The sequence below is a fragment of the Mastacembelus armatus genome, chromosome 6 (genome assembly GCF_900324485.2).
Source record: "Mastacembelus armatus chromosome 6, fMasArm1.2, whole genome shotgun sequence".
NCBI lineage: Eukaryota > Metazoa > Chordata > Actinopteri > Synbranchiformes > Mastacembelidae > Mastacembelus > Mastacembelus armatus.
In genome coordinates this window covers 17,058,074-17,125,393 of record NC_046638.1, presented here as the reverse complement: position 1 = coordinate 17,125,393, position 67,320 = coordinate 17,058,074, and the positions used below count along the sequence as shown (strand labels likewise).

Here is a 67,320-nt window from a genome sequence, read left to right as displayed (position 1 = left end):
GCTTTGGTTAATAAGCAGATGATTAGATGGGTGGTGTGGAATATAAATCTGAGGGGTGTGGTGATGATCATTTACTTTTCTTAAACAGAGTCACTGGTCTCACAGCAAAATGACTGAGCCACGAAATAATGGAATAGACCTGCTTTAGAGTGAAAATGCACAAAAATTAGGTCAAGTCTTCAGCTATATTTTCTGTTGAGAAAAGTGCATCTAACTGTTACTGTGTAGTTACTGTTGCAATGCTAACCCTGCATAATTTACAAATTAGAGTCTGCACACAAATCAGGTCTTTACCTTACAAGATGCTCAAACATTACAAGCAAACAAAATTGTGTGTTGTTTATCACATATTAGACTTGGAAGCAACAAAAAGCTAGAAGAAAAACACTTTGTCCAGTTGTTATTTTTTTCTTGCAGGTAATTTGGGGATTCCCTCCTCCATCACAAAGAAGAAGAAAAGTAAGAAAGCACCTAAAAATGAAACTCAGCAAAAGATGGAGAGAGGCTCTGTGAACACATTCTTTTTCAGGGACGCAAGGAGGCTGGATGTATCCCAGTAGAAAGTGGGTGGATGGCAGGAAGAAAATGAGCCAGACAGGTCACAAGACCATCACAGTGCTAGCACACAATAAACACAGCACACATTGACATCTGCAGGCAACTCCCGTCCAACTCACTCATGTGCCTGCAAAATTTGAAAGTAAGCTCATGCAAACATAATGTAGTCAGGCAAAAGTCAGTGAAAAATCTGACTGAAATCAGTACCTCTGATAGTAACCACTGAGCTGCTGCGACTAACACTTTAAAAAACACTGAGCGGGATGGGGGTGATGGCAGAAACAGGGAGGCTGAGAGAGAATGAACATGGGACCAGCTGGTTTTCCAGCTGGGGAGGGAACCTAAGAGCTCGGAAGGCAGAGGCCAGTGAAAAGCAGAGCTATTTAAAACACACTGAAGAGAGGAAAGGACCAATTCAACTAGCACTTACCTACAGGTCACATGCTGTTAATGGAAACGATGGAGTGATGGATGGAGGGAAAGTAAGATTAAGCCTGGAGAAGGAAATGGGTCAGGGGTTGAGAGAATTTGAAGATGGCTCCCAAAAATTAGAGCTGGGGAAAGAGAAGAAAATAAGTGATGTAGAGAGAGAAAGACTGACAAACACACATGAAGAGGGTATTTAGACATAAATACTAATAATTTGATTTCATCTGAACAGAGGTAGCAATTCAATTATAGTACTTCCATCAATTTTACACATAAAGATCAGTTTACTAGTTGCAGGGAAGACTATACAATCAAACAGCTGCATAATTTCCTCCATGATGCTCTAGTGGTGCTTTCTCTAGTCTAATTTAATCAAGCCATTTTGCCAGCTATGGATGGCAATGTCAGTCACTCCACCGCTTTCGCTCTATATATCTCACCAGCTATTGGATGGACTGCCATGAAATTTTACACAGACATTCATTGTTCCCAGTGGGTGAATCATAAGAGCTGAGGATTCATTCCTCTCCAGCTTTATGGAACCATGATATTAAACTGCTGGAGATTTTGAGACTTTGAACAGAGATGGGTTACTCATCATCAGTCTTTCAAATTTCACAGAAATGTTTGGATTCTGGCTGCCTCATTTTGACAAAAAGAGTTAGTTTGTAAGTAAAGAAACTCTCAGCAAATGTATTAACAAAAAAATACATTTTAAAAAGATTTTTAAAGCAACACTATGTAGTTTTTTAAAAATTTTTTTAAAATAATGTCTCTAAAATTATTTCAGTGGTAGAACAACTCTTAACCGGACAAATTCTAGCGCCACTGCAGCCTGAGCGGGCTCCCATTGGCTGCGACAGGACTATGATACTTTCGTGTTCAGGTAGGATCACTCAGCCCCGCCCATCTGCTGCTAGCGGAAGAGTGCAACCTGCTTTACGGTAAAGGTCACATGTTGTACTTGTAGCCTGGGTGGAGTTAGTCAACAGCTAACTATAAGACGAAACAATCTAACATGGAGCCAAAGCCAACGCCATGACAGAGCCAGCGGAGAAACCAAAGAGGAAGCAAAGAAAAGAAAGAGAGAGAGTGATTGGACATGAGCCCAAACAAGACTCAGTATCGGATAAGTTTACACTCTGGATTCTCCAGTTCCATCAGTTTGCGCTGCCCATGGGGAAGCTTATACAGCAACAGTATTTACGACACTGGTAATAGACAACTGTGCTTCTCAACCAGAGGGGGAAACATAAAAAGTTACATAGAAGTTACATAGTGTTGCTTTAAATGCTCAGTAACATCCAGGTATGACTGGAATGCCATGGCTTAAAAGTGTGATAGACAGGACAAAGGGGAAAACGCTGGTACTGCATATATACTGGAAATCTAATGAGTATCGGGAGAAGAGGAATACGGGTGGGCCGGATAGAGTCAGGTGTTTGGGAACAGAGAGAAAACCTGGGGACATTTGGTGACTGGAGTGGGAAGGACAGTTCATAAAAATGTTCAATATCAAATATAAAATATCAAAAGGCTGTAATAACACAAGTACACGTAAGCTATAGAAATGCCAAATTTATGAGAAGGTATGAGTCACAAAGTGTATAGTTTCCAACTCAAATAAAAAAAAGGGGCTAGATGGACAAAACACAGAGACAAAGAGTTGCACATTCACACTGGTGACCTGTGCCTCATCTTGGAAATGTTACATTCTGCATATACACTGGGGTTATACTGGGTCTTAAAATATCCTTTTTAGTCTCTGTGTCTGTGAATGCTTCCTTTTGTTTGACTGGATTAAATAGCAGCAGCAGACTCCACATGTGAGTCTCCAAACTAAAAGAGCAGCTAGACACAACTTATCCACGCACAACAGCCGTAACTCCATAATCATTTAAAGCTTTGGATGCGGTGTTGTGAAAATTAATGCGTTTCTGCACACAAACAAGTAAACTGTTGCACACAGCTCAGCTCAGCACAGTTTATATGGTGAAACCAATAAGAACAAAATAGCCATGCTCAGGATAAACCCAACACTGCAGCTGAACATAAGTGAAATGTTAAAAAAATACATTCCTCTGGGGTTTTAATGTCACAATAAAAGATGTCTGTGTTTGTCTAGATTGTTTTGTGTACCACAATCTTTCCCTAACCCTGAGCAAACGCTGCATATGACTACACACATGTGACTACACAAAGGTGTATCTGAATTATGTTAATACTCTGGGTTTATGGTGTTAAAAATATGTAATTGACAAATAGATAATGTTTGTAGCCCCTCTGGTTAAATTCCAGACACTACTATATTGGGACTTTTCCACTAGCACTACTTGACTCGACTTGTTTTTTTGGGGTTTTTCCATTAGGGAATAGTACCTGATACCAGGTACTTTTTTAGTACCTTCTCTTCTCGGCTGACTTTTCAAGTGAGCCTAAAACGATTTTAAAATGTGACGTCAACAGACTGCGCGACACTGATTGGCCAAGGAGTGACGGTGACTGGAGGAGCCATGAGCATGACGTCTGTCACGTACAACGGAGAGGTTTTCATCTCGGTAGTGAAAATGCTATACAAGAGCATTAATAGTAATATAATGATCTACCCTTTAATTTTCAAAAGATTCCCTGTTAATAGATCTTCTTGATTGTGGCAGATTGTGGCAGAGCTCCTTTGAATGTAAATACTTCATAGACTGAGTATAAAAGGCTTATCCATATTTCAAAAAGAAAGAAGAACCACACTACTTGCTGATGGTACAGTGTTTCTTAAACACAGGCATGGAGTTGAACCAACCATACAGCTTGTTAAAGACTTCTCTTAAGCCTCTGGTCTACATCCTGATATAGTTAAATGAGAAACTGTATGATGAAAAGAACTTAAGCATATGTAGCATATTAAGAAGACTGTTAAATACCTTAGTATCAACATCACTAAAGATATGACGTCTAGACAGCAAATCAACTTCCTCCCTAGAATTAAAACAAAACAAAACATTTTGAATATGTGGCTTCAGTGTGATCTCTCTCTATCCTTGGCTGGATTCTTCAAACCAAGGCTGGGGGCATATCAAGACATGTGCATGCAGCTCTATCTTTATTTGTTAATGACTCAGCTTCCAATGGTGTTACTAAAATACTTACCAACTTCATATGGAAAAATAAAAAACACCTCTTCAAAATAGATGTACTCTCTGCACCCATAGGACTAGAGGTATTAAATTTCACTGACCTTAATTACACATTTAAGATGAAATGGATTAAACAATGTCTTAAAACCCCAAACTCTATTTGGTTCTTTATCTCTAACAAAATGTTTGGATCACTTGGCAGTCTTCAGTTCTTACTCACATGTAATTATAATGTTAATAAAGTGCTCAAAAAAATTGTCTAAATTTTCTCAACAAACCCTCTTAGCTTCGAAATGATGTCACTCCCACAACTTTCACAAAACTATCATATCGAATAATGAAAACATTACAGTAAAAAAACAAATCTATATTTAAGCAACGCTGGGTTGACCGAGGAATTATCTATGTTAGTGACCTTTTTGATAGACTTTGTACTTCACTATGCTATGAAAGGTTAATTCATATTACTAATAGAGAATTGACTTTGGTCATTAAGGCTATTCCGGATGGGCTATCCATGTTGGTGAGAAGTCACCTTCAGTTTCAAGAATCCCTTAGGATTAAACTCCTTTTATTTGTAAATGATATCGACACAAGAATAAGCACATACGCAGTACATTATATGATAACGAAGAATTTCACTTAAGGGTAAAACCTCCATATCCATAAATATAAATTTTCCAAGATTTGCCCCACCTTTACTGCTGTCCTACATGAGTTTCATATATTATATATTATATATTATATATTCAATCCTTATCACACATTCACACCAAAAAGAGTGGGAAAACTAGATATACCATGATTTTTTTAAAGAGGAATGAAATGTGAGATTGACATTCTAATTACGCATTTTTTTATTTTGTTTTTTTCTAAATTTGACTACTTATGCCTATTTTATTTTCTTTTTAAATAATTTTAAATATTTTTTTAATTTTCTCATTTATGTTCATCCTTTTGTATTATTACAGTACATGTCTGATATTTCTATTTGAATGTATTTTGAAATAAAATATTGGAGAAAAAAAACAAAAAGTTTTATAGCCTTCGACACAATAATCAGACCTGCTGTTTTTAAAAAGTGGCGACCGTTTGTTTTTCCATCTTTATGGTCTTTGGGGAAATGGCTAACGCTACTCACAAAACACCATGGTCCTATGAGGAGGTGCAGATGTTTCTGTGTTTGGTGGCATCACAGCAGTTTTGAACCGCCGTGCTATGACGGCCCCGCCCACATTGAGCTGGTACTCAATTGTAATGGAAAAAAATAAACCAAGTCCAGTAGAGTAGAGCCGAGTAGTGCTAAAACTGTGTAATGGAAAAAGGGCATAAGTCTGGGAAGCATAATGTCTAAACAGTGATCTACATAAAGACATGAATCTGCAGTGTGAATACATTATTTTAGACAATCACCCATGTGTGCCATCCATCACACGTGTGATTGAGTTTTTAGAACAAAGCACAATCTGATAATGACACCAGGCAAATTAATAAATGGGGCTCTTTACTGTGGAGCCCTGCCGCAAATTATCAGGCAACAGGAGAAAGGGGGTGTCCTAAATCTGGATGGGACTGGCTGGAAATTGGCTGACAGTCGTAGGGCATTCATCTGGCAATAGCAATTCTGATTGGCTGGGATTTTCAGCAAACTTAAGGTGCTTTCACATCTACAGGTTTTAGTTCGCTAAACTTGAACTTGTTCTGTCTGTGAACAGTAATTGGATGCAAACAAAAACAACTGCGCTGAGTAAACTCTAGTGCGGTTCTCCTGGTGAGAAAGCATACTGAAGCAAAACAGGACCCAAGGCTATGAATCAATGATTTGAGGGCATTGGGTTATAGGTAGATTTTAATTTCTTTCATTTGTAGATCAAAACATGCATAATTCCTACAGCCACCAAAAGCTGCCTAACAATAAAATAAAACTATGGTAGTAGAAAATGCACAGTAAAGCCTTTTCTCTGCTGGGGCAGTAATAAGACAGGCTTTGACAAGTGTGATTTTCACTGCGTCTCCACAGGAATACCTTACACACTGCTATCACAATTAACAGGGCTCTCTCTCCACCTACATACAACACATGGCTAAATGCAACAAGCTCACAGCCATTCTGTGGTGTTTATTTAACCTCCCTTTGAGAAATGCAGAAAATTAGTGACAGAGACATGGAAATGTCAGGGAATGTTGAAAGGAAGTAGATGAAACCTAATTTATTAGCACATTAATACTAAAAGAGAAACAAATGAACCGTTGAAGTCACTTTAGGCGTTTTCTTTTCTAACAGACAGTTCTTAGTTGTGTTAAACTGCACCGTATACATATAATTTACTATGGATTCACTCTTAAACAGACACTCAGATTAAGCAGTCTGTTGAAAAATGTTATTGGCTGCTAGGAAACACCACCACAGCTTTCATGTCAACTGAGACTGCATGAATAGAGTGAAATGAGATGAAAAATAATCTGCAATATAATGTGATTATCACGATATTACCCCTCTCATTGTCAAAGCTAGCGTACAAAAGGTAAAAAATGTGGATAAAATTGAAAAACAAAACGAGTCCCTCTGCTGCAGCTTGCTCTGACAAACTAATAACATTCAATTAGTAGAACTACAGATGAAAACACAGGAGTTAATCAAAATGTTGTGGCTGAATTGCCATTGCGATTGCTATGTTTTAGTAAAAAGGTTGAGAGGCAGTCCATTAGCAGGGTGAGTCACTGCAGCATCCTGGTCACAGCCTCTCTTCCCGGTGAAAAATCACCGGCGTGATGCGGCAGGAAGGCTGACAGCTGTGTAAAACAGCACACACTTACACCTGTCCAGTCACATTACCAGTCTGATTATTCCCAGGAAAAAAAAAACAGCAGTGCTCACTGTAAAAGTCCTGCACTCTGCATCCAGTCTGTGTTTGTAATATAGCAACAGTCCTTATAGATGTCCTCTACATTGCATTTCCAATTTTCACTCTATGTCTATTTTTAACAGTGTAACACCAGGAGCAGCAGGGTACAGGCCACTACTTTGCTCTGTTCGACAGCTGTAGCACTCTGAAAACAATGAAACAATATTACTTTACACAGTTATTGTGTTTCTCCCTGTGATATAAGTTTGAATTTACTTTACCTTAAGCTCCCCCGTCAAGCAGATATGAACTTTTGAAATGAAACTTCAGTTGTGGTCAATGTCTGAATTGCAGCTCTACAGTGATTTCAATTGAATTTTCATCTCATAATACAAAAGGTCATTTATTGGTGTTTTGGTCTTAAGCAGACAAAAATCAATATCTGTTGTCTGCCTGGCTCAACCCTTCACTTCTGGTCTTGTTTGCACATCTTTCTCCCCCAACATCTCTTCTTCCTCCATCCCTCTCCCCATTTCTTTTTGTTTCCCCTTCTTTGCTCTTCCTCTACTTCTTTGTTAGTTCTATTGTGTTTTACTGTATACAGTGAAGAGGTGAGAGCCTGTCACCCTCTCTCCAACTCTGTGTGTGTGTGTGTGTGTGTGTGTATGTGTGTGTGTGTGTGCGTGCGTGCCTGTGGTGGAAAAGGGTTTTGGGGTGGTGGGGCACAGGTAAAGGTCAAAGCTGACCGCCTTTTAGCAATGCTGCCAACAGCACACAGAGGAAAACACATAGACAGATGGGCAGATGGAGGGAGAAATGTGTGCAGAAACAGACATAAAGAATGAGGGAGAAGGATGGCTGATGGACAGAAGGAGAGGAAGGGGGATGGCTAAATAGCCGGCCAGATGGATGATCAAAGGATGGTAGACAATAATAAAGAGCTGACAGGCAAAGCGATGGATAGATGGATAAATGGACATTTTAATCTCCATCTAACCAGGTTAGTCTCAGGCCACTACTATTATTGAACACATTGAGAACAGTTGGTGCTTACTTTGCAGTCTGGTGCCATTAAATTTTTGCAGAAGAAGAATGCAATGAAAGTACGGTATACTGGTATATTTCATGTATGAGTTTAAGGATCATTAGAGTGTCCTCTTTGTGCCCCACAGATCTGATGTTTTCATATGCCACAGATTTTTGTCTCTTCAGTGAAGCAGCAGCTTCAAAGAACGCTGAAGCCACACGCTTCATGTACGTCAGGATTTATTTGCTAAGTCTCTTTTGATTACACTTCACTGCATCCACTCACAACTTTTTAATGTGGAAATTGAAAACATGCATAAAACAGGTGAGTGGAGACGCACTTAGCATTTTATGATGACATGTTACTGAGGATTTCTTTGTGGGCAGCAAAACAAGTTGTAAACACAACACTGACATATTATCACCTTATAAATTTGGCATGGTGAATGCGTGTTAGTAAGTTGTTAAATGGCTGCTTATTTACACGTCAACATAACGCACAGGGCAACATTAGTATTCAGATAGAGTCGTTTCTGTCCAGCTGACAAATATAAGTCCAGTATTCACCATCCGTCTAACTCTCTGTTACTGTCCCGGAGTACGAACTGCCTCTGATACAGTAACTCAATCTTTAGCAGCAAAATCATCCACTATGTGCAGTCATTAGTCTCTAACTATATCAGTCTCCTGTTTGATTCTGAAGAGGAAATGTACAATACTGTTTGTTAATGGGGCTCATGAGAACAGTGAGACCAAACCAACCACACGCCTTCACATTAAACAGAGGTGTTTATCCTACATAAATTAGAGCAGCTTAAACAATATAATACAATCAGTTTACTCACAATAGCTGTTGATTTTTCCACCTAGTTTTTACCTCTTTCTATTGCCTCCTTTTACCAGACATTTAAATCAACAACGACTTGCTTTAAAAACTGCAAAAGGAGTTACAGTAGATACAAAGAGTGGGAAATCAAGAAGGCCAAACTGTGGCTGGAATTTGAAATTACACTGATAGGTCCAGAGTCCAGAACAGCAGGTTTTGTAAATGTCTAATCTGGCTTTTTGAGTTTAGCCCTCCTGGGACTAGACTTGACCAAGATGCAGCAGCAAATGTGCAGACACCCTAAACAAAATGTGATGCAAAAATGTTAGAACATTAGCCATCAGCTCGATTTATTTTTCCCTGCTTATTCACTTAGAAAACCAAAAAAGATGAATTTCCCTTGATTCTGGACATGAGGGAAAAATGAGGGAAAAAGCATTTGAGTTTTGTAGTTGTACAGACATGGAACAAGCAATGCAGTGGACTACTACTCCTGGGATTACAAACTGGTGTGCTGACTGAGAATAACCAGGTTTGCAGGCTACCCCACTCAGACAACTCCCCTCCTCCAACCCTGTCTCGCTGCCTCCATTTAAGTTCATTTGTTTTGCTATCAGGGATGTGGGAGCAGGGACACAAGCCGAGCCACATCCCACAAATGCATCCCCGGGGAAACGCAGAAGAGCAGAGAAAAGGCGACATGTCTAAAACCACAAAATATATGGATGAGAGGGGCTAAATCAGGATGTATGAACGGAAAGGGTGAGCACCAAGAAAATATGAAGAGAGGAATGATGCAGAAAAAAAGGAAAAGGTTGTATGTACAAGGGTAGGGCATTGAAAGATGAAAGGGAAAAAAAGGAAAAAAAAAGGCCAGTGAGCTTGAGAGAGGCAAACAAGGAGAGAAAGAAGCAAAAGAGAGGAGGAAAAAAGAATTAAAAAAGCCACATCTTAGGGAGGTCTTGCTCACCCAGGTGTGTGAGTGTGTGTGTGTGTGTATGGCTATGCATGTGTGTATGTGAGTTAAGGATGAATGCACTTGCAAGAGGGGCAGACAGATGAGAGGCCCTGACTGAAGTGACAGTGCATCCCTCCTCTCATCATCCGTAAGACTCAGGAGGCAAACACACACACACACACACACACACACACACACACACACACACACACACACACACAAACAGTGTAGAAAGAGAATGAGAAAGCAAAGGAAGAGATGAGAGGAAGAAAAGAAACAAGAGGAGCAATGTGTCTGTCCATGGGGAATAATGAAGACAGAAAAAAGTGACATGAACATCATCAGCCTGAGACACTCAGTTCCACTGCATCAAACAACTGTTTTGTTCCAAAGTGGGAAATTCAGTCATCCTTGCTCTTGTAGTTTTTTATTATTGTTGGAGTCACACAGAAGGATAACAGGAGAAATTTACAAATGTTAATGGGTGGGGATTTACTGAGCAGGACAGTTCTATGGGTCAGCTTTTGAGTTCTTACTGTAAAATGTGTGAAAGAAGATGGATGGTGATATTCATGGAACAACACAAAACCCTCAAGTTTACTTCAGCATCATTAGAAGTTATATATGGGTTAAATAACAGCATCACAATACCTGCATGGGTTAAATTATCTACAGATCCCGTGGGTGCAGTTTTAGGAATGGATACCCGGTGAAAAAGAATTAGAGCAACAGATAACTCAGCATACATGTTAAGACCATAGTGGAGTCCACAGATAAGATTAGGAAGAACCCCTAATACTTATGAACATGTAGTGTTTATGTGGTGTGTGATCTAATCATGTTGGTGCATTCACTTTAAAAGTGACACCTCTTCTTTTATCTCTCCAACTGGGGCTTAACTTCTTCTGACACACCGTTACAACTATGACAAGGATGACTCTTAGATTCAGATTAGATCAGAGCATGTATTTATCAAAAAGCTCACAATCAAGAATCACAAATCATAACTTAACATAAAGGAGGAGAAATGTATGCCTCTGTTTTATGACATTAAGAATCACAAATGACATTAACTGACACACATCACACATTCAAAAGATATTTCTTAATAAATACAGAAAATAACAACACTAGACAGCAGTAGCTGAATGCAGGTAAAATATTTCATTATATTAATTATATTTAATTGTATAGTTTTTTGACTAAAATAAGACTGACATTTAGACATTTAGATCAGCTATTTTTTAAAATTTGGATCAACAATCATCAGTTTATCAATCTTACTGTGATTTACTTTTTATAATAGAAATCTTGATTTCTTGCCCAGCCCTACTATCCCCTCACAAAGAGCGATAGCATTCATCATTTCCATAGGAGCCCCAGGTGACGTTAGAGTGCCAAGGTCTGAGTAGAGAACAGGTCCAACTGAATGAATGGGTTGATTAAACATTGGGTTGTAACATGAGAGACACCTATTCATTCTTTGGCTTTAACCACGTGGTTGTTACTGTAACTATGATAAAAAAGGTAGTGTAACCTTACACCACGCCTTAACTCTAACTATTATTGTGCTTTAACCTAACCATACCCAACCAAACCTTTAACATAGGGTTGCCTTGGAAGGCAAGACGCTATTATGTGTTGTCCTTTGTTCAATTAGATAGCTGTATTGTCATTGTATCAAATATACAAGAAAACTAGGAGCATTGCTAGTGCTGTGCTAGTCAGCATATGTACACTCACACATCATAATACAACAATAAAATTACATATAATAATAAAATTATATACCAAAATACTCATAAAATAACCCACAACAATAAAATTATGTTAAATAGTCTATAGTATGTATATACTATTACTATGTTAAATAGTAATTGTAATATCCATGATATGGTTAGTTAAGATGAGATAATATCTAGTATATATTGTTATTTAAAGTGCTAATGGGTGTAGGAAAACAACCGTCTCTTAGTCTGGTGGTCCAGCTCTTGGCAGATCTGTATTTTCTGCCAGAGGGCAGTAATTCAAAAAGGTGGTGGCCAAGGTGTGAGGAGTCCTTGACAATGTTCTGAGCCCAGTGGAGGTAGTGGGAATGCACAATGTCCTCTAAGGAGGGCAAGGGGCACCCAGTGATCTTCTGTGCTGTTTTAATGATCCTTTGCAGGGCCTTTCTATCTGCAACAGAGTACCCAGCAAACTACGCTTTGATGCCGTATGAAGCCTGCCCTCAGCTTCCTCTCAAAGTTGTTTTTCCTCAGTAGTCCCAAGGAGGATAGTTCAGCCTTTTTAATGATTGTAGTGATGTTTGCCATTCAGGACAGGTCATCAGATATAAGAGTAGCCAGGAATTTGAAAGTGTGCACTCTTTCCATGCATTCCCCATTCATGTGGAGATGGACCAGTTCAGTGTTTTGGTCTTTCTAAAGTCCATATAGCCAATAGATATCATGTCTATATGCTGTCTCGTCCTCCTTTGTGATGAGGCCAACCACTGTTGTCTCATCATCAAATGTTATGATGGAATTGGACGTGTGAGCCAGCGTACAGTCGGAGGTATACAGAGAGTTGAGTACTGGACTTAACATGCAGCCCTGTGGTGCACCAGTAAGGGATGCACCAGCGTGTTATTGTAGAGGAGAGGTGGAGCCAAAGTCTGCCTGAGGACTGTTTGTTAAAAAGTCTTTAATCTAGTAGCAGTTGTATGGAGGAGGCTGAGGTTGAGCAGTTTGCTGATCAGTGTATGTGGGATGATTGTGTTAAATGCAGAACTATGGACAATAAATAACATCCTTACATAGCTCCCCTGCTGTTCAAGGTGGTATAGTGTGCTGTGCATGGCAATGGTGATGGTATCTGGCATTCTGTTGGAATGATATGCAAATTGTGGCTCAAAATGAGTGGGCAAACAGGCTTGTATGTGTTGTAATACCTGTCTCTCCTTTACGTAATGCTTACCATCTGGTGTGCATCAGGGAGGGAGATGAATGGAAGATGGCATTCAATACATTGCTTGGACATTTTAAATATTTTGTTATGCTGTTTGGACTATGTAACGCTCCTGCAGTTTTTCAAAAGTTGATAAATGATGTGCTGAGTGATAAATTTGTTTTTGTGTATTTGGATGACATTTTGTTTTTTTTGTTTTTTTGTTCTCTTGAGGAGCAGATACAACATATGCATATTGTGTTACAGACATTATTGGAAAACAAACATTATGTTAAGCCAGAAAAATGTGATTTCCATGCCACATCTGTTAGATTTTTGGGGTAAGTGCTGAGGAAGGGGCAATTAAAAGCCAATCCTGCCAAGATGCAAGCAGTGGTCCACTCCCACAAGGAAGCAACTTCAATGTGTCCTAGGGTTTTCCAGCTTCTACCGTAGGTTTATACGTAGCTCTAGTAAAGTTGCTACACCACTTGGTTAGTTTCCTCTAAGATGTCTTTTCAACAGACACCTGAAGCAGAGGCAGCTGTTCAATAACTGTTTACCTCGGCACCTGTATTGTGTCATCCTGACCCCTCTATCCAGTTCCAGTTAGAGGTGGATGCTTTGGACTTGGGGATAGGAGTAGTTTTGTCCCAATGATCCCCAAAGGACTGAGGAATCCACCAGTGCACATTTTTCTTTCACTAGCTAACCCCGGCAGAGAGAAATTATGACATGGGCAACAGGGAATTGTTATAGCTCTGCAGGAGTGGACACATCGTTTGGAGGGAGCAGTTCACCCTTTAATTATTTGGACAGACCTCCTCTCTCCTTCCTGCCTTCAGGTTATATTCGAGTCAGGCACGGTGGGGACTATTCCTGGGTTGCTTCAACTTCACCATCTATCGACCTGGGGTTCAAAATGTTAAATCACAAACCTTGTTGCACCTGTTTGGGTCACAGAAGGTTACAGAGCAAGTTACCATCTTGCCACCAGCGTGTGGTAGGAGCTGTCAGATGGGAGATCGAAAGGAAGGTGGAGGAAGCTGTGGAATCTCAGGAGGTATCCAGAGAATGTCCATCCCACTAATTATTTGTGCCTCCTTCCCTTGGCTGTGAGGTCCTGCGACATGATTCTAATATGGCGTGTCATCCAGGGGTTTGGCGGAACCTATTGTTCCTGCAGTAATGGTTTTGGTGGTGAAATACGTGTTTGTTTGTTTTCAGTATGTGCATGCAGTAAGGCTTCTCATCAGGCTCCCACTGTCTTCTACAACCTCTTCCCAGTCCAGAGGAGCACTCATGGATCTCTCGTGCCCTTAACTTACATCTGGACCTGCTAAAAAATGCCCAGCATCCTGATAAACTGGGCAGGTCGTCAGGAGATGACCCTTTAAGGTGGGTATTGTTGGGATTTTTGTTGTGAATTTCACATGTGTTCTCCTTTCCCTTTCCCTATCTCTCTCTCTCCGCAGATTGTGGTGAGAGAGTTGTGGTTAAGTGGCTGATTGGGTGCAGCTGCACCTAGTTTGTAATCAGTGGCATATTTAAGCTTCACTTCCTGGTTTCATTGTTGTTGGAAGATTCATTCTGCCTGTGTGGTGCATGCTGTACACTTCTGCTTTGAGCTCTGTTGTTATGCTAGTTAGTACTTCAGTTTGTGTTATTCAGATTTTCAGTTTTGTAAATAAATTGTTCTTTTTTCTTACTCTGGTCTCAGTCATCTCTCCATTTGGGTCCCAGCACAAATCGTAACAGTGTGTTAGATTAATTAGCTGGTTTTCTGTTTCAAAGTAATTCAAAAATTATTTCCATTCAATTGTAAAAGATATAAATAAATATAAATGGAGGAATGATGGGTGTTATGATTAAGTAAGGCTTATTGATTTCAAAATGTCTAGGAGTGGAGAAGTGTTTCCAGCACCAATTCAGTTTCACACTTATTCATTTGGTTATGCCTTTACTGTGTTCACCAGTTCCCTGCAGTGTTCCACTGTGTACAGTAGTGTTAATGCACAGAAACATTCATTTCTACAAAGACAGAAAATTCAGCCATCCTGTTTGTGGGATGTGATTTCTACAAGTCAGTGACAAAACAGAAATCTGGAAGATAAAAAAACAGACACAAATGATGCCATAAAAATGCAATATCTACAGTATCTCCATCATTCAACTTATTATGACAGTGTTATACATGTATAATGTGGTTGTATTTTTTGAATTTGTATATTTTATTGTATACTAAATACTTTCAGAGCAGTACATTCCAGTATAGGGACAGCCATTACTCAGGGATGATGACAGCTGGAAACACTTCACTGCGTCACTACTCTTGTTAGCAGGTTAGTTTGTTTTATCAACCCACAAAATGAACATGATCATGATTAGCTGAATCATTTTGCAGTAATAAGTTAATTTCAAGTGTGCATTAGGCTTATTTGTTTGGGTAATTAAAGCCCACAGGTTAATGTAAAATTGCTGTTTCACAAATACATGTTCCAAACACGTTTAGACATCCCTGTCGTCTGTTATCTTAAAGTGTTATAAGATTAGCTTTTTCACAACACTGCAGTATGCATTTTCAAGTTTTTCCCAGTATCTTGCTTGGATCAAATATTAGATTACTACTGTGTTTACACATGTAAGACTATATAAATAGAAATTAGTTGAACCAAACGCAAACCAAGGTGTTGAACCAAGAGCAAACAACAACTGCAATGGAAATGGGTAATTAACAAAAAGGAATGACATGTTTGGAAAACACATGACTGACGAGATTTTTGTATGGTTGCCCACAGTGTGAACGTATTTTATTCCCTTGAATTACGACCTTACTTTGTTTTGAATATTTTTCTGATAAACGTACATCATTCACTTAATATTTCGATAAATTCTGCAGAACACAGCAGCATGCCCTCTGGTCTAAATTTTGAAACAATGTTTTAGACTATTTCTGCTGTTACAAAACACACATTGAAGTGTCTTGCCCATCATCACTTTCTGATCAAGTTCTGCCCCAGAAAAGCTTTTTGTTTGGGTGATTTAGTTTTGAATTATATAACTGAGGAGGGGAAAGGAGTGAAATGAGCCACTGGGTGACACAATTAACCTGCAATGTCTGCAAAGCCTAAAAAAAGTATATAAAACTGTATTCTCATGCAGAAGCAGCCATTTCACTCAGCCCTGAAGTTAGCCCATGGAAGATAAAAAGCATTTTATGTTGAAAAATAAGAAAAATAAAAATAAAATAAAAATCCAAGTGAATTCTGTGGAAGTCCAGCCAGTGTTTTGATATAAAATCTCAGAAGGATTCATGAATAAGTTATGTGCACTATGCAACTGTATTTTCTTACTCCTGACAGCAAGAGGATCTGACAAATTAACACTTTAAACATGCTGTTCAGCACTCTTTGGTGCTGCCTGCAAGATTACAAAACTTCACTAGTGTGCAATTAAGACAGTAATGTCCTGTGAGATTTTTACTGCTGAGAGGAGACAACTCTGTGTGGAGCCACTAACCATAAATTAGGCTTTAGCTACCTGTTAAAAGCTACAAGTACAGAGAAATTTAAAGAGCACAGGCCCTTCCATAATCAGATGATTCATGCCAATGCCATCGGACCCCTCACTCCACCACATCTTATCATTCATGGATGTTTGGCCGCATAAAATGGTAGTTTGGGGGCCCTGGCTGGGAACTTAAAGCCACAGACTGGGTCACACAGAGTTCAAAATTTAGGCCATACAGTAATCTAAAATTTACAAAGTGCAATAAGCAACCTGTATTTCCAAAAGTAAAAGTCCTGTTCAATTTACCATAGACAAAGTGACTCACACTTGGATCAGTAAGAAGCTTTAGCAGTAAAATAATGAGCCCAAAGACTGCATTTAAAAACACGTGGTGCTTTGAAAAGACAGTGTACAGTTCACAAGAACTTTGGGGTAGAGTTTAACTCTGACATGCTGGACACCGGTGATGGTGCGTGAAAGGTGAGTTAAACGTGATTCAGCCTGTTTATGTGCTGATGTTAAAAGTTGAGTGTAAAAAGTCATCAATTAAATTGTTTTTCTGAACTTTTGTTGTGTCACCACGACATCCTTTATATGTATGTGTGTGACAGACAAAAGGACAGTGTGTGTTTGTTCTGCCCCCTCCTCTCATGTAGCAGTTAACTGTTTGATCAGTCACTGTGCTTGGTGACAGTTACCATGACAGCTAGTCATGTGATCAGAAAGTGCGCAACAGGTATGTGTATGTGCGAGCGCAGAAACCCTGACGTGTGACCTTGCACCACACACTGACACAACATTCCCCTCTGAAACTGAACTCACACTCACTGTACATACACAAACACAGTCAAGGAGAGAAGTCACGATTACTTATTTTCATCAACACAAACACAACAGACTTGTGCATGAACCTACAGAGAACAGGAAAATCCATACTGATCGTATCAGTAATGAGCAGTCAGCCAATTAAGAAGCTGCTGGAAGGATATTATTATTGGCTGACGGGTCACGACCCCCCCTCCCCTCCCCCAACCCCAAAACTAGAGGTGGAAAGACATTGCTTCTTGTTAGCCACAGCACAGGTTTATATTCATATGTTGTGTCTGTTATTGTGGTGATGGTTATATTTATCCATGTGTGTGTGTGTGTGTGTGAGAGAGAGACAGAGAAATGGATGGCTAACCTTACTTTGTTTTGGCTGAAACCCTGTTGTTCAGTTGGTTGCTCAGTCTGCAGCTGAGACTCAACTGTGGTTATTAGCTTGCGATCAATCAAGCTTTCCTCTCTACTGATCCTCTTTGTGCACACACACGCACACACACACATACACATACACACACACACACAAACATGTTCGCACAAACACACACTTAATGTCAGCACAGGGAAAGGAAGGGATTGGGGATAGGTTGAAGGAGAGACAGAGGAGTGAAAGGCAGAGAGGATGGTGAGTTTTGTCTCAACCTTTCTGTTTGCCTCGGCATTGATCTCTGCCTCACCTCAACACTAAGGTCAGCCTACACACACACATATATTTGCTGAGGCCCTGGCTTCGACCGCCTGACTGGTCAAATTAAACCCAGATCACTGGGCTCCAGGGACACATAATGTGCGCACACACACACGCACACACACACACACACACACGCATGCACACACACACACACACACACACACACACAAGACAATCACTGTCAGCTGAATATTTAAACACAGATTCTTGGATGATTTTAGAGTTTTAGCATGGCAACAGCGTTGAGGTGTCACAGTATATGTGACAGTTTGTAGTCTAAGGAAACACACGTAGACAGCGTGACCTGATGTGGGTGTAATCGTGCAGGTTTGTGTGTAAAAGCATTTTTTTTCTGCTATACTGTATGTGTGTTTAAGAGCACAAATATGTGTGTATGTGTCTGTATTTAAAATGTCTCCTCATAGTTCTGCTGTGTCAGCACCTCAGACAGACAGCGCTGTTGTTGTGTACCCACAGAGGAAATAAAATAACAGCCCACATCTCTTCAACCCACAGACAGCTCTCTCTCTCTTCCCCCCACCTTCCTCCTTTTGTTCCCTCTTTGTTTATTAGTCTTCGTTTCGCCCTTTTGTGTTCATTTTCTGTCCTCCTCTATAGCTGCTCCTTCCAACACATTTTTATCTTCTGTCCCTCTTATCTACAATTTCTGTTTTCATATATGCATATATATACACATATATATATATATATATATATATATATACACACACATATATATATATATGTGTGTGTGTCACGCGCTATCCTCATTGAATATAAAGCCTGTAAAAACACTACATATGTGTGTATATATATATATATATATATATATATATATGCATATATTAGGCATACACACACATATGTAGTGTGTATGTGTGTGTATATATATATATATATATATATATATATGCATATATTAGGCATACACACACATATGTAGTGTTTTTACAGGCTTTATATTCAATGAGGATAGCGCGTGACACACACACACACATTATTGTTTCATTTAGACTATATAGTCTTACAATGTTTAGGTTTTTCTCACAGTTTGTATTTTCCTAGAGAGAATCTTGTGGTTTTAAGTGGAAACGTAATGATAAAAAAGCAAAAACACAGACGAAGAGATGAAAGTGGATGATTGTGGAAATACTGTTGAATATCTGGCCAAATTAATGATGAACAGATGACAAAAAATAAGAACAGATGGGTAAAGGCAGCGTAGGGTATATTCATAATTCAGTTTAACTACAACTACAATTATTACAGCAACCAGATTTACCCAAAACAGGTGAAGCTTGGATCTTATTGAGCCACATACATTTTTGTTTTGCTATGTTTTTTATTGTTGTTGTTTTGTTTTTCAAAGAAACAGTGGTGGGTCTACAAAGACAAAATAAATCAAGCAGCATCTACCTACTTTTAGGTCGTGTTCTGACCGTCCACTGTGTTCGGAGTCTGCATCCTACAATTAGAGGCACAATGCTGCCATCTTCTGGACCTTCAGTAAAATGATACACTCACCAGTGTTCGCCGGCAAACGGCTGTTACTAACATTTTTCCTCCAGAACTAACAAAACACATGAATAAATGTGAAGCAACACACACAGGTGGTTCCAGATTTGAAATGTTTCCAATAATTGTTAATTAAAATAATGCTTCACTTTTATCTTTTAATTCATTTTTCATAATAGGTGTATATATAATAACATCACTATACTTTGTACATATACAAAGTATATGTAAATTTCTGTGAAGTCCTCCTTTACTGCACAGCTTTGAAAAGAACTCTCACCTGTTATAAAACTAATTTTTAAGCAGTTCCACATTTCACAAAGGTTTCAGCTTTACTCATCATCTACTACATTTTCCCTGGTCATATGATATGATAACAGATATGTAAAACATCATTTACTACAGGGTCCTTCCTGCTTATGATGTCAAATAACCTGAAAATGCTGCCAAGTGTTTTATTTATCTGTAACTGTGACGATCAGTGTACTCAGGTATACTTTAGAGTTTGGTTTGAATAAAAACCTCTTGTAAAGTCTATTCTTGGTATAGGCCAGTCAGAGGCAAAGTTCAGGGACGGAAAAATGAGTCTGATTTAAAAGGAAAGTCAAACATACTCAACAACTTCTGATAGTAGACAAGTCTAAGTCTAGTCAGCTCAGAGTCCAGGTCAATGCCATTACCTTATCATGTTTCTTGGTGGTGGGGGCAGTAGACTGTTACTCTCATTAACTTTATGCCAGGCAATTTTCCCCCATTCCTCTCATCCATGGCACCCCAAGCAACTGCCCATGTCACCTATACCACAGAGAGCTGCTGTTGGCTCCATCATTGTCACACATATAAACACACAATGCCCATGTCTAGTTAGCATTCCCAGTGTGTGTGAGTAGCAGTGGTATGACAGTTTGACAGTGCTTAGTCCCTGTGGTTCTGTGTCAGCTATTTACCACCAGGCCCCAAGATACCACCGATGCACCCCCCCCCCCCCCCCCCCGAACTTCACACTGGCTCCTCATCCTGTTCACACGACTCACCCCAATCACCCTCCACCCGACAGTCACTTACAATCTGCTAAATATGAGTACAGTATGGGACTAAATGAACTGCTGGCATGCTAACAATAGGGTAAGAGATGTGGATGGAGTATTGTTTTAAACCTGTCATATTTATTTCAATTTACATATTGCCTAATTGGCTTTTTCTTTTTTACATTCAGAAGTATTTTGATGATATAGCTATATATGGTATGTATCATGAATGGAGAAGAAAAGGAGTACAGGGGCCTGATAAAAGCCCTTGGTGAGTCACAAAAACTGCTGCCTACTGAACACCTCTAATACTAAGGAATGGAAGTCAAAAACCTTATCCAGTCAAAAACTGTGGTACGGTGCAACCCCACAAAAATCTAGACACGCACCCGTACAATAGGTTGGCTTGGTCACTAAACATTCATTCTATATGAAACAGACATTCTATGTAAAAAAAGGACAGAGATGACTTTTCCTCCTAAGGTGGCTTAGGTCCTTTGACGTCGGCAGGAGGATGCTGCACATGTTTTACCAAACTATGGTACCAAGTGTGCTGTTTTATGCTGCAGTCTGCTGGGGAAGCAGCATAAAACAGAAGGATGCAAGGCGGCTGGACAACCTGGTGCAAAAAGCTGGTTCAGTGACTGGAACAACACTGGGCTCACTGGAGGCTGTGATGATGCACACACAAAAAGATAAAGGTCATCCTGGAATACACGTACCATCCCCTTCACAACATCCTGATGGAGCAGAGACTGGACTGTTACTGACTACTCTTTCTACTTTGTACCTATTACTTTGACTACAAGACTACGTCAATTTCCCTTTGAGGATTAATAAAGTTTATGTTATCTAACATATGAGTTACAGGATATGAGCTGTGTGGTTGACACACACACTTTACAATAAACTTACTGATAATGGTCAATATGTTGCTGCCAGCCTCGAAAGTTCAAGGGTAGTTTGTGCTATTATGTGATGAACAGGAGGCTACCAGAATAGTGCAGTCAACTTTTCTTTACTTCAGAGACTGTACAATACTGTACAAACAAATGTTATGAAAAGGGCAGCTGATTTTTGAAAAAATTACCTAGTTCGCAAATTTTGTGAGGAAGAAACGTGTCACCCAGTGCAGAGACGAGGCTCTCTGGTGTGTTTTTAATAGGTTCCAGACAACAGTCAAGGTCTACAGCACAGAGAAATGAGCTGTCGACCTTGTTGGTGTGTTGCTGTTCTGAAAACAACCAGTAGGTGGCATCACAACAACTCTTTGTTATATTGTGTGATGTTCCTCACAGTTTCTCTCCTCTCTTCCACCTGCCTATGTACAGTATGTATGCCAGCAGACCTATAAAAAGCCAGATGTAGAAAATTATTTTTGTTTGTTGTTTTTGTTTGTTTATATGCTGGAGGTTCAGCAAGCAGGGAATGAAACAACAGGAGATACAAAGTCAGAGGAGTATTGAAATATTTCTAATCTTGTCTGCATTTCTATAACACAAACACTGTTTAGTTTTAGAGGATGTATGGTATAGGATTACAGCTGTGAACATTAACCACCCTGATGATAAAGAGCTGAAAGGAGGTGACCAAGTTGAAATATGTGTCTGAGTACAGGTCAGGTACGTTCTGTAGAACATCACAAAATGAGGCTGCATGACCCAAAATGTGTTGTACTGGTGACCCACCGCACAGATGTGCATGACCACTATTCATGTTTTTTTTTGTTTGTTTTGTTTTTTTCTTTGTGACTATTTGGTCCATTTCTGTTTTACCTGTTATTTTTTGTGTGATATTTAGATTATAGCTAAATGTTTTTTAATCAACTTTGGCACATTGATATTACCTACAAAGTCCATGCTGAACTAACACGTCTTTTGTTTCACTCTAATGGAGAGAACATGTGTAGTTTTACTGTAAATGGACTGAGGTGTAACTTTGAAATTACTAAATCACAATTTGCTCATGTTTGAATAACATTAGCTAAAAACAGAGAATACAACACGAATAAGTTCACAGATATTTCAGTAAGTACATGAATTTCATTGTTGATTTTAGTCTCTGTATGGGATTTCTGAACAATAACCAAGAAATAGAAAATCAACAGCCTCACACTGTGAACAAAATGCATTGAAATCTCTGGAAGAAAACTTCCATTCCAGAAATCTGAAAATAAAACATTTTTCCATCTTGATTCAAGTTGTGTATTAAACGTGACAGTCTCTAATGCCTCACTGCTTTTCTATCAGGTCTCATAATTGGCTTTCGCACTTGTGCAAGCACCTGCAGGTGAGGTACATGCACACATTTGCTCTTCATACACACAGATGTATATACTTTCATACATCCTCACCATGTAAAAACTGCAACAGACAAACACATTCTCATATGCATTCAGGTGTGAGCACACACAGCAAGCTACCGCAAAGAGTGTGAACACACCTCGATCAGTAACGAGAATCATTGTGGGATTCTCACACCCTATCTGACAAAAGTCACCTGCAGCCACACTCACAGATGTCATTAGAGGGGAGTCGAGGCGCTCTTCCACTTTACTTCCACGCTATGACTTCACTTATTTTCTTGTCAAACACCGATGAACCCAGTCAGACCCAGCTGGGACCAGTTGGACTGGATCTCTCTCTCATTAGCACAGCTTTGGATACCAGCTCACAAATAGGTGAGAGCTTCTCTACAGCATAAGTAGTCTTCACTATTAATCTTTTTATGCTCAATAATAGAAGATTTTGCTGTAATTAATATTTTTTTTAGCCAAGCACTAATAGCTGAGGGATTTGGGCTATAATTTTAAGGAGTTAAGCTGTAGAAGCTTTAAGCTGCTATTTCTGAGTAATTTTTATTTACTATTTATTTATGCATAACATGCTAACACATGATATGCACACATATTATCTCAATGCATGGCTAAAATGTAATATTCTTCGGGTGTGACTAAATTTAAAGCTGCATTAATTCATATTTTTATATTATCAGTTGGTCAAATGACCATGTGTGGGGTCGCTGGTCGTGACAAACCCACAGGGAAACATCACCTGACTTTGCAGGTCCACTTGGCTCCCCTCAGGAGCATCTGTCATTTCACTTCATTTTGGCCTTACTGGCCACGACTTCACTGCTTTGGTTCAGTCACCCTGCTCTCATTAAACCCCAATTCCTATCAACCTTTCAGCAAAAAACACACTTTACACCACCTGCCCAACACCAAGCAGCAGACTTAGTGTCAAGCTAGTGAATGTAGTGAAGCATTCAGCAGTTAAAGAGCCAGATATTTCCCTCCGGGGTTGATGGACACCAAAACAGATCATGTCTGTCGCATGAGTAAATTGGCAGCTGTTTGCTAACATGTTCTCCATGTTTACTTAACAAAAGTGGTCATATACTGAAAGTTGTTTACATCTCAACTCCAAGTGGTCATAAAAGAAGAAAAAAACTATTTCAGGTTTACAGTAACTATTTACATTTTAAAACACCTGATTTGCAGACCTTGTTAAGGGAAATATATATAGCCTGTGATTCCCTGTTTAGTCCTTTGTTCCTAAACAAGAATGCTAAAAGGTCAGTATCTATAGACTCAAGTACCTCATGTATCTAACGTCAGGGATAAAGCTGTATAAAGGGCTTTCAATGACATTTATGGGGTTTGTGACAACTGTGTCACCATATGTTCTGATGGGCTAAATACATATAGAATGCTGCGGAGCACACAAAGATAAATGTTATTCTAAACAGCTTTATTTTTTAAGAAACCGCCTTGTATTATAGCTGCAATCTGAAACTTTCAGTTTCCAAATAAAAAGGGAGCAGCTTGAATTCATCTTTAAAGGTTTCTTGCATGTTGCCACCTGTTGTGGAAAAACCACTGCAGTGATTTTTTTCAACAGTTTTTAAGTTTCTGAGTTCTACACTTTAGAAGGGGTTAATTTATGAAATGTGTCATTTCACTAGTCACTATTGTGACACAAAATGGTAACCCTGAGATTGATATTTTATGACATGCATAATCACTGTGCACGAAGCTATATGAAGCCACTATCTGTTAAAAACCTTAGCTTTTATGTTGTAATGAAGTATTAAAGCTGCACTTTCACGTCCCTGCATCTAAGTGCTGCAAGTGTTGCCATCAAGCCCCAAGTCTCAGTATGTCTGATAGAAACTTTAATAGCTACCAGCATGAGACAGTGATCAGCCAAGCACATCAGCATAGTGAGATCCAATATGTCACCACCATGCAGAGAGAGCGGGAGTGTGTGTGCAGGAGAGAAAGGCGAAGTGCATGTGTGTCTTGTTAACACTGGGTGTAACAGTGGAAGTGATGGCAGTAATGTGGGAATGACAAAGGAGCTCTAACTGTGAACTATATGAAGACATGGGCAATAGCAACATGTCACATCCTGCCGTCTGTGTGTGCATGCATCGGCTACAATGGACAGCAAATCCATCCTGGTGTGTGATCTGTGAATCTACAGCTCTTTCTTATGCTTCAGTAGAATAGCAAGCTCAAGACGTGTAGTCAAACGCACAGAAATAACACAATTTATGGATTGACTCAAATGTTTCTGACTCAACTACATGAAATGGCAAAACCTGTTGTACTATTGTACGCAGAGGATGCATCAGTAGATTTGAGGTAAATGTCTTAACAGGTTTGCCGTGAAATTTGGCACATACACTCCTGCCTCCTCAGAATGAACTGTAATTTTTAGCATCAGTCTGCCATCAGGTCACACTTTATAAACAAATGTACAAATCAAATGACATGCCCATCAGCTTCAGCAGTACTTTGTGTTTACTACTGATTAGCAAAAGTTTGATTGGTAATCCAATGAACTAAAATGATTTACAGGTGCTGATAGTCATGTTAGCATTGTCACTAGGAGCATGTTTGTATGCTGACATTAACATCTATGTCAAAGCAACACTGTGTCAAAGTCCAGCCCTACACAGCTATTGTGTAACATCACTCCAAACATCGACTGGTATAGAAAAATCCTAAGTCTATAAATGACATCAGCAACACAACAAATACAAATACTGGGGTCACTTTGCCCCACCAACAGCAGTTGCCTCGGATTTCCTCACATCAACATCCTCCCCTGCTCTTCCTCTGTCCTTGTGTCTTTTCCTTTCTAATGACCTTTCCTTCCTTCTTCAACAGCACTGCCCCACCACTGGCTCTCAGTAGGAACCATAGGGGCCACTGCAGCAGCTGTACACCAACAGGGGGTTCTGTTTTCTGGGGAGGTAACTCTGGACAGTGAGATTCGCTGATCTGATTTGGGAGATCAAAGTGGTGGAGAGTCAGGGTGGTGGACATGAGCAGAACAAGGTGACCCTGTGACTTCTTCTGAGGGATCTACGATGCATTTATCTATGATGTTGAATCTGTGATAAGTGAAAGGAGAATCATCACCAAACCGCACTGCCTAGCTCAAAGTAGAATATTCAACTTGACACTAGAGGGCGCTGGTGGTTCAGCAGTGCCTTTTGAATACTGCGTGAGCGTGAGTGTGTGTGTGTGTGTGTGTGTGTGTGTGTGTGTGGCATTGCTCTTAAATTAACTTCTGAGCTGGGAACTGTATTATCCTGACAGAATAAGATGCTTTTAGATTAATAAAAAGCGCACATCCTGTAACCACGTGTCCCCGTTTTGTTGTGTTATTTTGTCTACACACAGCACTGAAGCTTAAGACAATAATGTAACTCAAACCAGCATTAAAATGATTTTAATGCTAAAACTGTCCACTCAGACCTATGAGCAGTGCAACGCATCCCATAAATGAAATGGCTCAGATGATCAACACATCTCCACACATACATTTTTCATATTAAAAGATGACCACGCTGTGCAGCCATTTGGAGTTAATAAACCTTTATTTAAATCAAAGAGCAGATAAAAACATTAAGGCAGACAAGCAGCGAGCGTTGAGCTGCAGGATGGAACGTCAGAATTTTAACTATACAAGGCTTGATCTGTTAATAAAAAAATTATAAAGTCAGAGAAAAAAAGAACATGAAGTGAGAAAGAACATGTGTGTGTGTTTGTCTGTATTTAAGAGATTAGCATGTGTGTGTGTGTGTGTGTGCGTGCGCGCGTGCGTGCATGCAAGGAAGATGTGTGATTTAATCTGCATGTGTGTACTCATGAGTGAACAGGTACTTGCATGACATATTTTCAGACATTTACTCAGTAAAACTATAAAGTGCTGTTATGTTGTTGTTATGTTATGTTTGACCTTCTGTGACTGAAGGGATATCCAGCCTAGAAAATAAACTACAAATCACGCATCTAGACTCTTTAGTACAGAGTTAGTAACAGCCAACTAAAGTGCATGTATCACCCATATGAAATGTAAACAAAAATCAGAGATACTGGAGACATAGTTTGCATTCATCTATACTAGCAACTTGGTAACCAGCTTTTACTGGAAAATATTCTATTTTGTGCTATAATACAAAAAAAAAAAAGAAATTTTTTATTTTTTGTCTTTCATATCAAACTGACACAAACTGAAATAGAAATGTTGCCATGAATTGCTTTAATTAGTGCCTCTGATTTAGGTTTAGCTTTTGTGACACATTTCCTTCTTGTTGAGCGTTTAGTATTTACAGTTGCAGTCAAATATGCAGCACAGCGGCACCAATTAGCATCTCTCATACAGTTTAGCGTTCTTCGTGAGTTAAATAATTAATTAAAATAATGCCTGAAACTGATTATGAAAGACTGTAAATATCATACAAAATGGTTATCTCTTGAAGAAATCTCTTCCTAAATCAATAACACAAGAATGTATTAGGTAGGGACTAATTTTGTGGTCCGGATGTTCTAAAGCAAGTAAAAGCTGAATACAAATTCCTGGTGATGGAGAACGTGACAAAAAGCAGGATTTAAAGGCAATAACCAGCTAAGTGATCCCTGCCCTGAGCCATCCAGTGTGGTGGTGAACTGCTAAACTAACAACACATGTAGATCATTTTATGGTCCATGGGGGCAGCCAAAAGCCTCCTCTAGGAAGCTGAAGCTCTCATCAAATGATTGTGTCTACAGGCATGTTTGAGGTACTTTGAGAAGAAACCACAAGTACCATAATGGTTCTGCCTGTTTGCATTATAGCAGTGGAAAGAAACCCAAGGATATATTTGCAGAGACACATCAACCTTGTTTTCTTGCCACCTTATCAACACTTAGTTGAGAAGATCGAAACTACTTTCACATCTGGATGTTAAATATGAAGCTCCTGCTAAACAAGTTAGCTTAACCTGGCTCCATCTGAAAGTAACAAAATCTGTGGTTTTTGTATGAATTACAGGCTATTTAATTGTAATATTAGTGAACTTCTGAGGTTCTGCTTGATGGATTTTGCCAAACAGCTACTGACAGCAGCTTTATATTTAGTTTGGTATCAATATTTTCATCTCACTCTGAGCAGGAAAGCAAATTGAAATACTTTGCTGCAGTATTCTTTCAGGTAAAGATTCCTGATTGTCATTTTCTGCCTACAAAGGGAGAATTGCAGAGTGCACTACTCCTTTTATTCTTTCTGGGCACCTTCTCATAAAGATTTGGACAATAGTTAAGACTGGATGTTCTTTCATTTGTATGACACTGCAAAAAGAATAAATGCTTCTTGAGTACATCTCCTTAAATTCACTTCCAGATGAACCAAAAGGGACTGCTGATTAGTTAGTATACAGTAAACACGTTCATTTAGAAGCCTTTGCTTATAAAGAACCACATTATTAAAACTGGACTTTTCTGAAGCGGCTTTTGATACAGAATGATACATGAGAAATGCAATAGTAAAGTTAGTCAAACAGCAGCTGGGATGAACAGAACGCACTGTTAACAACTAACCAAAACTGGATAACATGATTTAAATGATTATACTTGTGTGTATGCACTTTAAGAGGGTAGTAATTGTGTACATATACATCTAAAACTTTACTGTTGACATGTTTATACAGTGTATTATTGCCGTGAAGGAGGTTACAGTGTGTATTCGATCAAACCGTTTTAACATCTGTGTCTCAGTCTCGTCTGGCTCCAACTGAGATTGTGGCTGGCCCAAGCACACGTTGGGACTTACAGCCCTTTTTTTTATAGCCACTGTGATATTTCAATGTTTAACTCAGAGCACAGTTGTCATATTGTCACCTTCTCTGCATGAGAATTTAAAGAAGGTGGTGTTGTATCCAGAAGAGGTTTTCAAAAGTTCAAAAACAAAACAACCTTCAGACTTAAGATAATACAAGAAAAAATCTGTAGAGAGAATAAATGAACATTTGACTTGAATAGGAGTGTGTGTACATGCATGTATATATGTGCATGGTGTAAGAAGCTGCCCACAACAGGCAGCATGGTGTCAATCCTGGAGAGCCCAACCTCCAGAAACCTCCTACACCTTACACACCACAACACCATCACAACTCATTGGTTAAACAGGCCAAAAAGCTTGACTGGTCGTCACAGCACAGTTATTATCTCGCAATGTTTTCACCTATGTTCAAAGCTGCAGACTGCAGCATATACCGAAATTACGCACACCATCTTTGATTTTCTTTTTTTGTGCAAACATGGTTAATTTGAATGTTTCCTCTTTAGCAAAAGAAGCAAGAAGCAGAGACGTGAGTAAAATGTAAAAATGTATGTCTATGTGTGCATGTATGTGTGTGTAGTTCTCCCATTTATCTCTAACTTCTGTGTGTTTTCATCTGCAAGCCCAAGCCCATCTGTCCATCCATCCTTCCTGTGTATTTATGTGTTTATCATTCAGTCTTCTTGGCCCATGCCAGGTCATCTGATCGTGGTTTTTGCCCTGTCAGATATTCAATCAATTGCTCCATCCGTCTCCAAAAGCCCAGCTGGTCCAGTGGATAGTTACACCAACCTGGAATACATGCAAAGATGTGAGAAAGAGAAATGGGAAAAGGGGAAGTGAGGAAAGTCAGAAAAAAAAAGAGACATCATAATTACTGCTGTTAAAGGTAGGTAAAGCCTAAAAACAAACACAGAAGAAGAGACTCCTAAATGTGCAAGAACAGAAAGTGAGGCCAGTGGATGAGCTGGGAAGTTGAGAGGGAAGTGTGGGACACAGAAGCAGGCACAGAGAAAGTCTGAGAGAAACATGAGACATTCTTCATCTCTCCATAATTTTAGTATATGGACAGGCAAGTATCAAACGTGTCCTTTATGGTCAGGTGTGGCTTCACTTTGGCACATTCTGTCCAGGGGGTAAAACAAGCCTGGAGAGACAACCAAGTGCTACGTGACCAGCTGCAGCCAGAGAGTCGGCACTTAGAGGTAAAAAGGAAATGATATGGGATTTTGTTTGTTCATGAGGTTAAACAAGTGAGGCAGCAAGTGACAGGCATGATGCAGGACAGCTAAAGGCAAGGGGAGACTGGCAATGAGAAATTTAAGCAGATTTATGACAGCACTGCCTGATACGCAGGAAGAAAGCAAGAAATAGCAAGACGGTGTCTATAGCCATGCTAGTGTCATTGTGAGGCAGTATAAAGATGTTAAACCTATAGTAGTTAGCCTGGTACATAGCATACAAACATTTGCTAATAACCTCACAGGACAGCAAAAAGCCTTTTTAAATTTTGACCTGTTGATGGTGCTATATGAATGACATGGGCATTAGTCCAATAAATATGTAGATAGTTCACTCAAATCACACGTGTGTTAGAGCAGAAAGTCACCATGGCACCACAATTTTTAAATTTCCTAACATATCTACCAGCACTGATGATGTACATGAACACAGCTGCAGCCATGTTCTTTTGAATACACTGACACGCACGTGGGCCGAGATGGAGCACAGACCTTTAATATGGGAAAGAACATATTTGGTTTGAACTGAAAGCCTGTAAAAGTCTTTTACATTCTCTCCTGTCAAAAGGGCGATGCGATGTGCTGATATGAGTTCTCAGTGTCAATGCTGCCTAATAGGAACAATGGCTCACTGATAGCAATGCTGTGAATTTTTGACTTGCTTTCTCCTGATGTTAAACAGCAGCTGCAATTCTCTCTTCCAAAGTGATGGTAAATCAGGTGTTGAGGATATCTGGATACATTTCCATTTTATTTCTTCCAAGATTTTTAATGGGAACACCTTACAAAACATAAGGCATGGCAATCTGCCAGCTGCTCCTGCAGCAGTTAAACATATTGACTTGTTTCTAACCGTCCGTCCTCAAAGATCACCTCTGCCTTTCTCTTTTTCCCAATGTCTCTCCTCCACAGATTCCACTCCTTTGCCCTTAACTTACTGCTGCACCTACTGTCTTCTTTCTTGTTCTCCTTTATCCCCATCTGCACCCCAATCCCCAGCTCCTCTACCTCTAACCCCGTGTCTTTCTCCATCTTATCATGTACAGACTAGATTTCAGAAGGGGGGGGGTCTCCCAGGAGGCATCCTTAGCCCCTACTAACACAAAGAAACACACACAAGCACATGCTGACATGCATACTCACACCTCCGGCTTCTTCGTTCTCATTCAGTTTACACAACTTCAGTAACTAAAGTATCAACATGTGTGTGAAGTAAATCCATGTAGAGGGTGCATGGCTGCAGGCCAAAGCACATTTGCATGTACAAATAAATGTATGACTGAAATGCATGCAACTGTGCAGGCATGAACCTGCTGAGCACATTACACACATGTACAAGCGTCACTGCTTTAGGAGTCGAGCAGTCCTTTGACATTTGAAATCAGAAGCCATTTCAATACTTTTACCACACAGAGAAATCATGTGTTTACATGTAAAGTGGAGGTGCACAGGTACACAGATACACACACACACACACACACACACACACACACACACACACACACACACACACACACACACACACACACACAAAGACAGATAGCAGATATAGACATCAACATAGTCTGTGTGTGCTTAGGCTTCCCTTGTCTACCACCACCCATGATGTGTTTGCATAGGGTGCATGTTGTAGCTGCCTGTGTGTGTGAATGCATGTGTGTGTATGTCCCTCCAGTGACCCTCTCTCTACTGGAAGCAACCCAAGGTTTGGTTTGATTTCACGCTCTTTCCCTTCACGTCTCCTTCTTCCTCTTCGCTCTCGCCACATTTCTACATTCGACATATACTCCTTTTTTATTCTTCCAAATCCTACCCATCATCCCCTCCCCTCGCCCTCTCACTCCCTCCCCTGTCCTCCATCCCTCCTCTGCCTGTGAAGTCCTATTTGTTAGAACAGACAGCAGGTTAGCATTAAATATACATGGGGATTGTCAGCCGGTGGCGAACACAAAGGCAGCTAGGCGAGCCCCAGTGGAATCCAGCCCATGCAGCCAGGCTGAGGGAGCGGGGGGCTGTCACCGTCCCCCATGGGTCCTACGACCACCGCCAACCCATTTCCCACCTCCCATAACACACACAGAGGTTAGAAACCAAAGAGGAGGTCAAAAAGACTAGTGCACACAGATGCTCGAGTTTATGTACGACTATGAGTGTGTGCGTGTTGAAACACACACTTTTGCTGTGCCATCCCCCTCAACTCACTCACACACACATCTGTCGTCCGCAGGGGCGCTGGGTGACGTACAAGCTGAATCCCTCTTGTGTACCCTTCCTCTTTTCATTCCCTCCCTTTCTCCCTCTCACCCAGATGCACACAGAATACTGAATGTGGATCTATTAAGGAGGCCTTGTGTCTCTAAAGACACAAATGCACGCAAACAGAACATTTTCTTTTAGTTATTTATAAGAAGGCGACAGACAGACAGACACGGCTGCCATTTTGTCTAAATCTGCTGAGAAATGTAAGCGAAATTATTCTGGAGCCTTCAGCTTCAATTATGGCGATCTAAAATGGCTGCCCACAACATACACACTCATAAACATCTGAGAATATTCAAAAGTCAAGGTATATCCCTTTACCCTTGAGTGGCTGTGTGCTGTGACTGATGCAAAACTAAAAAAGAAACAGCAAGTTTGGGGATTGTCTTGAGTGATCTATGTTTTTTTATCTGTTCATTAATATAAATAGATAATTAATAGATATAGAATAAGGATATGGCTCATTATATTCTAGTTTTTTTAGTTATTGGCAACAAATATGAAAAGTCTTGATCCAACAGTCCATCGGTCACTATGTTGTGACAAGCCTATTCACAAGTCATAATATACATTAAATACTTTTCTAAATGTACTTTTAATTTAAAAAAAATCTTCCATAATTTCCTAAATCACCTGGACACTGTAGTTTTTTTTTCAGCCGAGGATTAATATGGATTTCAGATGTTTGTGTTAGTCAAACAGTTACTGGTGTTTGTCATCATTTCATAAGATTTGGTGACAATGACAATGAAAGAACATGGAAAAGTGGCAAACTTTTCAAATAGTAACTTGAACAGTTATATTTATATGAATATTTTGTAATTTTATTCTACACTGGAAACTTTGGGCATCTCTTTTACAGTATCTGTAACACAACACAACAAATATGTGGTTTGACTCACTATTTAAATAAAATAGTAACAACCAATGAAGTTGTAGTTAATGCATGTCTGTCCAGACACATATATGTAGTGAAGACTGAAAGGATTTAATACAAGTTATTAATTGTCTGTGAGGTCACAGTGACAATTGACCGCCATAAATCTAATCAGATTAATCTTGAGTCCAAGTTGAGGTTTGTGGCAAATTTGAAGAAATCCCCTTAAGAGGTTCCAGAGATATGGGAAATATGGACATATAGACGTACATACGACCAGATGAATGGACAAAAAAGAATGGACGGAGGGTCAAAAAACACCTAAAAACAGCCATGGCTATTGTTGACGCAGAGTCATAAAAACATCTAATACCACTTTTTGTGTGGAAACCTTCTGTTGCTATACTTAAAGCAGTCCCTCTTAAACTCTATCTAAAGTTACAGATAAAAAAAAACTGATCATGACACCTGTTCTTACCTGTAGTAATGCAGTAGTACGTCTCATGTGGTGAGACGTGGTGGATGCGATGGTGTTTCCGTGGCAACACCAGATGCCAGTCCTGGAGCAACGTGACCCAGCATGGGAGGCCGAAGTAGGAGTGGCTCCACTTATGAATCTGATTGGTCAGTGTCACGAAAACTGCCAGAGCAAAGACGTAGCAGTCCCAGGGATAGGACGCTGCCAAGGCCTCTGAAAGGTGACAGGACAGAACAGTGAGACGGGATGAAAGAAAGAAAGAGTAAAATTAATATAACAACTGATCAAACTGTTCAGTGTAATCAAGAAGGCCAGCATGAAGGCATGGTACTCCCACAGAGAGGATGCTGGCAGGATCCTCACAAAAGACTGAGGGGGAGGCAGAGGAATGAGGAAGGGAGAAGAAGAGATGAGGAAAGATAGGGAAGAGTGGCAGCAAGGGAGAGAAGAGGAGGCACACAAGGGTGACATAAAAGCAGGATAATGAGAAGAAATGGTCAATTAGTCTGTAATGTAAGATAAAGTCATAGACAGTATGTCCTGATGTCTTCCAAGTAGTTTGCTGTGAGATCTGTTATCTGACATCAACTGAACAGATGAATCCTGTTTTTTTTTTTTTTTAATCACCATGCTTTCACTATACCATCACAGACGTAGGAAAAATTTTAAGTCAATCAGTCGGGAATGAGCCACTTCACTCCCCTACCCCTGTGTGGTATCACACGAGAAAATCACTCTCTGAAAATTCTGTCTGTTCCTTATTGAGCAAGGAAAAGCCCCACTGATGTTCAAATGTAACTATGAATCATCAACCAGCACCTTTAAATATTTAAACAACTTTCATACTCAAAAAGAACTGCACATCATTCCTAGATTGGTGCCCAGGGACTGGACAAATTGTGTGCTGTCTGATATTCAGATGGAGGCGCATAGAGTTCAGATTGAGGCCAGGGACTAGAGGACAGCACTAGACTGACTGTGTGAGAGTAACTCTGCATGACGACAGCATCTGGAGTACATCTTGTTTTGATGTGATGTATTCACTGGTAAAACAAGATGCCCAAACTAGAAGTTATGCAGTCATATGCTGTTTAAAGCAGAAAACCAACTGGAAATGAGTTTGGAAACAAAAGGCAATTAAGTCTGTGTAGGCAAAGGGAACAGACTGCTAAAAAAAAAATCACCTAATTGGTGTAATGATCATTTGTACTTGTAGAGAGGAAACAAAACTGTTTCACAAAAAGCCTTTTTAAATTTTGACCTGTTGATGGTGCTATATGAATGATATGGGCATTAGTCCAATAAATATGTAGATAGTTCACTCAAATCACGTGTGTTAGAGCAGAAAGTCACCATGGCACCACAATTTTTAAATTTCCTAACATATTTACCAGCACTGATGATGTACATGAACACAGCTGCAGCCATGTTCTTTTGAATACACCAACACGCACGTGGGCCGAGATGGAGCGCAGATTGTTCACTGAAGTGAAGCTGAATTTAAAGATGATCTAAACAAGACTGTTGAGATCACCTTTGCAATGACTCACATCATTTCATACTTTTCATACCTGGTGATACAGACTGATGGTGAGATACACACAGAGATTTATAGACCTGGACTTTCAAATAACCTATAACTGAATTAGCTGCTGCAAAAGCTGCTTACATTTATTCATAGAGTGCAGCAGCTGCAGCAGTGTCACTGCTGTTAGAGGTTTGTTACTAAAAAGGGGAAGACTACTGATGTTAATGTAGACAATAATTAGGCCTGAAACCATGAAGAGTTCTTGAAGATGTCATTGGTGTCTGGGAATTATGCATTGTGGTAGTGTTGATAAGAGCTGACAGGTGACAAACATGTCATGACTCACACATAGGAGCAGCTGTGTGCAACATTTCTGGAAATAATATTATGCACAAAAACAGTCTGAAACACGGCTCCTGTTGTCATTTCAATAGCAGCTGGATGTAGCTGTACCTCACCTACTCACACCTGCTCAATGAAAGGGACCTGGAGTAAAAGTGGTTCCTGTCCATCTCTTCTGGCTTCAGCGTACAACCAGAGTTCTCTTTGGTTGTACGCTGAAGCCTACAGCCTGTGTCCCACTGCTCACTCTTGTTATTCACTTGAGTCTTTCTGTTGGTATGACTTACAGCTGTCCTCTCTGTGTCTCTGTCACTGCCTCCATCCCCTGTTCCCTCTCTTTGGTTAAAACAGCGATTTCATGACCCCAGTTCAAGTGCAGACATGACAGCAGGAGATGTCACCTCACGGCTTTCAGCTTTGGCCATCTACTTCTGTCTCTGTCTTTGTCTGGTGACCGCTTGGCACTGTGAGGAACTTGACATGACAGGTTTAGATGTCATCTCACCGCTACATGACCCACTGCCACCCCCCGCCCCCTGCTCTCTCTTGCTGCCTTGCGTCTTCATGCACTCTCACCCTCTGTCTCAAACTCTTAGCAGTGACCTCTGAAGACGCAGACATGACAGATGTAGATGTCGCTGCATCTCTTCGTGTCTCTGTCTCATGACCTCTTGACTCCCCATGGTGTCAGACATGACAGGTGTCTATGTCACCTACAAGTAGACCTTACTACCTTTCTCTCCCCTCTAATCTTCCCCCTGATCCCCCTCGTTCAGTGATCCCTCCTGTGGACAAGCAGATGACCTTTGCAAGTTTTTCCTTTGTGCCTCTTTCCACCCTTTATTTATTTCTATTGATTTATTACATTTTGTTTCCATTTGTAACAGAATTTTCAGTCTGTACTGAACTGTGTCTTCCTTCATTTCTTATACCTCGCTTCACATGGAGAGTTAATAGGTTTCCTATATTTATTAAATAAAAAAAGGAGACATCAGAACTTTTGTTCCCTGACATTGCACATTTTCAAAGTTTAAAGCTATTCAGATGGAAACTGGACAATAACTCCTGAGGGACATATATGTCTCTTTATCTGCTAAATGATTCCCTTTGCTGTCCCACATCCCCTATGTGAGCAAGGCACCAACTTTATCAGTCTGCCAGCTGATGCTGCTCAGCTTGCATAAAGTGGGTTTTGAAAGCTTTTTTCCCTGATAGGTGTCTGCAGCAGTCAAGACTGACGAGCGAACCAAAACAGTAAGGCTGCACTAAAACCAAAACAATGAGCCGATGTTTAAGATGCTATAAAGCTTCCAAGAGTTATGTAACTGCAGAACAAGGTGATAAGCCTCTATGGATTTGTTACTGGAATCAGTGTATTTTACATACAAGCAGCCATGTGATCAACTGTTAAAAATATTCAATACAGCTGCTTTGAAAAAGTGTGATGTACACACTGTTTCTAAATTTACCTCAAACATATCTTTGGCATTTCTGTGACAGTTTAATTCAACACTGATTCAGATACATTAAGCAGGAAAAAACCAACATATCAGTCTAGACCATTTATAACTATAGCTCTAATCTGTGCCTATAGCTGGAGTTTTACTCCAACACAACTTTTTTCAGTCTATGGTGCAGTATAAAATCACGGTCTCAACTTTTTCAGGGAAGAAAACCTGTAGAGGTTGGATGCACATGCCTTTCTTCTTGTATTTTATGTTAACATATATATATACTGTTTGGGGTTTTCATACAGTTTCGCGATCATCATTTTGAAACAGAAGAGGGAAGGCGGTGACTGCTATTTACATGCTAATTTCTTACTGTTGACAAATCATTTTGTATTTGAGTAAATATCTGGCGATGTTGGTTTTTAATGACATCAGAACACTATGGTTCACCTAGCTCACTAATGTCAACTCCTCTGCTCTCCACCCATCACTGACCTTTTGGCTCAACCTGAAGTGTAGACATGACAGGTGGCGATGTCACCTCCTCAATAAGACGTTCTTCTTTGTTTCCTTCTCCTCCAGTTCCTCCCCCTCCTGCCCTGCACTCGTAAGGTCAGGGCACATGATTACCAGCAAAACTGCCCTGTGATTTCAGCGGTCCCACTTCACCCACCTCAGAAACACCCTGCAGCACTAACACACTGCTACAGATTGTGAGATGGTGTATAGTTAACCTTCTAAAATCCTTACATTCACCTTACAGGTCTATGTGACAATGCGACCGCTGTTTTGTGGGTGCAAAGCTGGTTCGGAATCACATCCGATACTGCTGCACTTGCAGGGGGGGGGGGTGAAATCTCGCAGGAGTACCTCAAACCTCTGAAGGTGTTATCCCCCCAAGGTTCTCACTCACAGGCGATAACAATGTGCATGAGAAACTTTTTCACGCAGAATAGACAATGCCAACGCTTTGGCAACTTCACTTTCTTGGTCACCCCAGCAACTTCTGCTCACGTTTCTTCTTTTTTTTACTTCTATGTGTCATGTCTACACTGTCTGCATTTACAGTTTTTTTGTTCAAGTGCATCCATGTGTACAACTGGTGTATGCATGTGTTTTCTGTGTTAGATAGTATAGGAAATAAAATTCTGTGCCTGTGTGGTTGTGTGTGTTACCTGGTGTGTATGTGAAGAACTTGTAGGCCATGTGAGCCAGTGGTAGGACGGGGATCATACAGTTGTCGCCGTTGGTTTCGATGAAGTCGTGGCGAGTGATGGCAGTTGGATCGATGTGGTGCTCCCTGAACGGTCGAAGAAATGCCTGCAGAGCGAGAGACAGAAAGAACAAAATTATGGAATGTGACATTCACAAAATAACCGTTTCTATAATTCCCACTAGTAATTACAACTAGTAAAGCTCTTACTAACACTAATGTTATACACTAAGGAATTTCTTATGTGTTACAAGAATGGCTTTAAATTGGGGGAGGGGGCTCTGATTGAGCAATCATGAGCCTATTCTGCTGTTTCAATGTCATTTCAAGTAGAGACACTCAAATAGGCCAAAGTGAAAAATCAGTTCTGCTTTTGATAAAAGATAACCGAAGAGTAATTAAACTACTACAGTATATGCTCTGGTTCACTTAATGGTTCATCCGGGAGGTGAAAATGTACCATATTCCAGTGTTTTCTTTGCAGTGTACTCTGTGCTCAAGGTGGAAGGAGTGATGGTTTTAAGCTTAAGATGTTAACTTTATTTATTTATTTTATTTAGCCTTTATTTAACCAGGTAGGTCAATTGAGAACCAGTTCTCATTTGCAATGACGACCTGGACAAGAGGCAGCATAAAAGGCAGACACAAAACAGTGAGGACATAAACAAAAACACAAATAAGACTATTTTACAACACATCAAACAATCATAAAGAAAGTACACAACTGATGTCACACAGTCTTTTCAATATGCTTCCAATAAAACCTGCACATCTCATTAATTATTCAAGGTCAGCATCGAATTAAACAGATGATAACAGCGTAGTAAATTACAGTACTAACAACTGTAGGGAATAACACTGAACCTTGTGCAAACACTGGAACTCTTTGAGGTTGGCACCCCTTCTGATCAAGATGTGAATTAAACTATTTCAACAAACTTGTGCACACAAAAAAAAAAAAAAAAAAAAAAAATTGTGCTCAAAGCACGTTAGATTAAACTTTTAAATAGTCCTATTATAGTAGCACTTCATTCGCACCAGAATGGAGACAAGTGGTCTCATTTGTTTGTATGTTACTTGGAATGTTCAATTTGGACGACAAAATGGATGCAAAAAGACTTTTTTATTTCACTTGCACAAGAGAATCAAAATGGTTTTGGTGCTAACTTTAAAGAGGCTAAAGAGGTGCGACATTGTCCTTTACACCTCTTTCCTTTTAGATGTTATTTTATATAAAGGCTTAGCAAATTAGAAAAGGGAGGGAATTAAAATTCTGGCTCTCACTGGTTGCATAGCTAAGTGCTTAAGTCTCTCCTTGATAGACAGGATGACAGGTAGTACAGGAAAAGAGAAAAGACGGAGGCCAGCAGGGATGACAGGGGAAAGGAAAAAAGCAGCACAGGACGATCAGGAGAGAGGAGACACACATGACTACAACTATCTGGGCCTCCAGAACCCTTCAAGGGTCAAACACTTCCAGTAAATGAACACATATAACATAAAAACATAATAAATCCTGTCTGTAACAATGCTAAGGTCATCTATTCCTCCACCAAAGTCTGTAAATGTGGAGTGGTGTGGTATTTGTAGGGGCATGCTTTTTTACAATAACCTCAATCAGTTCAATAACAGTCACCGTAGGTAGTTTTATTTTGAAAGGATTTTGTCTCATACCTTATAGAAATGCTTTATTAGGTTGAAATGAACAATTCTGGTGGAACACTGCAAAATTACACTCGAAAGTCAAATAAAACAATGTAAATAAACAGACCCCAGCAAATTCTCTTCAGGCTGAAAGCCAATGGCAGATTTTTCTACTTCATTTACATTCACTTCAAATACAAAACAGACACTGGAAAATACTGTTTACAATCTTTACCCAAATGCAGATCAAATGTGAGCGTGTGCACAGACAGACACACACACACATTAACCCAGCGGTGCCTAGCATTCTGTGCCACCCCAAAGCTCACATCCAGCATCCTAATAAACCACAGAACAGCAGTAGACTCTTGCAAACACAACCATACACATAAATGACCCATGGACGCCCCACAAAAACGCAAAGGTACGAGCTACAAATACACACAGCCGCAAACCCCACCTGCATATGCAGAGGCAGACACCTGTCTGTGAGAGCATGGGGGTCCCAAATGAAAGACCGAATCTGAATCTCAGAGGCGCAGAAGAGGACAAAAAGAAACACAAAGACACACATGCACAAGATAAAGGTAATTTATTTTCCTCTGTAGAAAAAGCAAAAAGGTTTGTATCTGTATAACCATGGTGTGTGTGTGTGTGTGTAACTGTGGAAACATCAGCATGAGGACTCATTATTGTCGTGCTAGCCAGCAGAACCAATGATACAGTCAGCAAACATCGTTGTCAGGTGCCACTGCAAACACATAAACTATCTGTTGATATCTTCACAATTATGTTCCCGTTCTCATCTGCCTCTCCCATCCCCCCCCCCTCCTCTCGCCACAGCCCTCAGCCACATGAAAGGCCAGCTAAGCTGCGGAGGTCGTGCCGAGTGGGACGGCATCAGCGCTCCCAGTTAACGGCAGGCCACCGGTCGCTGCGTGCCCTCTAATCCCACACCGTTTAACGGCCTGCCTTGCACGACATCTGTTAATCACCAGCTCACATCGCCCATCGCCCCAGCAACCAGCGCTGTCCCACTGGTTGGACAGACACGCCCTTCCACCCCCTTCTTTTTTTCTTTGTCCTCCCAACCTTTTTTCTCTATCTTCATCTCACTTTTTGTAAGTTTCTCATATTTTTTGCTCCAGTTTTTCCATGTGTGCTTTCTTCTTTCCATCACTCAGCTTTTGCGCTTGTGGCTTTTAAACAGGAACTGGCTTAAGTCATTCAATTAACTCTCCTCATCCTCATTATTGTGCTGCCTTGAAAGAGACAGATTTCTTACAGACAGCAAAAAAAAAGAAGTGGGAAATCAACATAAGGATAAAAGTGTTGATGCTTTGAAAAGACAACTGCAGAAGAAAAACATAGAGAGGAAGGATCTTCAAACATATATCCCTAAACTGTAAGCACATCTGCCAAATTTCAATGTGAATTGAGCATCATTGGGAACTAATGAGCGTGACTTTGTCCTTAAAGTGGTGTCATTAGAGAACTGCTAAATCCTTGTTGAGTCAATTAAAGCTCAACGACATGATGACGACAAAAAAACAGCAGGGCCCAAAGTCTCGCTAAGGAACAGTTCTGGAGACTACAGGGACAATGTAGTGCACGTTTTAAGAGTGTTGTGGTTTCTGTACTGGGGAGTAAAAAGGCTTTTATGGATTCAAATCAAAGAAGATCGTTGTTCCCCAGTTTCTAATGAAGAGTACTAGGAGTATGTAGAATTGGAGGATTTTCTATATAAATCGTATGAGCTAAAGCAACATGATCCCGTACTTAGGGAATGTGGACTTTTTGATTTGATTTATTGAACATCGTGATTTTGCTTTTAATGTACAGTACTAGATTTCTACTCAGACTAGAGATTCACACAACATATAATTATGGAAAACCAAACAATCAATTTAAAAACTGCAGTTTATTAGATTTTAGTAAATTGGTATGCAAATCTCAGCAACAACTTTCTAACAGTGTAGACATGATACTATAATGAATCATTTAGCACAAGCAAGTCTGGTCATGACATTTCTTTGCTTCTTCCCACTTTTGTAATGAGTTGTCTGATGGTTACAGAGAGGAGGGTGACATTAAACAAAGACCCCCATCAAACCAGAGACGTTGATCTATGTACGCCTAGTCACCAACCTACACAGATCCTGTAGCTCACACTGAGTCAATCCCGTTGACAGGGGCAGCTCTTAATTCTCTATGACCTTCATCATTAGAAATATTATTTATGATGCTTCAAAAACACATTTTCATGACTGTTAGTTCTCCCCTTACAGTAAAGTTACAGAGGGCAGGAATCCATATGTCAGCATTTGTTGTCTCTGTATTTAGGCTTCAACAGGGTGTCTATCATACAATCTGAGCAAAATCTTTAAAATAAAGACAACAGGGAACTGAACAAAGACACATGTACACACATAGTATATTCAAACACATACAGCAAAAAACAGGCAAATGATGGAACAAACAAATAAGAGAGCGACACCAGCTTCAAATGTTTTGTCCAGCTTCATAACTGCAACCACTATTAGCCTCAGGTGTTCTCCATCATCATGTCTTTGATATTCAAACAACCTTAACTGGGTGCACAGGCCTGCTTTATTCTCAGTCTCCAAATACACAGACACAAAAACATGACGGAGGTGTCTCATTTTTTTTCTCAATATGCCCCCCCCCACACACACACACACTAGCCTACTGTCATCCCTCTCTTCTTTGCAAAGGTTCATTCTTCTCTTTCAGTTAAAGTCTTTATTAAAAGTCTCCTACAGTGTCTGACACGCGATGCAAATATGTGCCTGCCACTGTGCCTTTGGTCCCCGTAACTACACCAAACCCCAATAAACGCCACATCATAAATAAATATCAGACCACATAATACACAAGTAACACAGGGCTCCACAACTCTTTGCCTGGAGTCCAATGATGCTACAGTAGTTGTGCACAGATATGTAGTTGTCTGTAACACAATGAGGCAGCAAAATAATATCTCATTAACAAAAACGACATTAGGTGTAGAGTCGCACACAGAGAATAATGTGACGCACTGACAGTTTAACAGCCTGAGAGAAAATATTACATTAAAGCCCAATCAACACCAAATTGAAAAAGAATGAAATAATCCATTAGAAGTCATCACAGTAAACAGGCTGTCAATCATGTGTTATCTGGGGCCACTTACTGACTGACTGTACTCCAGTAATGGGAACCTCAGGACCACCAGTCTCCTGTGCTCATGCAATATTACCATTTGAGATGCTAACAAGTAAAACTATGTAAATAAATTGAATGCTATTACTCATTATTAAGCTGTCTGACAGAGCTTTGTTGTTTTGTACCTGTGTATTAAATTTACAAATGGCTTTTAATATGATTCAGTCAACACAAATTTTTGATATGTAACAATTTTAGAGCACAAAAATTCAATTCTCCTGCTTTTTGCACACAAACACAGTGACAGTATTTTGGGACCTTCCAAAATGCATGTGACCTGCAGTCAGTACTGTAAGTAGACAGACACAGAGCACTGGAAATACTGATGCTCAGTTAATGTGATGCTCACACTACACCTTCTGTGTAGACACGGTGTTACTTTCATCACCAGTGTCTACAGCTTGCACTGCTCAGGATCGGGCGGCACCAGCTGTTCTTAGTTTCACTGCGTTCTTACAAAACTACTAACTAGTTTGCAGATAGTGATTTACTGAACCAAGTCACATCATTAAAAGCCACAGAAAAAAGGGCTTATGAATATATAAAGAAATCTGTGTTTCTTCGTTAGCAATATTCATGTAGTTCAGAATGACCTGGAAGTATTACACAAACACAGCTGACGCTATTTGGTCATTTAACTTGATGTTGGTCACTTAATGCTTTGTAATTTCAGCTATTTTTTTTGTGTCATACTGTCATAAATCTTCTGGGCCCCACAGCATAACCACCCTCCAGTTCTTATCTATCACATACCTGGACATATATTATATCTCATGTTGCTTTCTGCCGTGACTTCACTATACTACCAATACTACCAGATAAATTATTCTAAAGAGTGATACTCACAGCAGTTTCATTAGACTAAATACATCTATATAATACACCCAAATACACCTAACAAATAGAAGTCCCTGCACCCGTCTCTATCTCTGCTAGGGAGCTGTTAGGTGGACATCTCCATCTGCTTGGAGCAAAAGAGAAAACTCTTGTTACACTAACATCTCCACTACCTTTTTATGATAATGACATTACAACCTTTTTATGATAATGACATTACAGATACTTTTAAATATTATAGGGATATGTTTCATTTTCCTAAGCAGCCGTATGAAACTCATGCGACAAAGCACGTGAATTGTAATTAAATAGTGAATAATGTGGCTAATATATGGGATAAATATTTTTATTATGAGGATGTTTCAGGTCTTAAAGCACACATCTATTAATTATCAATGAATATTTAATTAATAGAAGAAATAGATTAAATACACACACACACACATGCACACACACACAACACTCATCCCATTAATCAAAACAAAGTTCATATGAACCAATCTGCATGCTGCACCTGATCACATTGATTTTAATTGGCTGAAATGAGAATAACCTTTACTCTAATTGGCTGTGGGAAATACAGCATAATGTGTGGGTGAATTAATGTAGGTAATATGTTTTAATGCAAGGAGTTAGTGCATGTGCATACATCATTATACACGCCCACAGGTCTTCTGGCTCTGCATGATGACAGCTTGTGTGTGTGTGTGTGTGTGTGTGTGTGTGTGTGTGTGTGTGTGTGTGTGTGTGTGTGTGTGTGTGTGTGTGTGTGTGTCCTGTGTACTGGGGACCATGGACATTACTGTCCACAGGGAGATCCTTCAGTGAGAGAGTGACATTTAGTTTCCAGGTCATTATGGCAATCTAGAGGCTTGGGGGAATAAGGTGCCACCATCACGCTTCCATGGTGACGCAGCCACATGAGAGAGGGGACACTGGTGTAATATTGTACCATCTCTTCAATCTATGATTCACTGGCCTTCTAAATTCTTATATACTCTGAAAATGCCTTGATATAGGTTAAGTAAATACTTTCATTTTGACAAAATCTCCAATATCCAAAAACACTGTTCATGCAAAAGTAAAAGATGATGTCTATCAAACTGTTGTCCTTAACAAATTGACTTAAAAATTGAGTCGTCAAACAAACAATTTCAAGGCAAGCAGCAAATCCAGGTGCCAATGCTTGTGCAGTTTATATAGTGTGTGTAAAAACACATACTTGTTAAAGGAATAATTTGGGAAGTAGGCATATATGGGCTTTTTGCTGAGGCAGAGGAGAAGACTGATGCATGTTACATGTCACAGATTAATATGTCTTTTAAAATGCACAAAAACAGAAGGCAAGATTAATGACAAAGGCTGCTTGTCCTCACACATGAGACAAGTGAATTAGAAGCTGGACTCACTTCGACTAAAATACAATTGAATAGGTTTAGATTGAGAGGAGGAGCTAAATCAATGTGATATTTTGTCAGAAAAACTCTAATGGATGAATTAGACAGTTGACTGCTGACAGTCTGGAAAATTTACTTCTTCACTTGCACAGCAAAAGAAAAGATCTCCAACTGAAAGTAATGTCACATCCACAGCACTTAATGGTTAATCTTCATTCTGTTAAATGACCTTACCAAAAATGATCTTGCCTTTTCATAAATGTTAGCATGCTGCCTAGGCATATTTTAGAAGGGACACAAAAGATTGTTATATTGGACCAAAAATGTCAACCTCATTTCTAGTGCTGACATCAGCGAGCCAGTTCAATTGTGGCCAATTTCAGGGAAAAGTGAACAAAGCCCAAAGTGAGGCTTTACTCATTATTTAATGCACTCTGGCTGTGTGTGTGTGTGTGTGTGTGCGTGTGTGTATGTGTGTGTTTTCACCTTGCCGATAACTGGGATGTCCACAGATCCCCAGGTGTCTGCACCCCAGTGTACCATCCCTGATGCAAAGTCTGCCGTCACTATTCCTAGGACTGGTTGACAAACAGAGACAGAGAGGAGAAAACAAAGAATGACGTGCTGCATGTCGTGAAGCAAGTCTTAGAAAAACCCCATGTGGACTGGAACAATAACTTGACTGCACTGGCTAGTTTAGAAAAATGATTTCCAACAAAACAATGAATTGTCTTTCTTGTCTCATGTCAACAGACTTGGTGGTCTTAAGGTGATGTCTTTATAGAAAGAAGCTTCATTTCCGTACAATAGCAGGGTCCAGCTCACCAATGCCGAGGATGATCTTGTAGATGTGAACGGTGGAGAAGTGCAGGAGGAGGAAGGAGAAGTTGATAACGAAAAGGAAGAGGCACAGTATCACACATACCCACTCCTGGAGACGCTTACCTGAAAAAGATCAGGGAGAAACAAGGAAAAAAAAAAAGTTATCATTATCAAAATAGAGATTATATTGTGGTATACTCTAGACTGGCCATCGAGGAGAGGAGACAAGAGGCTGAGGAAGCTGAGGAAGAGAGTGGAAATGATAAGGAGCTACGAGTGTGATGAGTTCTATTAATGAACTGGGTGAGGTCCCTGCAACCGCTGGGAGAACAAGTCATTCCTTAGTGAGGGTCAAAGGACCATTCAACCACAAGAACACTGTGTGTGTGTGTGTGTGTGTGTGTGTGTGTGTGTGTGTGTGTGTGTCCAGGGTGTTAATATGTAATCAGTAAGATGAAGACAAGTGTACTCCAGGCTGCAGGGTCACGACCCCTCATATGTGAAACACCAAACGCTGACGCAGCACCAAACCCGTATGGACACATACACACACACAGACACACACACACATAGACACACACACAGGCTGTTTCAGGTGGGAGGGAGACCTCAGCAGGGACGAGGCCAAACTCATAGGTCAGCAGTATTAACTAAAGGACAGAGAGAGAGGGACTAACTAAAACTACTCATATTCTCACATCAGCAATATTATGAAAGGAGGGTCAAACTCAAAACCCTTCTGCCACACAGCCCTTCACATTAAAGATGCTGAATTATTGAAAACACACAAGTTTTCTATTACTTTGCTAATATCTTAAGTCTTCCGTGAGCTTATATTGTACTTCTCTTCTTTTCTGTGTTCCTTTACGTATAGTATCTTAGTAATAAGCAAGAATCATAATATCAGCTTTACCAAAATAAACTACAAAACATCCAAGTATGAAATACCACTGTTCTGTTTATAACTCACTTTCTTTTGTTCTCAGTCTGTCCTCTTCCCCTCCTCTTTCTGCCCTTCTCTAATCCTTCTTTCTTTGCCAGTCTAATGTGCTTTTAAAACTTTAATGTGCTCAGATCTTAATGTATCACTGCACAGCATTAGCAGCCTATAAGATATTCATGATAGTTTTTTTAATAAAGCACACCGGCCTGTGTGTGTGTGCGCCTATAGACCTATGTGACTATGAATATGCTATCAGCCTCTCATAAGGTATGGAATGAAGTGTTCACAAGAGATTTAAAATATGTGATTATGGATATTTTAACGAATCATCAAATGTGACCCTTCACCTTCTAAAAATAGACAGTATCAAAGCAGTGAAGAGACAGATGGCTAATTTAAGAGCAGAGTGAAGTTCAGCTTGTAAAATGAGTTTGACTTTGCAACTCATAGATGTTTTGCAAAACTTTCTTACTTCTTCTATTGACTGGTGTTGGACAGCAATGCTGAGGCAAATGATCAAGGATTTATTTTGGGTGTTTTGATGCACTTCACTGGTAACACTAGAGTGTAAAGGAGTAGTTCACCATTTTGGGAAATGTGTTTATTTGCTTTCTTCATTGATACCACACCCATGTCTATGAACTATGAATCTAAAAACAGTACTGAGTCAGTTCAGCTTTTAAAAGGTCCAAACATGTTCTATATATAAAAAATTTCCCGTCTCACCCCTACGGGTGTGTCTTCCTCAACCTCAGGTCCTCTACCAGAGGCCTGGGAGTTTGAGGGTTCTTCACAGTATCTTAGCTGTTCCTAGCACTGCGCTCTTCTGGACTGAGATCTCTGATGTTGTTCCTGGGATCTGTTGGAGCCACTCTCCCAGTTTAGGGGTCACAGCCCCAAGGGTGGCGATTACCACCAATATCTTCTGTACCTTCTTTCTGATGTTGCTGTCACTTGGGATCGCTACATCTACCACTACGGCTTTCTTCTGCCGTTTGTCCACCACTACTATGTCCGGTTGGTTAGCCATCACCTGTTTGTCAGTCTGTATCTGGAAGTCCCACAGGATCTTAGCTCGGTCATTCTCCCTCACCTTTGGAGGTGTGTCCCATTTTGACCTTGGGACCTCCATCCCAGACTCTGCACAGATGTTCCTGTACACTATGCCAACCACTTGGTTATGGTGTTCAATGTATGCCCTGCCTGCTAGCATCTTACAACCTGCTGTTATGTGCTGGATTGTCTCAGGGGCATCTTTGCACAGCCTCTATCGATCTTGTGCTCAGGGTCTGTTCTTGTGCTGCTATGATTAGTGCCTCTGTGCTGTCTTTCAGTCCAGCTTTTTCCAGCAACTGGTAGGACTTTTCGATATCAGCCACTTCTTCTATCTGTCGGTGGTACATACTATGCAGGGGTTTGTCACCAGTCCTCGGCCTCCTTCCTTCCTCTTAGTGTACAGGCTCAAGGTGCTGGATTAGGGGTGAAACACTCCATGCATTATGAGGAACCTCCTTGTCTCCCTAGCTTGTCTCCCTAGCACCTGGAGGACCTTGTTGACCCGGGCGAAGTCCGAGTCGGTATGACTGTATTTCTATCGCTCAATTTTAATGAGGTAGGCTAGTAGCGTTAAGGACCTTGCCTAAGGGCCCACACTGGTGATGCCCTGGTCGGGATTTGAACCCCCGACCCTTTGATCTCCCTGCACCGAAGTCAGTGGCCTCTGTCTGGCTCTGTTCTTGTATGAATTAAATTAAAGAGATATGAAGGGTTAATTAGTGAGAACCAGACTAGTTGTTTACCTATTTCTAGTGTTAGTACTAACTACTGCTAATGTACAGTACAGTCCTTCTGGTGATAAGTTGATCTTCTGTTCTATCTCTGCAAAAAAACAAATAAGTATAACAAAAAGCTTTATTGTGTTCATAATATCTCTGACTTTCTTTTAGTGATTTTTAGTCTCACAATATGAGTTATATTTAGTACATGAAAAAAATCAATGGCTACATCATATGTGGAAGAGGTAACCCATTTGTAATCAGCAGCACATCTGCTCCACAGACACAGTAACAAGTTGAGAACATCTGTTACTGCTGCTCACTACAAGGCTTGGCGTGCCTGAGCTGATAAAGCTGAAAATGTTTAAAATATTGAGAATTCAGAAAAAATCTAAATGTACTATGAGACAGAAATCCACCTTGATTCCAACAGACTGAACAGAAATGTGATAAATATTTGGTCCAAACATCTGCTCTGGACTTTCCTGGTTCTACTGTACAAAGTGGTTAAAACTCTAACAAACTATGAGACTGCACCATAAAACATAAATTATATAGTAATTACTCATTTACAGCCTTCATGCCCAATGTAGTAACATTATGAGAAATTCAGTTTATTCATGGATTGTAGTCTCAGAGGCGTACAATCCACAGTCAGTGCTGCATTACATCATTTTATTGCCAAACAAACAGCATAAAGCGTATGTGGTGCATTCCAGTTATGGTTAGAAATTATTTTATTTGTATACTGTTATATTTTGAGGTGTGATTAAGGCAATTAGATATCGACAACATAAAGTTGAAGTAATTTGAAAATAAAATTATTGCTCTTCTGTGCCTGGCACCCCGGCGTACAGTAGCTCACTGCTGAGTAAAATCTAATTACACACACACACACACACAGACTGGTATTTTTACCTTTGTGAGTACACTCAGACATAATGCATTCCATATACCAGGGGTGGGTAACTCATGATCCTCGAGGGCCACTGCCCTGCTTGTTTTTCAACTATCCCTGCCCTACCACTGCTGATTACCTGAATCAGGTTTGTTAAGTCAATCAGAAGCTGGAAGATACCATCTCAGATGGAGTGGGGGAAGACAAATTGAATTGGTACGTTCCAGCTTCTGATTGGTGGAACACACCTCATCCAGGTAATCAACAGTGGTAGGGCAGGGATAGTTGGAAAACAAGCAGGACAGTGGCCTCTATGCCCATCCCTGCTCTAGACCCTAAACCTAAATATCACAACTAAATGCCGAACCCTAACCTAAACCCAATCCAAACAAGAGTCTGAAAAAGTGAGGACCAGAAAAATGGCCTCACTTTGATAGTAATATGCTCAAAATGGTACACACATACTACATTGACTTACATTCATTACCTGAGGACTTTCCCTAACTGTAACCACTACCTCCCTAACTCCTTACCCTATCCTTAACCTCACCTTTAACCTTAAACCAAGTCATCTCTTTAAAACTCAGTAATTTACATGGTGGGTAACTGAATTTTGTCCCCACAAGGAAGATGAGTCGCCACAAGACACTATGTAAACACGTTTCAGTCCCCATAATGTAGTAAAAACATCGCACACACACGCGCACTTCATAGGATCACCAAAATCCACTCTGAGACTCTCACTGCATCTGCACCCATGCTCTTAACACAAACACATCAACATAAATGTGAGTACTACGACGCTGCAGCCGATGGATTTTCTAAAACATTATAATGTTTACCTCTAAAAAAAAAAAATACCTCTAATACACGCGCACACACTCACTCACACACACACACACACACGTATACTCCATTTCCAACATGCACTCAAACATTCGCACAAACGCACACACACGCCAGGACCATAGAGCAGGGCCGTGGAGCAGTGGGGCGGCTGTCAGGTGATGTGCGTCAGTCCTTGGATCCTCCGGTTCCCTGGTGAGGGGAAGGAAACTAGGACAGGCCTCCGCTGAGTGCTCACACATACATGCATGCATACACATATACAGACACACACATTATTCACACAGACACACACACACACATATAAGCCCTTGTCCCTCAGGCCATGGCATTGCTGCGTATCACACAGAGCTACACACAAAAACAAGCTCTAGAAGTATGTATAAACGGACATATGCTAGCATACACATACACTCTCACCGAAAGCAAACCTCCAATTTTACAGGACACAAACCCCTGGCTTGCCATACTAAGAATACAAACACCAAAATTAAAGATGTACACTTAGACACACATACTACACACTCTCTTAGGGCCAAAGCAGCACACTCATTAATATCATTCTGACAACAACTGGCTCCCTGGCAGCCTCTCTGCCATCGCTCACCCAGCAGCACCCCCCGCCTGTGAGCGTGCACGCGGGTGTGCACGGGGATTTAACCTGGGCGGAGCCGGGGGAGGGGAACGAGGGGTGCTAATAGGCTGAAATTAATCAACGCCGGCTGATTCGCTGTCTGGGGAATGAGTGGCGGGCAGCAGGCAGGCAGGCAGGCAACACATCCTGAATACTAATGGCCTAATGGAGAGGGGAGACAGAAAGTAGACCCCTATACCTCTCTGATGTTTGTCAGGTAACATATGGAAATTAGGTAAGGGATTGAAACATTAAAATATATAGAGTGATTTTAACCTACATTAACAAGCAAACAAAGCATTAAAATTCAGATTGATGTGAAAAAAATGCAAACAAATACTAATAAAATTTCTGTAACACGAACATCAATGTCAGCCTCGGTGAGACGCTGACATTGACACCACTTCTTTCCTATTTAAATTCAAACCTACAGTGCCAGCTAAATTTAACATTACATCTGTTCTTTCTACATTTTAAGTGTGCAACAAACCGGAGATTTGGACTGTTTCTTAGGTTGTAGCAATTTAGTGTGGATGCAAATATTCAATAAAACAAATCAGAGTTAATGTGCTGTTTTTCACAGTTTATACTGTATGTAGCAGTAGAGAAATGAAGGCGCCCATGCTCTGTGTAAAGCAGAGTAACAGACAGCCAATCAGCAGCTTGTCTGACCTCGAGACACTGATTTGCTTTTATTCTACCGGCCAGGGAGGGTGTACAGGGGTCAATGGGACAAAAACTGATAATAGCTCAACAATGACTGTGGATACCCAAGATTTGCATACATATTTTTTGTGAATAGTGGCTCTGTAAGTGCGTTTTTTTTTTTTTGTTTTTTTTTTTCTATCAAGCATCCTTTGTGACTTGTTTTAATGCAGCAATTCCCTCAATTTAAGACCATGTTCTCCTCTGGGAGACTTGACCTTAAAACCTAAAGGGCTTTAAAACAGAGAGGATTGCAGTAATTTTAATGAGGGCCACTGCACCTTTTCTTATGGCGCTTGTTATGCCTCCTAACCATTTCTGCAACTGTGTTTTAGCTTATGTTCAGCAGACTACTGAACTGATGCTCTCACGCCCTCTCCTCAAAGATGAGGCGTTAAATTGCAATTAGCCTTAAATGGAAATCACAGGTTTACACACTTCTGTCACAACAGTCGAAGGTAAGCCATGGACTGTATATTCAGTGTAGTCATGCAATATATTTAACTATTAGATTAAATTAAATACCCTTCACTTTACCTTTAAAACACAATTATCTAACATTTCAGTGACATCCCATAGGCTGCTGTTTTATCACATACAATACTTTCTCAAATTTTTTTTCACTATAAGTGACATCAACTTAATACAACCTTAGAACAGTTTTGATTCACATCTACAAGGTCTGTCTGCAATTTTCTAGACAGGGCTGTGAAGTCTATTCTTCTTATTATTTATTTTATTTTATTTTCTAGCAGTTAGTCTGGCACTTACTAATCTACTAAAAACCTCCGTTACTCAGTACAACATAAAACGTATGGAACAACATGCTGTGCAAGGACGTGCATCTTTGCTGTGCTGTTTCCCGGTGTGACAACACTTTAAAAATGACTCTATTCTGCTATTCAAACTGACAATGAATACAAACTGCAGAATACATAGTAAACAACCTGCTGTCCTTTTCAGTATGCAACTATAAACTGTCATTATACAGTATCTCCACCACCGAGGACATATTCCCAAATTAAAGTGTGAGAAAAAAATCTTTTTGATTCTGTCATGACCGATCAAGTGGACACATAAGCACAGCGAGGGACATAACCAAAGGCAAGAACACAAAAACAGCAAACAACAAGTGAGCCTGCTGAAAAACCACCTACAGAGTCACTGACAAAAAGAAACTCAGACACTCTGAACAGCAGAAAAGACACTCAAAGGATGAGTCAGAGCTGCCAACTCGCCTCAACCACGCCTTTTCTTGCTTTTTCCGTTTCTTTTTCCCATCCCCTACACTCTTTGAGTGTCTGAGATAAACCCCATTTACAAACACTTATTCCTACTGATGTATAGACTGCTAACACATTAGGCACCAAATCACAAAGGGTGATGCTGTATGTACGAGCAAAACACAGACAGCTCTGCTACTTTTTTTATTCTCCGTCTCTCTTTCTCTGTCCCCTGGTTTGTTCTCAGTAGACTGTCTTCAGATGGGACTTGGGGAGAGGGAGAAAGGGAGACAGAGAAGGAGAGAAAGACATGTGGGTGGTGAAAGTGGGTCACATGCTCAGAGAGAAAGAGAATGAAAGAGGGGGAGAGATGAGGGTGAGAGACAGAGAGAACAACAGAAACGGGAAGATGGAGTGAGAGAGAGGGGTAGGGAGGCACAAAGAGGGTGAGGGAGAGAGAGAAGAGGGAGGAAGAGGGGAGGTCGAATTCCCTTGTTCAGAAGGAGTGGATCAGTCACAGGCCTCTTTCCTTTCATCTGATCTCAGTGGACCGCAGAACCTGAGGTACACACACACACACACATAACAGTACACAACATAGATGCAAGCAAACATTCAATCACCCACACACTCACTGGCAGTCACGTACACACATGTACACAAAACCAAGATCCACGCAAAGTACATGTACCACAGTTAAAGAAATTACACACAACCACAATATGTATGTCTTTATGTGAATGTACATACACACAAACACACACACACACACAGTCCAACCACACAAACTTAATAGACCCATTACCCTGTAGATTCAGCAGCAACAAAGAGGAATGTGGCAAATGAGATTCAATAACATACCAACACAATGGCGCACACACACACACACACACACACACACACACACACACACACACACACACACACACACACACACACACACACACACACACACACACACACACACACACACACACACACACACAGATTTACACAAACAGATGCATATATGCAGGCACAATAACACACACATGACTTTAAGCCACATGAGAGCCAGTGTAAGTAGGCCCTGCTCCAGCCTCCCTCCCCTGTGGAGAGACAAAAAAAGGATGGACAGATCCCATCATGTGTGTGTTCCTTTGTGTTTGAATGTGTGTGCTGTATGCTATCCCCTCATCTCCTGGGCTTTATGCTTCCACCATATTCATCTGCGGCCCTCATAAGGATAATTACACACACACATACACACAGCTCATTTCTGAAAATACACAGCACTCCCAGCTCTTCTCTTGCATTGGTCAAGGTCAATAGCAAAATCCTGCCTAGAAGGCTCGCCTAAAGCCATAGATGCATCTGTGTTTGAGTTTAAAGTGTGTGTAGTGTGTGTCTGAAACTGTGTGCAAATCATTTATGTGTATGCATGCCATGCAGTGTCTTTGGCTGTGAGTGTGGACAATGGTCCTTCAAGCCCAATATTAAAAATCTAAACTGCAAAATTATACATTTTATATTTGGTTTATCCTAGAACGTCCTTAAAAGCAACCTGTTCCTTCAGAGTGTTCCTACAGTTTATCAGATTACATTCATTGTTCATAAGTGTTTTTTTATTTTAATAAATGCTTGATTCTTGATCCTCAGCAAACTAAAACAAAAGTGACTCACTTTAGAGCCTGACTGCATGGAATTGACTTTTAGAAACTGGACGACTATGATACTCCACCTTTGTTTGACCACCATTTAACTATGATAACAGTAAAGTTGACTTTATACATATTTATTTTTTCTATGCTGTGAACTAGGTGTCTAACTCTGGGAGGAAGGAGAAGACTTTTGGATTAACTTTAGCTGAAATGAAGCTGACATACTGCAGGGTCAGAGGGGCAGCTGCATGGACAAGGCTGCACTGAAAAGAAGGAAATGAGGAGAATTTAAGAGTGAGAGGAAAATAGAGACTGAACTATCTGTGTGCAACAAGAAACATGATAGAGTAGAGCGAGTAGTGAGAGTGAACACTACATTATATCAACTGGAGAAAAAAATTTAAGGAGTAACAAAATACTACGCTAGTGTGCATTCAGGTAAATTTCTCTTTATCTTAGACTTCAAAATTTAGTGTGTAATGTAATCACTAATATCCTTTTACATTTCCTGCAGCAGCCACATCAGTATATGTATGGGTATATCTATTCTTTATGCAATAATATAAAACCTTAGCCAAGACCAAAAACATAATACTTTGAGTCATCCAGCCTGCTTGGCCCTCCAGTGTGGGTCACTGCAGCAATACAAAAGGTAAAAGGTCACAGCCAACAAAGCAGTGTGATATGTAATTGATACTGGAATTGTAAGCACTTGTTACTGAGAAAAAGATACCACCTGTCTGTTGTCTTGGGTAACAATGGTGAAACCTTGGGAGGAACTGCCTGCCTTATCTGAGCCTGAGTGGTGCTTAAGTAATACTGGACTTCTATGTTAGTCATGGATCAACCATGTTTGAGCATAGGATGGGTCCACAGTGTCTGTAATACCAGAACACTTTATGACAAGGATAAATGACTGACGTTATGGTTGTGCTAACAGACCTCCAGCCATCTGTCTTGGACACTTGGGTGTAGAGGGCCATTGAGTAGTGATCACCACCCAGTGGTGCGTTGGATCAGATGGCGAGGTAGACTGCCAGACAGATCTGGTAAACCCAAAGCTGTAGTCAGTATAAACTGGGAATGCCTCACAGAGGCCCCAGTCCATGAAGTCTTTAACTCCCACATCAGCAAGAATTTCTCATGCAAACCACAGGAGGCTGAGGACATGTTCAAAGCCTCCATTGTGCAATTAGTTTTTCAGATTTGTGGTCAGAAGGTCATTGCATGCGTGTTGTAGCAGTAATCTCAGACCCCACTTGTGAAGCAGGCCATCAAGAAGAGGAAGGAGGCTTTTCAGGTTGGTCTGGGGTAGCCTGCCCAGCCAGACCTACTCCTTTCTTAGCGAAAGAATGTATGTCGGGAACCCCTGCCATATAGAGTCTTTTCCTCCAGCCTCAAGACCCAGGCCAATCACAGCCATTTATCTGTAATGGGGTGAGCTATGCTCCAGTTGTCCAATCAGATTTAAACAAGCCTTGCACATATGCACTGACTCGTTTATAACGTTTCTCAATGCCAGTCCCAAGTTCCATCTTTATGCAACTGGCGTCTGCTGTTTACTCTGTTCAAAAATATGGAGAGAACTGGTGCTAACGCTATGTATTCTCATGTTTTACAACAAAAACAACTAGCTTGCAGTAGTGTCTCTATGCTACCACCCATCCGGTCTACATGTGTTTTATGGAGAAGGCTTACGATCATGTCTTTTGGGGAGGCTTATGGGGGTACTGTGAAAATATGGAGTAGCCACAGAGTGTTTAAACAGGAGTGAGTCATAGCCATATTCTCTGTTAAAAGTGAAACAATTCCAGTGTGGGGTCTGGGCTCCATCGTTGTCTCTTGTCAGAGATTTTTGTGATTTTCATGTACAGAATTTCAAGGCAGAACCAAGGGGGGCAGAGTGTATGGTTTGGGGATCTCAGACTCACTCCTCCGCTCTTTGCAGACAATGTGGTTGTGTTGGCTTCATTAGACCATGACCTTCAGCACTGAAGGAACTGGTGCAGTTTGTAGCCAAGCCATAGTAAAAAGTCAACATAGAATATGCTACACGTGACACAAAAGTGTTTATCACTTGAAATTTAAAAATGTGCACATATTCAGGCAAAGCATAATTAGTGTCTTTTAACATCATTTTTGACTATATATGTGTTGATTGCACACACACTGCATTTATCATTTTTGCCAGTGGTGCCTGCATACCTAATATTGTTTATATAAGAGTGTAAGAAAAGGAAACATTATCCTCCATTCTTCTGTGTACTTATAAATAACATATGATTCAGGGCACTAACATACATTTACACACTACTGTACTGTGTATAGTAACTACAGAGCAGTTCAATATACTGATTCTGCTGACTCTGCTATAGTTGTCCTCTCTTGTCCACACTGGCTGTACACACTGAGGTCACAAACACACACAGACAAAGGTCAAAGCCAAGTACAGCCCATGTGCCCCTCAGGGCCCAGCACACATGCTCAAATGCTTTCTGACTTCTGACCTTGATGACCTGAGGGTCAGCAGTTCAGGGAGTCTGACCACGGGTGTGTGTGTGTGTGTGTGTGTGTCAACTGTCACATATGAGGAGTAAGTGTTATCAAAGCAGCAGAGGTTCAACAGACAAATTCAGGTCAGTGAGATTTCTAGGTTGAGACGTATTGGTATTGGCACAAATAGCAATAGTAGCAATGACCAGTTATCAGATGTAAAGACAAACATTGTGCATCGCCGCCAATATCTTTATATTTGTATAGATACAGACTGCAGCCATCATTTCATTTTAATTGTGTTTTAGGATTGAAATCCGGTCATTAGGAAACATGAAACAGAACAGGATATCTGCAGCTATTAATCAGACAAACTGTGTTTGAACTATTTTGGCTGATTGGGGTGATGAGGCATAATTTTTCACAAACATTGTATAGCCTACTGTATGATGCTCTGCGGCATTTGTCCACGTTTTCAGATTTGATCAACCTTAGTGACCTTGCCCTGCTTCTGTTGTTATGGTAACAGGGCCACGGCCTACGGGAAAAGAGCTTTTGATAATCTCAGCTCTCATCGAAGAAGAGACTAAAAGAGTGCACAGTGAAGAGAGAGCAGAGGAAATTATGATACTGACCATGAACAGGATCAAGTGCAGAATATTTAGGGCTTTCTGAAAACTTTTTTACCCACAGAACCAGCACACTCAGTATTTGAAATGTAGAGAACCATTTCTCTGCAGAGTATACATGAGCCCACTAGGTTTTTGACCTGTAGAGACAGTGCGGTTACAGTTACTTTGTTCACAATTTTATTAAAACATTCACTTCATTTTACTATTCCCCATGTCATCAGTTGTGCTTTTTATTATCAAGTTACACCAGACAAAGTTCATTTGCTGGTAAAAAAATCCCACCTCGAGTGCGTAAATGACAGTACTGAGAATATTCCCTGCATATTTTCAAAGGCTGTACTGTGCAAAAGTTCCTGTTGATTATCACATTTTGAAAAGATCGTCATATATTGAGTGTTTTGTTTTGGTGTGATTGAAATATAAAGCTCCTTTGAGGAAAGGCTAATTCTTCTCAACTCTCAAAACATGAACATCGCAGTTTATGGATTTAAAAGCTAAACTAAAATTAAATATTAGCTAAAGAAAATAGAATCAAATTGAACTGGCCCAAAAATCGCACTGTATCATTAATATCGTCAGTTTTAGCTGCACCCTTGTTTCAGATCACGGGCCAAGTATCAAGATATGTATTGAATCACGTGAGACAGACTGCAGTATAAAGCAGCAAAGTGCTTAACATGAAGTGCTTTTAACTCCACTTTTTGGCCAGAGGTAAAAACCACAATGCACCAATATCTTTACCCGTGTGTGCCTGTTCATGGGCCTTAATCTGAATTTTGTTCTTTCATTCCATCACTAATTTTCTGGGATTTGTATTTTCATCCAGAAAGACTGAGGGTAAACCTCAGAAACTCCCAACCCATCAGAATCAGAATCAGAATCACAATCAGAATCAGTTTTATTGCAACGTACAGCAAAGAACACTTTACAATACTAGGAATTTGTCTTGGTGTCTGGTGCAGGCATATATACAGGTAAGAAGTATGTACACAGTTTTATAATAAACTAGAAAAAAGAATAAAGAATAAAAATAAAATAAAAACTATGTATATACAGAAATGTGAAGAGTGTGTGGAGTGTGGTATAATCCTCCAGGGGTTGGACATCCAGATGTTACTCTGTCTTTCAATACTGCTCCTATAATGTAATCTTTACAGTGCTTATTACTTTCAACATATTAGGGTGAAAGAATGATAAAATGGAGCAGCGGCTGGAGTGGTGGCTGATTTTCATCTCTTCTTCCATAAACTCATAAACTAAATATTTTATTTATTGCTTATTTGCCAAAAAGCTGGTTGACTGCAATCAAACCAATTATATATTTATGGAAATATACACCTTAAAGGCTGCTGCAGCCCAAGGTACAGAATGTCTTTGTGTTGAGTAGGAGCGCACTGACATGTGAGTCGTCGGAGCAAGATGAGCTGCACAAAGGTTGAAGATCAGTATCGCAGGCACTGACGACAGATCCACCAGGGTAACTCAAGATCACGCACAACACACAGACACGCGTGCAGGCAAACGTACATGCTGCTAACGTGACCAAGCTGTCGTGCAAAATCCAGAAAGCAGATGAACAATGTGGGAAAGGAGAAGAAGCAGACCGTGACACTTCAGACATATGAGAGGAGCGAAGAGAGATGAGGGGATGAACGCAGAGTCGGTGAGAGAAATGAGGAGATGCAGAAACAGGGGGAGAGGGAGATGTATCCAGCTGTTTGTCCATCCTAGCTTTGCTGTAATGAGCCCACGTTTGGCTCTATGGAGCATCGCCAACGCCTCATCTAACTTCTCCAAACTCTAACAAGCCAAACTGCTATTTAGATTTACCTCCTACCAGTGCTGAACCAGACCCAAACAACTAAGCACATAACAGTATGATGTCCCCTGAAATGGACACTTTGACATTTTGAATTTTTGCTGTTTATTTTTCTTTAACAGACACTTGTCAGCATGTGGGAAACGTTTGTGCTTTTAGGTTTTCATAAAATGGCTCAGCAGCATTGTTAGCGTCACTGAGCCCTTCTTCCACTCGCAGCCCGCTGTGCCAATTGGTTGGAATGAGAAAAAGCTTATAAGTCATCAGGCACTTTACTAGTGAAAACACACACAAATGTGTTCTTCTCTAATATCACAGGTAGGAAACCACTGGCCACTAATTCCAACCAAAGAGCATCATTTTTTTGTTTTTTTTCACACCAAATACCTGGTTTTTAGGGCGTTCAGAGACTTTATCTAATATGACATTTGACTGTACTGTGGTTAACAGCTGCCATTATCCTTCATCGACTTAACTGAACTTACTGGTTTGTGACATCTGGAGAAAAGCAGCAACAGAAAACCACTGAAAACAAACTGTTATTTATAAATCGTATGTACAGTACAACAACCACATTCGCTATTTTATCTGTTCTTCCCCTTAATAAGTATTTGCAAAAGTAAATTAAGATAAAATATTTCAAAAAAACTATTTTATGTTCCATTACTTTAAATCTTGATAAACTAAAAGTTAGAACTCATTATGCAGCATGTCCCATACTCTTTCTGTTCCTGGTGTTAATCCCTGTCTGAGCCTCTAAATGATTGCTGTGCAGCAGTTCCACCATAATATTTCTAAGTGTATCAACATAACTGTAACAGGTTCAACTGTATTTGTTAAACCATCTAATGTACATACCTGAATCAGGTATGTTCGGCCAATCAGAAGCAGGAAGGCAGGGCAGTAGCTCTGGAGAACCAGGCTTGGCAACTCCCACAACGGAGGGAAACTTATTCAGTTACATCCTGGTGTGCAGCTACTTTTCGCTACTGAACAAAACCTACTCCAACAGCAAAGTTATATATTAATGTCCATACTTTCATTATATGATAAAATAATTCAGATAGTACATATTACAAATATTATGTTGTAATCTGATGTTAAATACACCGCATTCATATTTGGTGCTTTTATCCAAATGACAAAAACTGATCCAATTTTAGCAGAAAAGGTTACTTTCATAAAGGACTGCAGGGATTATTCAACAGACTTGGATCAGGTGAGCTCTCCTATATTTCTATCACTCTAGGTGCAGTTGATGTTCGCAGCATATTTGTGATTAGAATAACTGCTAACAGGTATTCACTACTGTAGGTGTGCAGAGTTGTGTAAATTGAGACATCTGTAGATGTATTAGTGCTTAAATGCACATCAGCCTGTTCCGTTTCTGAAAGTGAGTTTACACCTTCACCATTCACCACTGAGTAACACACTAGTTTTCACTTTATCAGCAGGGTCAGTGTTGCATCAGAACGCTGCCCATATCACAGCCTTGCCTAAGCTATTTTTACCCAGAGTCAGTCTGCCAGCTAAGCTCTATGGCCACAAAATGAGAAGGGATAAAAGGTTGGGACCCTATAAATGCATGCGTGATCCTCTTAACCATCAATCAGCATTACACTCAGCAACAACAGGCTGGCAAAGCAAACAATTCATCTCATCATTATCATGCTTCTCCTTCATTTATCAGTCTGGTCTATCAATTCTTGATCATCTTATCAATAACAATAATAATTACTTCTTGAAGTAATATATGTGACAGAACTTTATTTTTAGGTCACAAAGATGTGATAAAATATGTTGTAATTAAACACATCATTACAGAAATGAACTGATCTATTCTGATCTATGAACTAATCAAATTCTTCCACTGTTTACACCCTTCAGTCACAAAAAAAAAAAAAAAATATTGAATGGAAGCAGGTCAATCAGCTTCAGCTCTGATCATCATCAGTAAAACCTTTTTATGACTGCATGTACGACATTCAGAAGACAGTGCTGATACTATTTTCCCCATTCAAGTTTTAATTATGTAAATACTGTATAATTAGAATAATTTAACACACAGAGGCCGACAGAGAGGCTTAAACAGCAACTCTGTTTTCTTCAACAAACACTGCAAAGTTATGCATTTCACCTTTAACTTGGGCTAATTGTACACAGCCATCCAATCAGTCGGAAAAACCTTAATGTCTAATACAGGTATCAATAATAAGTGTTTTAATGTACGAACAAATAAAAATACACTTGCAAATTAAATACAGAACCTGTTGTTTCTGGTTCCCCTTTTCTCTTGCACCCTGTCGTCCACTCGTATCCCACTTTAATAATTAAGCTAAATAATCAACTCTGTGTGTTTGGGAGTGTGTGTGCGCACGCCTGCACGTACACAACCTTATCTGTTTACACAAATCTGTAACATTGCAGAGGCCTGGCAGTAGCACAGGCCAAATGCCAGAGCAGAGGTGGTTATCTCTTTAATGTAATGGCACCAAATAATAGAGTTGATCCAAATCTGCTAATGGAGAAGATGAATCCTTTACTCAGTGTGTAAAAATAGGACGGCAGGTCTCTCTGGTTTTCACTGAAGCGAACGGTTCATCTTGTGACAGCATGCATTGCAGACAGAGGTTAAATCAAAATGAAGTTTTAAAAAGTCTCAAGTCACCAGTCAGCTCAGGAGATCCTTTTCAGCTCCGTGAGTCGAGGTACGGCTCGGGTCACTGGTTTGGGAGCATGAACACACTCACAACGCTGCAAGGCCTTTTGGTTCAAGTGCCAACCTGGTGACACACGTCGCGCCCTCATATGAACTTCACAATGACGAGGTAATACTGGTGCAAACCTTTCTCTGCTCTGATGATCAACATTCCTATTTTAAGAAGTGTTTACAAGTGGCCAGCATGGTCCGACTAGAGGCAATTAAAATGCTCAGTGAAGTGAGAAGCAGGGCAGATGGTCGTGCAAAAATGTGGCACAGTCCAGTTGATGCACAACTGGTAAAACAGGTGTTTGCGGCTAAGGTCTGAGGCACAGCGTGCCTTCCACCATCACAGCAAAAATCAATATATTATCAATGATAAAAATCCCTCAATTTTTCTTTCCCTCTCAGCATTTGGACCCTGGATTTGACTGAAACCAAGTGAAAACCACTAAATGATACAGTATGTGTTTCTGGGAGTAAACGTACAAATCATAACTCTTTAAATTCTGAAACACTTAAGTATCTTAATTAAAGGAGGAGGAGTTCAAAATAGGCTTTTACTAGGGCTTCTATGATCGGGACAGAAGGACAAACACAAAGGAGAGTGTGGCCTCATGGTCATGACACAGAAGCAACACTTTGTTGTGATGAAGGCAGGCAATTCTGCCAACAATAACAACCGCTGTCATTTTATTATTATTGCTTGTAGCCTGTGCACCAGTGGTCCTGAAATTCAGTCTCCAGAGTCCAAACTGCTGCTTATTTTTTATTCTGCCAGGCAGTTTTTATTCTAGACGCCTAATCAGAGACTTATTTGTACTGGGACGCCAGGTGAATTTAAACTAGCAGGCAAAAAAGAAACCAAGCAACACTCTACACCCCAAGGACTGGATTTGAGGATTACTGCTGTAGACTGTGTCACAGACATTGATTTTGTCCTAGGACTAAAAGTCTGTAGCAGCTGAAGGCAACAACTTCACTAGCATCGAAACAACATACCCATCAATCCTGCGAGACTATGGGCCTTTACCTGAGGTGTTTGACTGCAAGGCTTTTCATGCTATGGGCCAATTTAAACATACAGTACGTGCATTCGACTGCACTGGGCCTTAAAGGACCAATATGTCACTGCAGCAATTTATGGCTGTGCTTCCATATGAATGCACTTCTATGAGAGAGTCAAATAAGCATCATCAAAATCAAATTCCACAATATCCTGACTCTCTGTGTGTAGTTCAGGGCAAACGTCCAATACAATTTATCCTTCACTTGCTGTAATGCAACTGAACAACAGCATCTGTCAGGACCTCCATGCTTGGTAAATGCCCCCCACCAAACCTTAGAGGGTGCAACATCAATTTCTGTTCAACATATTTAGTTTCCAACCCCAAGTCAAACAGCCCTGGTGCTACTTTACAGTATTACCTGTTTCAAACACTCCGTCTGCAGCCACAGAGCTGCTTTAACAGTCCGAGTAGTGCTCTGTGACAGCCTCCAAACAAAGATAAAACCCTGAGATTGTACCAAAATTTATATTCATTTACTGGAAAACACTGTCTTCTCTGTGAAATAGAACTTTTAACCAGGCCAGAGCTATGTGCACAATTATAATCTGCAAAACTTCCTCAAAGTTGGACAATGGAGTCATAAAAAAAAAAAAAAAAAAAAAAAATCACATGTGACTTAGTCAAACTATTTAAAGCTGCAGTGTAAAAAGGCCTGACAGTGGTTTCATCAGGCTGAGTAGGTCTAAAGCCAGAAAACTGTTTCTGACACTGACTTGTTCTAAGGTCCAAGACCAGGTCTGTGTCATGTGGAGGCCCAGGCTGTGTTGTGGTAGAGCTTTGTAGTAACTACTTCTCATTAGTAAATCTCCCCGTAGCCACAGTGTTGCTGTAAACACGAGTGTCTACCGTCTACCGTCTACCACCTCCACCTCCTCCTCCTCCTCATCATCATCATCATCATCATCCTCATCATCCTCATCCTCATCCTCATCATCATCATCCTCAGCCCTGCAGCCCTCAGCTGTGATGTCGCACTGTGGCTTTTAGGCCTCTGTCTCACTCTTCACCCCGGTACCGACAAAGCAGGTGACAACAACATCGCTGACAAGACTGAGAAAACAAACCCGTGCTTACCGGGAGAGTAGAGCCGTGCTAGCTGTCGGGCCCCGGCGTGCTGCGGTCCCCAGCGAGGCGCCGCGCTGCGTGCAGCCGCCCCGTGCTCATTCCCGTTCGGATCCTCCTCCGCCATGGACCGGTGCCTGATGTCGGTCTCGGAGAGAAGCGACGCCGCCATAACCCCCTGCCCGCTGCCCCCCAGCTTTGACTCTAGCTATAAGACATCAATTAGAGCAGTGTCACGGTGAATAGGCTTCAGTTGAGTCCCGGCCCCGGTGACGGTGCTGTGGCCGGATGGAGGAGGACTGATGCTAGCTGGAGTAGCACCCGGAAATACACGGACGGAGCTGCGCTCACACACACACACACACACACACACACACACACACACACACACACACACACACTGTTTTCGCCGCTACAGCCTCTGCCCTGGACCTAACAGTGTGTGCCGGGGAAGGGCTGCATGTGTTCAGCGTGTTCAAAAGCAATAAATTAGAGGAGCCGTCATGTCGCGGCTCTGGTCACGCGGGTTTTCTATAACTAACTTTATCTCCTGGCCAGTTGTCGCTGCAGGGACCGTCTGCATTTTACAGTCGCTGTGAAAAGTGGAAGCGCTGTCTTAAATTCAGCTTACTGTTTGTGCAGATGACAGTTCTTACTTATTTACTCATATAAACAATCACACTGCACACTAAAGTAAGAACCTCTTTATTTGTACATCTGAGCCAGCCCAGTCATCTTTACTGTCATATTTCTCATTTTATTTTGCAGCATTTGGGATTCACTTGATTCATTGGTTTTCACTCTTTTTAGTCACCAAGTGTTTGTTTTGAGTGGTTTTGTATGTCTTTGTAGCTGCTTTGTATCAATTTTCTCTCTGTAGTTTGTTTATAGACTTTCCATTGGAGAACTTGACAGGCCCTTCGTGGTTCTCTTCCAGGGCCGCCTGAGCCCTCAAGCCCCTGGGACTCTACCCTGTAGGCCTGTTCAGGATTCCATCCATGGTTCTGCACAGTCATCAAATCCAAATTACTGCATTATTAAAAGTTATATGCCAACTTCAGTCTGCTCATCATAACTGACCTCTCTCAACAAGTCAATTTAATTAATGGTCTTGTCAGTCACTACTCATAATCATCACTGTGTACTTGGGACTGAAACCCTGTTAGATATTTGTAGCAGTGTGCCAGATCCCTCTGGGTCAGCCTCTTCAAACCTTGAAAACTGCAGCTGCAAAGAAAGACAGGCCAACCTCTAAGCTTCCCTTTACTGGAAAAGTCTTTGAGAAAGCTGCTGTGACTCAGCTGGGTAACCTCAATATAAATGTCCTTCTGTACCAATTTCAGTCTGGCTTCAGGCAACACCACAGCACCGACACTGTGCTGATTAAATTGTCAAATGATATTTCAATTAAATTCAATTCAATTTATTTGTATAGCGCCAAATCACAATACAAATCATCTCAAGGCACTTTACAAAAACCCCCCCAAAAAACCCAACAAATCCCTAATGAGCAAGCACTTGGCGACAGTGGAGTGGAAAAACTCCCTTCAACGGAAGAAAAAAACCTCCAGCAAAACCGGGCTCAGTTTGGTCGGCCATCTGCCTCGGCTGGTTGGGGTGAGTGGATAGAGCAGAGAGAAAAGAACAGCAACAATAAACAACAAATAGACACTGCAGGTTGGTGGGTCCAGTATCTACACATCAGCAATATACAGCTACAGGACCAGGGACACCTGCAGAAGGTACAGAGAGAGAACAGAGAGAGGGGGAGAGAGCACAAACTATGGGAGAGAGAGAGCACAATGTTAGTTCAATGGTGGAATATACATGTGAGACACGCTTGAAGTCTGATTAACTGGTTTGTGTTAACAAGTTTCATAGATAGATACAGCTGTGTGTCATCTACATAGCAGTGGTAATTAATAGAGTGCTTCCTAATGACATTGCCTAAAGGAAACATGTACAAGGTGAACAGAATCGGTCCTAGCATAGAACCTTGTGGAACTCCATAACTATCTTTTGTGCACGTGGAAGGTTCATCATGGACATGAACAAACTGGAATCTGTCCGATAAATAGGATTGGAACCATTTTAATGCTGTTCCTCTGATACCAGTCACATGCTCCAGTCTCTGTAATAAGATGTTGTGGTCAGCAGTATCAAATGCTGCACTAAGGTCTTGGAGAACAAGTATAGAAACAAGTCCATTATCTGAGGCTAAGAAAAGATCATTGGTGACTTTTAACAGTGCTGTTTCTGTACTATGATGTGTTCTAAATCCTGATTGAAAATCTTCAAATAATTAATTGCTGTGTAAGTGGTCAGATAGCTGCTTAGCAGCACCTTTTTCTAGGATTTTAGAAATAAATGGTAGGTTGGATATTGGTCTATAATTAGCCAAGACTCCTGGATCAAGACTAGGCTTTTTGAGTAAGGGTTTGATTACTGCAGTCTTAAAGGCCTGTGGTACGTAGCCTGATACACCACCTAGACAGCCAGCGACAGAACAACAACATGCGGTTAAACATGTCATCACTGGTCAGATTGGGGAGGGGTCCAGAGAAAATTACACACTGACTCAACATTAATTTTAGTGACCTCCAATTGGTGTAATCGTATTTGTCCTGCTATTCAAATCATACGTGCTTCATCTGTGTCAAATCGTACATGAAAATAATGGTGCTTATCACAGTTATGCAGATGATCACACGTTTGTAGCTCTTTCACTCTGTGACTCTAGTCCCTTAAACTCACTCTATCAGGGAGACAGTGCGTTTTAATTTAATTAAATAAAGACAGTGAAACTGCTTTTAGCTACTGTTTTGAGAACTTTCAGCACTTTATGGAGAATTTGAAGTGAACTGAGACTCGAATGTCTTTTAGGTATTTTATTGTCTTTGCATAGATGTCACTGACAGAGTGCTAAAGCAAGTCTGCCAGACAAACAAAGGTCCCATTGAGTTTTACACAGTAGCCTATCATCAGGATGGATACAGAAGCTGTAGGAGCCAGTCTTTCCCTGGCAGGGAACATACTGATTAAGTGAGTTGAAGCGTTCTAGACTGAAATGCAAAACAATAACAAACAGGTGCCATAACAATAATTTGTGCTAAGGACATTTTCATAAAGTTCATAAAATAGATTTTCTGCTACAGCTACAGTGCTCCATACAGATGAGACCGG

General features: G+C 40.4%; 1 protein-coding gene and 1 long non-coding RNA gene across 2 annotated transcripts; one reads left to right on the top strand and one right to left on the bottom strand.

The window, feature by feature from the left end:
- Positions 1-26,141: 26,141 nt before the first annotated feature.
- LOC113132776 (transmembrane protein 189) lies at positions 26,142-64,632 on the bottom strand. The gene is made up of 6 exons (XM_026311114.2): positions 64,150-64,632; positions 45,700-45,819; positions 45,361-45,452; positions 37,734-37,878; positions 33,238-33,450; positions 26,142-29,174 (listed from the first exon to the last, which is right to left on the bottom strand). The coding sequence occupies exons 1-6, from the start codon at positions 64,307-64,309 to the stop codon at positions 29,053-29,055; spliced, it is 852 nt and encodes a 283-aa protein (XP_026166899.1). The 5' UTR covers positions 64,310-64,632; the 3' UTR covers positions 26,142-29,052.
- On the top strand, positions 61,910-65,197 carry LOC113132777 (uncharacterized). Its single transcript, XR_003295936.1, has 2 exons — positions 61,910-62,132; positions 65,018-65,197. It is a non-coding gene; the product is annotated as an uncharacterized LOC113132777 (long non-coding RNA).
- The last annotated feature ends 2,123 nt before the right edge of the window (positions 65,198-67,320 follow it).

What these genes read in the sequence shown, in the direction of transcription:
- LOC113132776 (XM_026311114.2), bottom strand. Translation starts at nt 64,309, where the DNA reads ATGGCGGCGTCGCTTCTCTCCGAGACCGACATCAGGCACCGGTCCATG. An exon ending in ACATCCCAGTTATCGGCAAG is followed by an intron (nt 37,879 to 45,360) that starts GTGAAAACACAC and finishes CTCGCTCTGCAG; the next exon opens with GCATTTCTTCGACCGTTCAG. An exon ending in GTACTACTGCATTACTACAG is followed by an intron (nt 29,175 to 33,237) that starts GTAAGAACAGGT and finishes CATGTATTCCAG; the next exon opens with GTTGGTGTAACTATCCACTG.